Below are 72,089 nucleotides of genomic sequence, written 5' to 3' on the forward strand. Positions count from 1 at the left end.
CTATATATTACTGTAGTTATTGATCTATATATTACTGTAGTTATTGATCTATATATTACTGTAGTGATTGATCTATATATTACTGTAGTGATTGATCTATATATTACTGTAGTTATTGATCTATATATTACTGTAGTGATAGTTATTGATCTATATATTACTGCAGTGATTGATCTATATATTACTGTAGTGATTGATCTATATATTACTGTAGTGGTAGTGATTGATCTATATATTACTGTAGTGATAGTTATTGATCTATATATTACTGTAGTGATTGATCTATATATTACTGCAGTGATTGATCTATATATTACTGTAGTGATTGATCTATATATTACTGTAGTGGTAGTGATTGATCTATATATTACTGTAGTTATTGATCTATATATTACTGTAGTTATTGATCTATATATTACTGTAGTGATAGTTATTGATCTATATATTACTGTAGTTATTGATCTATATATTACTGTAGTGATTGATCTATATATTACTGTAGTGATTGATCTATATATTACTGTAGTTATTGATCTATATATTACTGTAGTGATTGATCTATATATTACTGTAGTTATTGATCTATATATTACTGTAGTTATTGATCTATATATTACTGTAGTGGTAGTGATTGATCTATATATTACTGTAGTTATTGATCTATATATTACTGTAGTGGTAGTGATTGATCTATATATTACTGTAGTGATTGATCTATATATTACTGTAGTGGTAGTGATTGATCTATATATTACTGTAGTTATTGATCTATATATTACTGTAGTTATTGATCTATATATTACTGTAGTTATTGATCTATATATTACTGTAGTGATAGTTATTGATCTATATATTACTGTAGTTATTGATCTATATATTACTGTAGTGATTGATGATTGATCTATATATTACTGTAGTGATTGATCTATATATTACTGTAGTTATTGATCTATATATTACTGTAGTGATTGATCTATATATTACTGTAGTTATTGATCTATATATTACTGTAGTTATTGATCTATATATTACTGTAGTTATTGATCTATATATTACTGTAGTTATTGATCTATATATTACTGTAGTTATTGATCTATATATTACTGTAGTGATTGATCTATATATTACTGTAGTTATTGATCTATATATTACTGTAGTTATTGATCTATATATTACTGTAGTGGTAGTGATTGATCTATATATTACTGTAGTTATTGATCTATATATTACTGTAGTAAATTATCTATATATTACTGTAGTTATTGATCTATATATTACTGTAGTGGTAGTGATTGATCTATATATTACTGTAGTTATTGATCTATATATTACTGTAGTGATTGATCTATATATTACTGTAGTGATTGATCTATATATTACTGTAGTTATTGATCTATATATTACTGTAGTAAATTATCTATATATTACTGTAGTTATTGATCTATATATTACTGTAGTGATTGATCTATATATTACTGTAGTTATTGATCTATATATTACTGTAGTTATTGATCTATATATTACTGTAGTTATTGATCTATATATTACTGTAGTGATTGATCTATATATTACTGTAGTGATTGATCTATATATTACTGTAGTGATTGATCTATATATTACTGTAGTGATTGATCTATATATTACTGTAGTTATTGATCTATATATTACTGTAGTTATTGATCTATATATTACTGTAGTGATTGATCTATATATTACTGTAGTTATTGATCTATATATTACTGTAGTTATTGATCTATATATTACTGTAGTGATTGATCTATATATTACTGTAGTGATTGATCTATATATTACTGTAGTTATTGATCTATATATTACTGTAGTGATTGATCTATATATTACTGTAGTGGTAGTTATTGATCTATATATTACTGTAGTGATTGATCTATATATTACTGTAGTGATTGATCTATATATTACTGTAGTTATTGATCTATATATTACTGTAGTGATTGATCTATATATTACTGTAGTTATTGATCTATGTCATAGTTATTGATCTATATATTACTGTAGTGATTGATCTATATATTACTGTAGTTATTGATCTATATATTACTGTAGTGATTGATCTATATATTACTGTAGTGATTGATCTATATATTACTGTAGTTATTGATCTATGTCATAGTTATTGATCTATATATTACTGTAGTGATTGATCTATATATTACTGTAGTTATTGATCTATATATTACTGTAGTTATTGATCTATATATTACTGTAGTGATTGATCTATATATTACTGTAGTGATTGATCTATATATTACTGTAGTTATTGATCTATATATTACTGTAGTGATTGATCTATATATTACTGTAGTGATTGATCTATATATTACTGTAGTGATTGATCTATATATTACTGTAGTTATTGATCTATATATTACTGTAGTGATTGATCTATATATTACTGTAGTGATTGATCTATATATTACTGTAGTGATTGATCTATATATTACTGTAGTTATTGATCTATATATTACTGTAGTAAATTATCTATATATTACTGTAGTGGTAGTTATTGATCTATATATTACTGTAGTTATTGATCTATATATTACTGTAGTTATTGATCTATATATTACTGTAGTGATTGATCTATATATTACTGTAGTGGTAGTTATTGATCTATATATTACTGTAGTGATTGATCTATATATTACTGTAGTGATTGATCTATATATTACTGTAGTTATTGATCTATATATTACTGTAGTTATTGATCTATATATTACTGTAGTGATTGATCTATATATTACTGTAGTGATTGATCTATATATTACTGTAGTTATTGATCTATATATTACTGTAGTTATTGATCTATGTCATAGTTATTGATCTATATATTACTGTAGTGATTGATCTATATAGTACTGTAGTTATTGATCTATATATTACTGTAGTGATTGATCTATATAGTACTGTAGTTATTGATCTATATATTACTGTAGTTATTGATCTATATATTACTGTAGTTATTGATCTATATATTACTGTAGTTATTGATCTATATAGTACTGTAGTTATTGATCTATGTCATAGTTATTGATCTATGTGTGAGTGTGTGTAGGCAATTTGTAGTATTGGTCAGAATTCCATTCAGCTATTTTTCTTTTCTCCTACATATGGAACTGACAGAGAACACAGCTGATCTTTAGCCTGCTCCTTGGACATAGTCTCAAAATGCTCACCTCACGTCACCATGTCTGTCGCATAATAGTCTAAGCATCCTTCCTGTCTCTCCATCCCACTAGTCTACATCATCATCCCAGGCTGGGTCAGGTAACGTTCTGCAGCATTCTCAGCCACATGGCTCTTTACATGGTCTGCTGGCCCTGTTGATGGACACTGCAGTTGATGGGAGCAACCTACCCTATTGCTCCTGCTGCTTCTGCGTCCCGCCTCTTCCGGTCCTCTCATTAAACTGGCCGATTCTGTTGCTCGTTCATTCATCAATTTATCCTACATATCCTCCTTCCCCTCCGCTCTCCCCTGCTCTGGTGCTGCCTATGCTGATGTTGTTACATCACACTGGCTCACAGACTGACTGCTGAAGCTACTGCATAGCAGACAAGGACCCCAGACCTGCAGAATATATCTCAATATCTCTGGATCCGAATTTTTGGCTATTCTGTTTTATTTCTGTGTGATTTTTATTCGTTTATTCGGAATATTAATTTCGGGAAGATGTAGGTAGATCGCAGTGCGAGAGATTCCACATACCGCTAGTCGGGGAAAAAAGAAGACTAAAAAAAACAGCAGAAAAAGGCGACAAGCGCATCATGACAGATGGACTATCTAAATCCTCACGCAGCACCAGTAACCTTTCTGAGGGACTTTTATCTCTAACGCGGCTAATAACCCAGTACTGTGTACCATAATCTGAAAATAGCATTAGGCAACGCTCAGAAAACACTGCATTGCTGCTGAAGGATGAAAAACAACGGCAGCACCTCCGCAGTCTTCCGCAAGCAGAGGAATTTCCAAAACAAGTTTGTCTGTCTTGTCTGACTGACTTGCTTGGAAGTTGACACAAATATTAGTATCTCTCTTGAGTGTTGATATTGAATATTTATTTTGAAAATATAAATATAATCCTCCGTCTCAGCAACTGTGTGTGACATATGGTCCAAATGTAACAGGCACTGCACCTGTGCCCAGTCAATAACAGGTAAAATACATGCGAGAGAAATACAGAAACTATAGGTCATGATTAAATGATTGATTGATTTTGATGTGAAGATAAGCTTATACCGCCTATCGATCTGTGTTTTACTTTAAGTTTAATACATGAGGACTTCATTGAGCAGTCAGACTCAACCGCATAGTCTCAGTGTTTACTATAGACATAAGATATAGGCTTTATATATAGGCTCACTATGATTGTCAATTAGGCCTATAGGCTATGCATTATTTTAGGCTATAGGCTTTATATAGGCTGAACATGACAGGTTGTCAATTAGGCCTATGCATTATTTTATATACAGGCCTACGTCTAAAATCATTGACCTTCTGAATTAACATAATCCTAACTATCAGCAGTTTAATAATGAATTGACGTTAACTGTTTTAATGGCTGTTAATTGATTTGTGACTGTTTTAATGACTGTTACTTAATGTTTAACTGTTTTGCGTTTGAGGTTTCCCAAGGCTGCTTTGATCCTCCATTCAATAGTGATGACGGCCTGTTAGTGTTTTTCCTTTGTATTGGGGCTATCTATTTAGGATAAGATTCTGCCCGGCTGTCAATAACTTCAGGGCCCACAGCGTAAAATAACAGTTTATTCGGACACTAGGCTATTTTTTTAAATATAACAAAAAACATAGTCAGTAAAATAACATCAAACAAACATTAGAAGATAGAATCGCCCTAAATATTTGTTTTATTCCAATATTTTGAATTTACCGCCCGATTTCCCATCATCTCCATTCTCCACGTCTCTTGAATGACGCTGACGCAAGCAGCCAGTCTGAATGGCGATTGTAACAGACTCGCAGGGCAGTGCGAACGGAGCGCAGCCCGACCTTATATCGCCTTGAAAAACATAGCTATATCAAATGAAACGGACGAGAACAGTAAGTGATTCAATACTATTTCGTATAAGTGCTACGTATAAGTGCATTGTTATGTGGGAAGGTCGTATTATGTTTTTAAACGGCAGATTACGTTCATTTTCGACGTCGGTTTGGCAACGGCTTTGTGTTAGGAGGGAGTAGGATCCGCTCTTTTATACCTCAGAGGTACGACCACGTAGCCGACGAAGCTAGCTAGCGACTGGTTTGTGAGGTTAGCCAGCTAAACTAAAGACCCTCAAGCCAACAACGGGCGCCTTTGTTCATGTCACGGGATCGTTGGCAAGCTCTCTATCAACCAAATATGAGGATAAACGTTGGTCATTTGATTCGATGTAATGTTTATATGGGTAACGTTATATAGAAGCCGTTGGCTGAATATCAACGATATTTCATTTCACCTGTAAGGTAGGATAAGCTAACAGTCAACTAGGGGTCTGTTCCCCGAAATATCACAGGAGTCGGAGGTTCATGACTTATGGGGGGACGATCACATGGTTAACTTGGCTAGCAGTGGCTATCTGGAAAAAAAACGTTATTACGATGAACTAGTTTAACACAAAATAACCTATAGTCAACAATACGGCGAATATGTTTTGTTGGCAAGCTGCTATCGCCATGTTATTTACATTTAAACAATTCGGTGTTTTCTGGCTAGCTCCGTTTTGGATAGAAAGTGTGTAGCTAGTTAGCGAACGATGCTACAGTAACGTTTAGCTAGCTTGCTAGCCGACTCAACTCCACGATTTACGATGGAGTTGAGCGGCGCAGTGTTAACATCCATTTTTTTTAAAGGAAAGTAGCATTTGTCCCTAGATGACGTAATAGGTATTTGTTTTTAGGTTTATGCTGTCCCTCAGTCCTCTCATGCAATGATACATTCCCCAAAGCAAAACTAAATAGAATGTTTGAAGGTGAAGGAGAACAAAAAAGACCCGATTAAATAATTAAAATGCACATAAAAAAACAGCAAGTACTTTTTTTGAAAATAGTATACACTTTATTTTTATTTTTTTTACTTGTTATTATTGTTTATGCCTTAGAGAGCTGTGGTGTCATTTAACAAGGAGCCGATTTAATAAATTAACTTCACTCGCTGCAGCAGAGGGGTGAGGACCAAGAGGCTAGAGTGGCGCTCAGTGGAGCAGGAGAAGAGCAGCTGAGTTTAGACCGGCAGGCACACAAACACGGAAGTCACTAAATCCCGAGTGGCGTAGGGGGCTAAGACACTGCAGTACCTGGTTCGAATCCAGGCTGCATCACATCCGGCCTTGATTGGGAGTCCCATAGATCGGCGCACAATTGGCCCAGCGTCGTCCGGGTTTGGCCGGTGTAGGCCGTCATTGTAAATAAGAGTTTGTTCTGAACTGACTTGCCTAGTTAAATAAATAAAATCAACCGAAAGTCACTGGGGCAGCCTTTAAAAAGTATTTAAATTTGTCTCTACTCTTTTGCCAATAAAAGTCGCTGGAAGGATCTGACTTGCTAAATCTAGCAACAGAGTTGCTAAATTGGCAACACTGGAGTGTAGAGTCAAATTTTTTTTTTTTTACTACTGATTTCAGCACCCAAAGAATAGCCAGCAATTACATACATTGTTCTGTGTAATTGCAGGCTAACTCTATTCTTTGGGTGCTGAAATAAGTATTTATATAAAAACTGTCATTTTATGTGAGGTCGGAGGTCCAGTCCTCCCACATTTAAGCCAGGTGTACAGTCGTGGCCAAAAGTTTTGAGAATGACACAAATATTAATTTCCACAAAGTTTGCTGCTTCAGTGTCTTTAGATATTTTTGTCAGATGTTACTATGGAATACTGAAGTATAATTACAAGCATTTCATTAGTGCCAAAGGCTTTTATTGACAATTACATGAAGTTGATGCAAAGAGTCAATATTTGCAGTGTTGACCCTTCTTTTTCAAGATCTCTGCAATCCGCCCTGGCATGCTGTCAATTAACTTCTGGGCCACATCCTGACTGATGGCAGCCCATTCTTGCATAATCAATGCTTGGAGTTTGTCAGAATTTGTGGGGTTTTGTTTGTCCACCCGCCTTTTGAGGATTGACCACAAGTTCTCAATGGGATTAAGGTCTGGGGAGTTTCCTGGCCATGGACCCAAAATATCGATGTTTTGTTCCCTGAGCCACTTAGTTATCACTTTTGCCTTATGGCAAGGTGCTCCATCACGCTGGAAAAGGCATTGTTCGTCACCAAACTTCCTGGATGGTTGGGAGAAGTTGCTCTCGGAGGATGTGTTGGTACCATTCTTTATTCATGGCTGTGTTCTTAGGCAAAATTGTGAGTGAGCCCACTCCCTTGGCTTAGAAGCAACCCTACACATGAATGGTCTCAGGATGTTTTACTGTTGGCATGACACAGGACTGATGGTAGCGCTCACCTTGTCTTCTCCGGACAAGCTTTTTTCCGGATGCCCCAAACAATCGGAAAGGGGATTCATCAGAGAAAATGACTTTACCCCAGTCCTCAGCAGTCCAATCCCTGTACCTTTTGCAGAATATCAGTCTGTCCCTGATGTTTTTCTTGGAGAGAAGTGGCTTCTTTGCTGCCCTTCTTGACACCAGGCCATCCTCCAAAAGTCTTCGCCTCACTGTGCGTACAGATGCACTCACACCTGCCTGCTGCCATTCCTGAGCAAGCTCTGTACTGGTGGTGCCCCGACCCCGCAGCTGAATCAACTTTAGGAGACGGTCCTGGCGCTTGCTGGACTTTCTTGGATGCCCTGAAGCCTTCTTCGCAACAATTTAACCGCTCTCCTTGAAGTTCTTGAAGATGCGATAAATGGTTGATTTAGGTGCAATCTTACTGGCAGCAATATCCTTGCCTGTGAAGTCCTTTTTGTGCAAAGCAATGATGACGGCACGTGTTTCCTTGCAGGCAACCATGGTTGACAGAGGAAGAACAATGATTCCAAGCACCACCCTCCTTTTGAAGCGTCAAGTCTGTTATTCGAACTCAATCAGCATGACAGAGTGATCTCCAGCCTTGTCCTCGTCAACACTCACACCTGTGTTAACGAAAGAATCACTGACATGTCAGCTGGTCCTTTTGTGGCAGGGCTGAAATGCAGTGGAAATGTTTTTTGGGGATTCAGTTCATTTGCATTTTAAAGAGGGACTTTGCAATTAATTGCAATTCATCTGATCACTCTTCATAACATTCTGGAGTATATGCAAATTGCCATCATACAAACTGAGACAGCAGACTTTGTGAAAATTAATATTTGTGTCATTCTCAAAACTTTTGGCCACGTCTGTACACTACATGATTTTGCCCCTGATTTAGCATTCCCCAGACTGGTGTCATAGACTAGACGTAACATAGTGAAAGTAAATCCGGGACACTCAAATTAGTATGATGTTACATAAGATAGGTTACTTAAGGCATAAATTAAAGGAGCGTGATTGGGTGGGCGTATAACGCGAACGTATAGCAACCCGAAGATTGCATTTGAGCTAATTAGAACTTTGCAACTACTTACTACTTTTTTTTAATAGCTATTTTGCAACTACTTAGCATGTTAGCTAACCTTTCCCCTAACCCCTAAAGCTAACGTTAGCCACTTAGCAAAAAATGATCACAACAAATTGGAATATCATATGTATAGCAAATTTGAAACATATAGTGTACTAATTGCAATTTGTAACATATCATATGAAATGTATAATGGACAACCACAAATTAATGCATACCATACTAAACGTAACATACCATACTAAATGGAGTGTCTCGGATTTGCTTACAGTTTTAATGTGAAATACTCTGAGACCACGTTGTTGTCCCAGACAAGTTTCTGAGCTCGGATACGGAATCCCCATGTCGTTGCCTGCTTGAGCCGCGCGGCTGTCACCAACGCTCGTTTAATGTGAGCGGGTCAGAGACGCAATCTGAGCTTTTCCCATCCAATCTTTGAGCAGTCCCAGACATCCCAATATTTTCAAACGTTTGATTTTAACGGCACAAACTCTGCAATGCTCTTGTAGTGTGAGATGTGCAACGACAAATTTTGACTGAGAACGGTGATTATCTATAGCCAATGAGAGCTCGCTAGAGAAGCCAGTGAGATGCTGATGTTGTTTCACATCACCCAGATTGTGTAGACTCGAGCAGGAGCGATGACTACTACTAGTATGCATTTGTATTTGCCTTTCAACCAAAGCTGAAGTGTCAAATCGGCCGACGTTAACAACCAATGTAATTCAATAAAAAAATGTTGGCTAGATATTTCAACTCTGAATGGAAAGTGTGAATGTCTGACTGAAAACTAAGCTAACATATGGAATTGTTTTAAGATGGTCCTACCAAGGATCATTTATCTATTTAATTTTTTAAATTTAGGACCTCTTTAGGTATAAAATATATATATATATATATGAAACATTGAATTTGACCTTACTGCTATTAGCTCATAGAAACCCATTGAATAGCAGATTGTATTGAGACGCAGCCTGTGGCAAATGTCTCCAGCTTAAACAGGTGGATTTTGATGGGAATTTGTTTATTAAGCTAATTAGTTTTCCGCATGGGCGTGGACCTTGACTCTATGCCGTTAACTGGCTAATGTTTGCCATATATAGTGTGGCCAGTTTATTAGGTACACCAATTTAGTACTGGGTCAGACCCCCACCCTGCCTCCAGAACAGCCTGAATTCTTCTGGGCATGGGAACATTGCTCAATTGGTATCAAGGGACCTAACGTATGCCAGGAAAACATTTGACAGTCTCTTTAGACGTCTCATCAACGAGCTGTTTTCGCCCACAGGACAGCCGCTGACCGGATGCTTTTTGTTTGTCGCACCATTCTCGGTATACCCTAGACACTCGTGCGTGAAAAGTCTAGGAGGCCGGCCGTTTCTGAGATACTGGAACCAGCATGCCTGGCACCGACGATCATACCACGCTCAGTCACTTAAGTTAGAGCGTTGGGCCAGTAATCGTAAAGGTTGCTGGATCGAATCCCCGAGCTGACAAGGTAAAAATCTGTAATTCTGCCCCTGAGCAAGGCAGTTAACACAGTGTGTTCCCCGGGCGCCAAAGATGTGGATTAAGGCAGCCCCCTGAACCTCTCATTTCAGTTGGAGGCATTCAGTTGTACAACTGACTAGGTATCCCCCTTTCCCAAACTACTTTAGCCCATTCTAACATCTGCCTAGCGACTTTCCGCAGACCATATGGTCTTTATTGCAACGTGGCTGGATTGCAAAGCCAGCTAGCTAGCAATTTTTTTGTAGTTTATTGACTAAAACTGGACATTTTCCTCAAATAGTTAAAATATAAGACTATTTTCCAATAAATATCAAGGGTCTTATTCTGTTGACGTGATCATCGACGCTCGGCTGCCGTTTTACAAATAAAGATAATCTCGCTCTTTTGTCAAATAATAATCCAGGTGTAGTCTTATACCCGCACTGTATCTGTGAGCGGTTGTCTAGAGCACACGCGCCAATACCAGAATGGACACACTTGCTATACAACATATTTTTTTGTGAAAACAATCAGTAGAGTTGAAAATGTGATGAACCCAATTAACTTGCTTCTTTTTTTTTTTTTACATGGGAATTTAACCGCAAAATGTATTTTGATGCGCACTATGTAAATCGTGCACAAGTCAATTTGATGGAAACTCATCTCTGGTGGGAAGATTTGCATATTGTTTTTAGGCGGATTTTAGAATATTTGTGTGAAAATCTGTCGCCAATTGGATGAAAAACCTAGTTTGAAACTTTTGAAACGTATTAGCTAGCATTTCTCTACATGTATTTCTCTTTTGGGTCATCTTAAATTGGACAGTGACAGTCGTTTAGTCCATTTGACGTCAGGCTGTTAAACGGTTGAATGGAACTATGTCAAGTCAGCCAGCCATGGCAGTGTTACTATTGTCTAATTGTTGTCTGATTGCTGACCTAAAGCATTGTGTTGTTTCTGTTTCAGGTTACGCCCATGTAAAATGGAGGATAGCTTTGATTGCGACTGTGGTGAGCTTGAGCCACCCGATTGTTGAGGGCCAGACTACTCTGTGAAGACTAAAAGGCAAGACACCATTTTGGATGAGCGGTAGTTTCAACAGGAAGAAGATTGAGTAAATACAAAAAAACACAAAAAAAATAGAATTTAAAATTGTAGTGCTTTTTGGCGCAATTAGAATCAATGCAGCTACACAGAATGAGTCTATCACTGAATGTATCTGTACTGTGAGGATGCAACGATATGCTGTTGTAGTTTTTGAATTGGCCTCTTGCGTTCATTCCATTATCGCTGGCTGTTAAACACTAAACGCCTAAAAACGGTTTAATAACCGGAGAAGCGCCAAAAAAAAAAAAACGATTTTGAAAAAGTAATTCATATTAGGCCTGGAAAAACTTGCACCATTTGTCAAACAAACATGACTTTCTACTCTGGTTGTGAGTCAGAGAGCCGTGTGATTCTGTGAGGGTTAGACAGGGGGAAACAGTAGTCTTCTGTAAGGGTTGTATCACCCACATTTATATTTTCACAATATTACACACCATTTAAGACCTCCTTTTGCTTATTACCAGTCAGTTTGTCCATTTTGTATTGAACAACTCCAAAGTCAATAGAAACTTAGTCAAAACATCAAATCCAAGATGGCGGAGAAGTTTGAGTCTCTGATGAACATCCATGGGTTTGACCTGGGCCCACGTTACATGGACCTGAAGCCTCTGGGCTACGGCGGGAACGGCCTGGTGTTCTCAGCCGTTGACACGGACTGCGACAAACGCGTGGCGGTGAAGAAGATCATCCTGACGGATCCTCAGAGCGTCAAACACGCCCTGAGAGAGATCAAGATCATCAGGAGGCTGGACCACGACAACACCGTCAAGGTAACACAGGAAATGCAGTAACCAACTGTACAGTACTTTTTATTGGCCATTCATATGGAAATGTCTTTAGTCAGGACAGCAGTGGAATGGGTCAGCTCCTAACACTGCAGACAGTGGGGGAACTCCCCTGCTCAAGTCACACTGCAACATCAAACTGCCGTCATATGCCTTGGCCTGAGTTGAACAATACAAGTCACTTCCAATTGTTGGACTACCTCACACTAGTTAGTGCTGAACAGAGGCACGATGTGAGTTACACTGCACACATGCAGGTGTATCTGCTCATATGAGTTGATGTTAACATATGAACACCTTCCCTCCCAGGTATCTGAGACGCTAGGATCCAGCAGTCACCACCTAACAGATAATATTCTCTACTTCCCTCTGCCAGGTATCTGAGACGCTAGGATCCAGCAGTCACCACCTAACAGATAATATTCTCTACTTCCCTCTGCCAGGTATCTGAGACGCTAGGGCCCAGCAGTCACCACCTAACAGATAATATTCTCTACTTCCCTCTGCCAGGTATCTGAGACGCTAGGGCCCAGCAGTCACCACCTAACAGATAATATTCTCTACTTCCCTCTGCCAGGTATCTGAGACGCTAGGATCCAGCAGTCACCACCTAACAGATAATATTCTCTACTTCCCTCTGCCAGGTATCTGAGACGCTAGAGCCCAGCAGTCACCACCTAACAGATAATATTCTCTACTTCCCTCTGCCAGGTATCTGAGACGCTAGAGCCCAGCAGTCACCACCTAACAGATAATATTCTCTACTTCCCTCTGCCAGGTATCTGAGACGCTAGAGCCCAGCAGTCACCACCTAACAGATAATATTCTCTACTTCCCTCTGCCAGGTATCTGAGACGCTAGAGCCCAGCAGTCACCACCTAACAGATAATATTCTCTACTTCCCTCTGCCAGGTATCTGAGACGTTAGGATCCAGCAGTCACCACCTAACAGATAATATTCTCTACTTCCCTCTGCCAGGTATCTGAGACGCTAGAGCCCAGCAGTCACCACCTAACAGATAATATTCTCTACTTCCCTCTGCCAGGTATCTGAGACGCTAGAGCCCAGCAGTCACCACCTAACAGATAATATTCTCTACTTCCCTCTGCCAGGTATCTGAGACGCTAGGGCCCAGCAGTCACCACCTAACAGATAATATTCTCTACTTCCCTCTGCCAGGTATCTGAGACGCTAGGGCCCAGCAGTCACCACCTAACAGATAATATTCTCTACTTCCCTCTGCCAGGTATCTGAGACGCTAGGGCCCAGCAGTCACCACCTAACAGATAATATTCTCTACTTCCCTCTGCCAGGTATCTGAGACGCTAGGGCCCAGCAGTCACCACCTAACAGATAATATTCTCTACTTCCCTCTGCCAGGTATCTGAGACGCTAGAGCCCAGCAGTCACCACCTAACAGATAATATTCTCTACTTCCCTCTGCCAGGTATCTGAGACGTTAGGATCCAGCACTCACCACCTAACAGATAATATTCTCTACTTCCCTCTCCCAGGTATTTGAGACGTTAGGGCCCAGCGGTCGTCACCTAACAGAGGACATGGTCTCTCTGACAGAGGTGAACTCTGTGTACATCGTCCAGGAGTACATGGAGACAGACCTGTGTCAGCTCCTGGAGAGGGGTCTTCTCTCTGAGGACCACGCCAGACTCTTCATGTACCAGCTGCTGAGAGGCCTCAAGTACATCCACTCTGCCAACGTACTGCACAGAGACCTGAAGCCTGCCAACTTGTTCGTCAACACAGAGGACCTGGTGCTGAAGATAGGAGACTTTGGGCTGGCCCGGATCATGGATCCTCACTACTCACACAAGGTAAGAGGCTAAAACAGAGACTAGTTAAACTAACATTCATTACCGTCTGTAATAACCGTGTGATACCTGCATAGCGTTCTGGCTTTATTGCCCAGAAACCAACTGGGCTAATCCCTAGGCTGATAGCGTCACCCGATCACACCACACTGCACCACAGGAAGTAAACGAGGATGTATGGTAGTTCCTGAAGTCGCGCCTCCGTTTCCCTTCCCAGGGGAAATGCTTCCGCTGAGATAAGGGCCCTGGGAACCAATATTTCCGTTGAGGGGAGGGAGACCACATCCACATCCTGCCCCGGTGCTGAGGACCAGAGTTTAGACTATGTAGACCAGGCTGTGTGTTGTAGACCAGGCTGTGTGTTGTAGACCAGGCTGTGTGTTGTAGACCAGGCTGTGTGTTGTAGACCAGGCTGTGTGTTGTAGACCAGGCTGTGTGTTGTAGACCAGGCTGTGTGTTGTAGACCAGGCTGTGGGTTGTAGACCAGGCTGTGGGTTGTAGACCAGGCTGTGGGTTGTAGACCAGGCTGTGTGTTGTAGACCAGGCTGTGTGTTGTAGACCAGGCTGTGTGTTGTAGACCAGGCTGTGTGTTGTAGACCAGGCTGTGTGTTGTAGACCAGGCTGTGTGTTGTAGACCAGGCTGTGTGTTGTAGACCAGGCTGTGTGTTGTAGACCAGGCTGTGTGTTGTAGACCAGGCTGTGGGTTGTAGACCAGGCTGTGGGTTGTAGACCAGGCTGTGGGTTGTAGACCAGGCTGTGGGTTGTAGACCAGGCTGTGGGTTGTAGACCAGGCTGTGTGTTGTCGACCAGGCTGTGTGGTGTCGACCAGGCTGTGTGGTGTCGACCAGGCTGTGTGGTGTCGACCAGGCTGTGTGGTGTAGATTGTGCACCAGTCGGGCGTTCAAACTTCAGAGATATGGAGATTAGGCTGAGATGTTTGGCTCTGGGAGAATGTAGGTTGAGGTGGGTCTTTCTCCAGCCGTACACTGCTCTTTGGACAGGACTCTGAGGGGAGAGCAGGGGTCACTGAAGAAAGGAGTGAGGAGAGAGCTGAGAGAGGAAGAAGGAAGAAAGCAGGGAGGAGAGCTGAGGAGTGGAAGAAAGCAGGGAGGAGAGCTGAGGAGTGGAGTAGTCACCGTGCAGCTACAGGTGTCTTAGATTAGTCATCACCAGGGCATGTCTGGTGTGGGACTCGGCCCTCTCTCTGGCACCACACAGGATACACTCAGGACTTTTACAGTTAGCTAGGCCTCACACTTTCTCACACACACTGCTCAGCCCCAAGCCAGAGTCTTTTACAGCTAGGCCACAGCTTCACACACACACACACAGCCCCAAGCCAGAGTCTTTTACAGCTAGGCCACAGCTTCACACACGCACACAGCCCCAAGCCAGAGTCTTACAGCTAGGCCACAGCTTCACACACACACAGCCCCAAGCCAGAGTCTTTTACAGCTAGGCCACAGCTTCACACACACACACAGCCCCAAGCCAGAGTCTTACAGCTAGGCCACAGCTTCACACACACACAGCCCCAAGCCAGAGTCTTACAGCTAGGCCACAGCTTCACACACACAGCCCCAACAGCAGCTGGTTTTAGTGGCTCATATCGCAGATCAAGTGTTGACTCGCTACGCTCCAGTGACTCATCGCTGAGAACGCTCTCAGTTGAATAGCAATCGTGCTGGGGACACGGCAGGAAACTGGCATTTCCATTTCAGTGTGTGTGTGCGTGCTACAGGTGCATGTTTGAAGTTCAAGAGAGATTTTCTCACGATCTTCAGTCTCTGTAGCCAGACACCCCTCCATATTCCCTCCTCTTCCTCCCTCTCCTAGCCCCTATAGCAGCTCTGCTCTGTTCTGCTGTGGCTTTTCCCCATATAAGCAGGTTTTGTATTGATGACATGGAGGCAAGGGAACGGCCTATTGAAAAGACCCTCTGCTGATGTCAACTATTTCTGTTGGACTGCAGAAGCTCGTGTGTGTGTGTGTGTGTGTGTGTGTGTGTGTGTGTGTGTGGACACGCTTCTCTCTGCAGAGAATCACGACCATTTGGTGCCGCATTCCATGTACCATCCAGAGAGCCTGGACACACACACAGCCTGAGTGGACGGGGGGGGGGGGCAACCACTTGACTCCCGTGCCCCTGTCTGCCCAAGCTGCCCTGCTGTTGGGGTAGCTGGCTGGCTCTGCCTCTCTGCATGCTATTTGTACAGCTCACTCTGTCTAAATAAAGAACCAGTCCATTTGCAGCAACTAACCTTGATCTCTGTCTCTCTTGGAACACTGGCAAGAACTTGCACACGTCTAAATGTATAGATATTCTATAATGTCTATATAGATGCTATATTTGAGCAATATGGCCCGAGAGGGTGTGGTATATGGCATGACGTAATGCCTGCATACAGCCTTAGCCGTGGTATATTAGTCATATACCACAAACCCCTGAGGTGCCTTATTGCTGTTAGAACCTGGTTACTAACGCAATTAGAGCAGTAAAAATGTATGTTTTGTCATACCTGTGGTATACGGTCTGATATACCACGGCTGTTAGCCAATCAGCATCCAGTTTATATTTTTATATATCTTCAGCTAGACCTACTCCATGTCCTGCGTTGTACATGACCAGAGATGGGCCCTGATTGGCTTAATATGACCAGAGATGGGCCCTGATTGGCTTAATAGGACCAGAGATGGGCCCTGATTGGCTTAATAGGACCAGAGATGGGCCCTGATTGGCTTAATAGGACCAGAGATGGGCCCTGATTGGCTTAATAGGACCAGAGATGGGCCCTGATTGGCCTAATATGGCCACCATTTGTCTCTGATTGGGTTTAGGTGATTGGGTTCTTATGGAGATTACATTGTCTGTTTCTCAGACTTCTTTTAGGCTCTTATTGAAGTTCTCAGAATTTGTCCCATCCCCCCACCCTTATAAATATTCTAAACTTTGTTAGAGGATTGATTGGTTCTGTATGTTGAGTGGTGTGTGTGTGAGAGCCTGTTGTGTGTTGAGTTTCTCAGAGCCTCCTCAGCCTGCTTCTGTGGGACCCGCAGCAGTCAAACACCCAGTGGCCCGCCACCAAGAATGTCTGGAATTCACGTGCAGGCAGGAATCAAGCGTCCTGTGCATTTCCCTCCCAGCCAGTCAGTCTATCATTCCTTTGTCCTGCCTATCGTGGGAGCCTTTCTCCAAGGCTAGAGCTGCTCTCAAGCTGCTAGCGTAGCATAATCTTGCCCTGAGGTTAAGCAGGGAACATGGGCTCTGCTGTTACAACCAGTGTTAGTTTAGCATTTAGCTTATCGTGCCCTTTGGCTGACTAGACGCATGGGTTGGCAAAAGCATTGCATTTGCGTCCGTTAGCTTAGCATTAGCAATAGCATCCCTTTCGGCTTAGCACAGTGAGCATGGCAGGGACTCTGCCGGCTGAAGACCAGAGTTAGCTAGCTTAGCAGTTAGCTTAGCGTAAGTGCGCCCTTCAGTGAAGCAGGGCAAGGGGCATGGCTGTGTAGACTAGCATTAGCTGAGTTATATGACATCTGCTCAGTGAGGCAACTTGACCTCCTATTTACAAGATGAAATCCAACCCTGAAGATTTCTTAATGCAAAATGGCCTTGACATACATACTGAAGGGTTTGTTTATAGGAATATAAATGTTTTATTGAACCCAGTTTTGTTCTAGGAAGTTAGACAAAATGGAGACAATAACATGACGGTCTTTTACATGTGAGCAACAAGTGGTTTAAGTGGTGTTTTTTTTTAACCAAGCTAAGTTAGTCATTTTCCAAACAAGTCCTTTTCATGTAAAACCCTGAAAAGACGTCGGTGTGAATGAGACGTATATTCCCTAAAACCCTCCAGGCCTGTGTGTCATGAAGAAGCAGCAGAGAGACTGTTAAGCTTGCAGATGGTAGCTGCTCTTGATGTGCAGGTGTACATTTACTGGAATGTTATTGAGAGAGAGAGAGAGAGAGAGAGAGAGTGGGGGGACTAAGACAGGGGGAGACTAAGACAGGGGGAGGAAGGGAAGATGAACGGGAGAGATCGTCATTCCACCACCACACATGTTTCCTGCTGTAGCTCGGATCACTCCACCACAGTCCTCCTCCCATGACACACATACTCACGTTGACCCAATTACCCAGCTATAGCAACACACACAGCTCCGCTTGGCTCGCCGCTTCCACTCGAAGGTTCACAAGGCTTTTAAAACGGCAGGGGAGAAATGACTTGAGTCGTGTGTATTCACGTTTTTTAAGCAGAGCAACAGCTCTAAAAGAAACCATTCTCTCTAATCAACACGTTTTATTTTGACCCACAAAGCCATGCATAACACACATCTCCTGGGGATTAAAGCTGTGTGTATATAAAGACATGCCTAACACACATCTCCTGGGGATTAAAGCTGTGTGTATATAAAGACATGCATAACACACATCTCCTGGGGATTAAAGCTGTGTGTATATAAAGACATGCCTAACACACATCTCCTGGGGATTAAAGCTGTGTGTTTATAAAGACATGCCTAACACACATCTGTGGATTAAAGCTGTGTGTATATAAAGACATGCCTAACACACATCTCCTGGGGATTAAAGCTGTGTGTATATAAAGACATGGCTAACACACATCTCCTGGGGATTAAAGTTGTGTGTATATAAAGACATGGCTAACACACATCTCCTGGGGATTAAAGCTGTGTGTATATAAAGACATGCCTAACACATATCCCCTGGGGATTAAAGCTGTGTGTATATAAAGACATGCCTAACACATATCCCCTGGGGATTAAAGCTGTGTGTATATAAAGACATGGCTAACACACATCTCCTGGGGATTAAAGCTGTGTGTATATAAAGACATGCCTAACACATATCCCCTGGGGATTAAAGCTGTGTGTGTGTATATAAAACCTGTGTGTGTGTGTGTGTGTGTGTGTGTGTGTGTACAGCTAGCTTCGTGTGGTTCTCTGAGGAAATCTAGCTACTAATCCTCTGTCACCAGGTTCTCTGAGGAAATCTAGCTACTAATCCTCTGTCACCAGGTTCTCTGAGGAAATCTAGCTACTAATCCTCTGTCACCAGGTTCTCTGAGACAACCCTATAGTACTCTACAACTGCTGCCTTCCTCTCCTTCCTCTTATTTTCCTCCTCCCTTCCTCTACACTCCCTTTTCGTCCTCCCTCTTCCCTTCCTCTCCTCACTCCCCCCTTCCTTCCACTGAGATGTTAGCCACCCATCTGAGACAGAAACATATATGATGTATTTCTTTCCTAAACCACTTTGCACAATTGAAGCTAAAGTAAAAATGTAAACTATTGTACACAGATAAAGGCTTTACATAGAGAACCACAGCATGGCTGTTCTTCCTGTCTTGAATGGACGACCCACTAGTCTGGTAGTGAGAACAGCACAGCGCTCAGTGAGTGGAAACAGGTTTTTCTCTCTGTCAAACACTGGGCTAGATAACACTGCCTCTCTGACTGTTGCAAACCTGTGGCTTTGGTCTGGAGAAATGACTTACTGCGTCACTCCGGGTGTGTGTGTGTGTGTGTGTGTGTGTGTGTGTGTGTGTGTGTGTGTGTGTGAATTCTCCTGAAATTAGTTAGACAAAGCACTAGCTAGAATGTTCACTTGTTGTAATCTGCTGTGGATTCTCAGAACCTCTTTCATTCTAGACTTCTTATGCAACATTACAGGCAGGCTACCATGCTTGTTGCTAAATCTGACTGCAGTTGTCACTGCTGGGAACTGCTTGGAGTTTCCTCATTTGTGATAGTGTATTGACTGATTTCATGACATTCTGCTGGCAGACTGTTCTGGCTGGCTGGTTTTCTGACTGCTCCTTCAGTTGCTTAAAAGCTGCTGAAGCAAAGAGAGACATCTACCCATTTCTAAATATACCCACCCAGCCAACCTGGCCCTGGTGCTGCTTAAAATACCCACCAGCTTTTATTGACTAGATCATTTCTCCTGTCTCTACATCTAGATCATTCTGTCATTCAACCTAGATAATTTCCAGTTGCTCCACATGTCTCTTGGCCCGCTAGCTGAGCCTTGTTGTCTCTTGGCCCGCTAGCTGAGCCTCGTTGTCTCTTGGCCCGCTAGCTGAGCCTTGTTGTCTCTTGGCCCGCTAGCTGAGCCTTGTTGTCTCTTGGCCCGCTAGCTGAGCCTCGTTGTCCCTTGGCCCGCTAGCTGAGCCTCGTTGTCCCTTGGCCCTGCTAGCTGAGCCTTGTTGTCTCTTGGCCCTCTAGCTGAGCCTCGTTGTCCCTTGACCCGCTAGCTGAGCCTTGTTGTCTCTTGGCCCGCTAGCTGAGCCTTGTTGTCTCTTGGCCCGCTAGCTGAGCCTTGTTGTCTCTTGGCCCGCTAGCTGAGCCTTGTTGTCTCTTGGCCCGCTAGCTGAGCCTTGTTGTCTCTTGGCCCGCTAGCTGAGCCTTGTTGGCCCTTGGCCCGCTAGCTGAGCCTTGTTGGCCCTTGGCCCGCTAGCTGAGCCTTGTTGGCCCTTGGCCCGCTAGCTGAGCCTCGTTGGCCCCTGGCCCGCTAGCTGAGCCTCGTTGTCTCTTGGCCCGCTAGCTGAGCCTCGTTGTCCCTTGGCCCGCTAGCTGAGCCTTGTTGTCCCTTGGCCCGCTAGCTGAGCCTTGTTGTCCCTTGGCCCGCTAGCTGAGCCTTGTTATGAGCTGAAGACATTAGGCTGTTTAGTGTGGGACTATCCTACCTGAGCTAATTCATTGATTTATTGGTATATCCATAATAAAGGAGGCCATGGTTACAGACTGGTGTTCATTACATTTAGAAGGTCAGCACAACCTGTGCTTGTCAGAATTGTATAATGATATTCTGACTGACACACATGAGTGAGTCTTTCTAGCGACAGAGACCGAAACAGCCAGCACACCACTCTGACGTAGTAGGGAACCAAACAGAAGCAAATGGAACCCAACGGGGAGGGACCTACCTGAATTTGTCCAATAGAAACTTGTTTTCGTTGCAAAATGATTTCCATTTAGATTAAATGGTTTCAGTTGTGAAATGTTTTCGACCTAATGATTTCTCCCCAGATCAGAGAGTGTTGTTTTACCGCTGTAATACACACACACACACACACACACACACACACACACACACACACACACACACAGCATGGGACCTTGTGGGGATCTATAATTGATTTCCATTCAAAATCATATTTTCCCTAACTGCTAACCCTTAAGCTGAAAATAGCCTTTGTCCTTGTGGGTGTGATCTTGTTTTACTGTCCTTGTGGGGACTTGAGGATGGAAGAACAAGACAGGGCACTGGTTTGGTGGGTGCCTTTTGTGTTGCAGGGCCTGAGGGCAGACTGGCAGGCAGCGTATTGTTGCTGACTCTACTGTCCCGGAAGTACAGATTGGTGTGTGTGTGAGAGACAGGGGGATTATCCTGCTTTCTGTGGCTGCTGACTGGGCCTGTGTATGTCTCCTCCCTTTTTCTCTCCCTTTTTTCCCCTTTCTGTATTTTCTCTCCCTTTTTCGTCTGTCCATTTTTGTGCGGCCAGGGGCGAGGCTGTAGTGGCCAGGGGCGAGGCTGTAGTGGCCAGGGGCGAGGCTGTAGTGGCCAGGGGCGAGGCTGTAGTGGCCAGGGGCGAGGCTGTAGTGGGTGGGATTGAGCTCTGGGACAAACGTACTTGTATAACCTATCGTCACTGAGGAGACTGCAGGCAGGTCTAATGTGACAGGGCCCGAGCAGAGCTCTAGTAGCTTTGATCTACCAAGGTGGGTGACTGGCCGCTGGGTAACAGAAACAAACAGCGACGGCGGCTGTCTCCCAAATGGCAGCCTATTCCCTTTACAGTGCACTACTGTTGACCAGGGTCCATGTAGGGGATAGGGAGCCATTGGGCTTTACAGTACACTACTGTTGACCAGGGTCCATGTAGGGAATAGGGAGCCATAGGGCTTTACGGTGCACTACTGTTGACCAGGGTCCATGTAGGGGATAGGGAGCCATTGGGCTTTACAGTGCACTACTGTTGACCAGGGTCCATGTAGGGAATAGGGAGCCATAGGGCTTTACAGTGCACTACTGTTGACCAGGGTCCATGTAGGGAATAGGGAGCCATAGGGCTTTACAGTACACTACTGTTGACCAGGGTCCATGTAGGGGATAGGGAGCCATTGGGCTTTACGGTGCACTACTGTTGACCAGGGTCCATGTAGGGGATAGGGAGCCATTGGGCTTTACGGTGCACTACTGTTGACCAGGGTCCATGTAGGGAATAGGGAGCCATAGGGCTTTACAGTGCACTACTGTTGACCAGGGTCCATGTAGGGAATAGGAAGCCATAGGGCTTTACGGTGCACTACTGTTGACCAGGGTCCATGTAGGGAATAGGGAGCCATAGGGCTTTACGGTGCACTACTGTTGACCAGGGTCCATGTAGGGAATAGGGGGCCATAGGGCTTTACAGTGCACTACTGTTGACCAGGGTCCATGTAGGGAATAGGGGGCCATAGGGCTTTACAGTGCACTACTGTTGACCAGGGTCCATGTAGGGAATAGGGGGCCATAGGGCTTTACGGTGCACTACTGTTGACCAGGGTCCATGTAGGGAATAGGGGGCCATAGGGCTTTACAGTGCACTACTGTTGACCAGGGTCCATGTAGGGAATAGGGAGCCATAGGGCTTTACGGTGCACTACTGTTGACCAGGGTCCATGTAGGGAATAGGGAGCCATAGGGCTTTACAGTGCACTACTGTTGACCAGGGTCCATGTAGGGAATAGGGGGCCATAGGGCTTTACGGTGCACTACTGTTGACCAGGGTCCATGTAGGGAATAGGGAGCCATAGGGGTTTACGGTGCACTACTGTTGACCAGGGTCCATGTAGGGAATAGGGAGCCATAGGGCTTTACGGTGCACTACTGTTGACCAGGGTCCATGTAGGGAATAGGGGGCCATAGGGCTTTACAGTGCACTACTGTTGACCAGGGTCCATGTAGGGAATAGGGGGCCATAGGGCTTTACAGTGCACTACTGTTGACCAGGGTCCATGTAGGGAATAGGGAGCCATAGGGCTTTACGGTGCACTACTGTTGACCAGGGTCCATGTAGGGAATAGGGGGCCATAGGGCTTTACAGTGCACTACTGTTGACCAGGGTCCATGTAGGGAATAGGGGGCCATAGGGCTTTACAGTGCACTACTGTTGACCAGGGTCCATGTAGGGAATAGGGGGCCATAGGGCTTTACAGTGCACTACTGTTGACCAGGGTCCATGTAGGGAATAGGGGGCCATAGGGCTTTACAGTACACTACTGTTGACCAGGGTCCATGTAGGGAATAGGGAGCCATAGGGCTTTACAGTGCACTACTGTTGACCAGGGTCCATGTAGGGAATAGGGAGCCATAGGGCTTTACAGTGCACTACTGTTGACCAGGGTCCATGTAGGGAATAGGGGGCCATAGGGCTTTACGGTACACTACTGTTGACCAGGGTCCATGTAGGGAATAGGGAGCCATAGGGCTTTACGGTGCACTACTGTTGACCAGGGTCCATGTAGGGAATAGGGAGCCATAGGGCTTTACGGTGCACTACTGTTGACCAGGGTCCATGTAGGGGATAGGGAGCCATAGGGCTTTACAGTGCACTACTGTTGACCAGGGTCCATGTAGGGAATAGGGGGCCATAGGGCTTTACAGTGCACTACTGTTGACCAGGGTCCATGTAGGGAATAGGGGGCCATAGGGCTTTACAGTGCACTACTGTTGACCAGGGTCCATGTAGGGAATAGGGGGCCATAGGGCTTTACAGTGCACTACTGTTGACCAGGGTCCATGTAGGGAATAGGGGGCCATAGGGCTTTACAGTACACTACTGTTGACCAGGGTCCATGTAGGGAATAGGGAGCCATAGGGCTTTACAGTGCACTACTGTTGACCAGGGTCCATGTAGGGAATAGGGAGCCATAGGGCTTTACAGTGCACTACTGTTGACCAGGGTCCATGTAGGGAATAGGGGGCCATAGGGCTTTACAGTACACTACTGTTGACCAGGGTCCATGTAGGGAATAGGGAGCCATAGGGCTTTACAGTACACTACTGTTGACCAGGGTCCATGTAGGGAATAGGGAGCCATAGGGCTTTACAGTGCACTACTGTTGACCAGGGTCCATGTAGGGAATAGGGAGCCATAGGGCTTTACAGTACACTACTGTTGACCAGGGTCCATGTAGGGGATAGGGAGCCATTGGGCTTTACGGTGCACTACTGTTGACCAGGGTCCATGTAGGGAATAGGGAGCCATAGGGCTTTACAGTGCACTACTGTTGACCAGGGTCCATGTAGGGAATAGGAAGCCATAGGGCTTTACGGTGCACTACTGTTGACCAGGGTCCATGTAGGGAATAGGGAGCCATAGGGCTTTACGGTGCACTACTGTTGACCAGGGTCCATGTAGGGAATAGGGGGCCATAGGGCTTTACAGTGCACTACTGTTGACCAGGGTCCATGTAGGGAATAGGGGGCCATAGGGCTTTACAGTGCACTACTGTTGACCAGGGTCCATGTAGGGAATAGGGGGCCATAGGGCTTTACGGTGCACTACTGTTGACCAGGGTCCATGTAGGGAATAGGGGGCCATAGGGCTTTACAGTGCACTACTGTTGACCAGGGTCCATGTAGGGAATAGGGAGCCATAGGGCTTTACGGTGCACTACTGTTGACCAGGGTCCATGTAGGGAATAGGGAGCCATAGGGCTTTACGGTGCACTACTGTTGACCAGGGTCCATGTAGGGAATAGGGGGCCATAGGGCTTTACGGTGCACTACTGTTGACCAGGGTCCATGTAGGGAATAGGGAGCCATAGGGGTTTACGGTGCACTACTGTTGACCAGGGTCCATGTAGGGAATAGGGAGCCATAGGGCTTTACGGTGCACTACTGTTGACCAGGGTCCATGTAGGGAATAGGGGGCCATAGGGCTTTACAGTGCACTACTGTTGACCAGGGTCCATGTAGGGAATAGGGGGCCATAGGGCTTTACAGTGCACTACTGTTGACCAGGGTCCATGTAGGGAATAGGGAGCCATAGGGCTTTACGGTGCACTACTGTTGACCAGGGTCCATGTAGGGAATAGGGGGCCATAGGGCTTTACAGTGCACTACTGTTGACCAGGGTCCATGTAGGGAATAGGGGGCCATAGGGCTTTACAGTGCACTACTGTTGACCAGGGTCCATGTAGGGAATAGGGGGCCATAGGGCTTTACAGTGCACTACTGTTGACCAGGGTCCATGTAGGGAATAGGGGGCCATAGGGCTTTACAGTACACTACTGTTGACCAGGGTCCATGTAGGGAATAGGGAGCCATAGGGCTTTACAGTGCACTACTGTTGACCAGGGTCCATGTAGGGAATAGGGAGCCATAGGGCTTTACGGTGCACTACTGTTGACCAGGGTCCATGTAGGGAATAGGGGGCCATAGGGCTTTACGGTACACTACTGTTGACCAGGGTCCATGTAGGGAATAGGGAGCCATAGGGCTTTACGGTGCACTACTGTTGACCAGGGTCCATGTAGGGAATAGGGAGCCATAGGGCTTTACGGTGCACTACTGTTGACCAGGGTCCATGTAGGGGATAGGGAGCCATAGGGCTTTACAGTGCACTACTGTTGACCAGGGTCCATGTAGGGAATAGGGGGCCATAGGGCTTTACAGTGCACTACTGTTGACCAGGGTCCATGTAGGGAATAGGGGGCCATAGGGCTTTACAGTGCACTACTGTTGACCAGGGTCCATGTAGGGAATAGGGGGCCATAGGGCTTTACAGTGCACTACTGTTGACCAGGGTCCATGTAGGGAATAGGGGGCCATAGGGCTTTACAGTACACTACTGTTGACCAGGGTCCATGTAGGGAATAGGGAGCCATAGGGCTTTACAGTGCACTACTGTTGACCAGGGTCCATGTAGGGAATAGGGAGCCATAGGGCTTTACAGTGCACTACTGTTGACCAGGGTCCATGTAGGGAATAGGGGGCCATAGGGCTTTACAGTACACTACTGTTGACCAGGGTCCATGTAGGGAATAGGGAGCCATAGGGCTTTACAGTACACTACTGTTGACCAGGGTCCATGTAGGGAATAGGGAGCCATAGGGCTTTACAGTACACTACTGTTGACCAGGGTCCATGTAGGGAATAGGGGGCCATAGGGCTTTACAGTGCACTACTGTTGACCAGGGTCCATGTAGGGAATAGGGGGCCATAGGGCTTTACAGTGCACTACTGTTGACCAGGGTCCATGTAGGGAATAGGGAGCCATAGGGCTTTACAGTACACTACTGTTGACCAGGGTCCATGTAGGGAATAGGGGGCCATAGGGCTTTACAGTACACTACTGTTGACCAGGGTCCATGTAGGGAATAGGGGGCCATAGGGCTTTACGGTGCACTACTGTTGACCAGGGTCCATGTAGGGAATAGGGAGCCATAGGGCTTTACGGTGCACTACTGTTGACCAGGGTCCATGTAGGGAATAGGGAGCCATAGGGCTTTACAGTACACTACTGTTGACCAGGGTCCATGTAGGGAATAGGGAGCCATAGGGCTTTACAGTACACTACTGTTGACCAGGGTCCATGTAGGGAATAGGGGGCCATAGGGCTTTACAGTACACTACTGTTGACCAGGGTCCATGTAGGGAATAGGGGGCCATAGGGCTTTACAGTGCACTACTGTTGACCAGGGTCCATGTAGGGAATAGGGAGCCATAGGGCTTTACAGTACACTACTGTTGACCAGGGTCCATGTAGGGAATAGGGGGCCATAGGGCTTTACAGTACACTACTGTTGACCAGGGTCCATGTAGGGAATAGGGAGCCATAGGGCTTTACAGTACACTACTGTTGACCAGGGTCCATGTAGGGAATAGGGAGCCATAGGGGTTTACAGTACACTACTGTTGACCAGGGTCCATGTAGGGAATAGGGGGCCATAGGGCTTTACAGTACACTACTGTTGACCAGGGTCCATGTAGGGAATAGGGGGCCATAGGGCTTTACAGTGCACTACTGTTGACCAGGGTCCATGTAGGGAATAGGGAGCCATAGGGCTTTACAGTACACTACTGTTGACCAGGGTCCATGTAGGGAATAGGGAGCCATAGGGCTTTACAGTACACTACTGTTGACCAGGGTCCATGTAGGGAATAGGGAGCCATAGGGCTTTACAGTGCACTACTGTTGACCAGGGTCCATGTAGGGAATAGGGAGCCATAGGGCTTTACGGTGCACTACTGTTGACCAGGGTCCATGTAGGGAATAGGGAGCCATAGGGCTTTACGGTGCACTACTGTTGACCAGGGTCCATGTAGGGAATAGGGAGCCATAGGGCTTTACGGTGCACTACTGTTGACCAGGGTCCATGTAGGGAATAGGGAGCCATAGGGCTTTACAGTACACTACTGTTGACCAGGGTCCATGTAGGGGATAGGGAGCCATTGGGCTTTACGGTGCACTACTGTTGACCAGGGTCCATGTAGGGAATAGGGAGCCATAGGGCTTTACAGTGCACTACTGTTGACCAGGGTCCATGTAGGGAATAGGAAGCCATAGGGCTTTACAGTGCACTACTGTTGACCAGGGTCCATGTAGGGAATAGGGAGCCATAGGGCTTTACAGTACACTACTGTTGACCAGGGTCCATGTAGGGAATAGGGAGCCATAGGGCTTTACAGTGCACTACTGTTGACCAGGGTCCATGTAGGGAATAGGGGGCCATAGGGCTTTACAGTGCACTACTGTTGACCAGGGTCCATGTAGGGAATAGGGGGCCATAGGGGTTTACAGTACACTACTGTTGACCAGGGTCCATGTAGGGAATAGGGGGCCATAGGGCTTTACAGTGCACTACTGTTGACCAGGGTCCATGTAGGGAATAGGGAGCCATAGGGGAAGCATCCAGAAGCAGCTTGTTCTGTTGATACAGCTTTGAGTCTCTGCTTCTCAACCATTAAGAGGTCATTAGCTGAATGTAGTTAACAGGATCAATGGTGCTTTTGAAGTCAATACAAGCCTGGAGAGAGAGAGAGAGACACACACACACACACACACACACACACACACACACACACACACACACACACACACACACACACACACACACACTGCAGTACAGTAGGATGACAACTGTTTCATTAATATAAATAAACTAGTAAGCTATGGGTCTGTGTTTTAGGTGTATCTCACATTCTGAACACACGCAGAGAGAAAGAGGTTGAGTCATTCTGAACAGAGAGAAAGAGGGGTTGAGTCATTCTGAACAGAGAGGGGGGTTGAGTCATTCTGAACAGAGAGGGGGGTTGAGTCATTCTGAACAGAGAGAGGGGGGTTGAGTCATTCTGAACAGAGAGAGGGGGGTTGAGTCATTCTGAACAGAGAGAGGGGGGTTGAGTCATTCTGAACAGAGAGAGGGGGGTTGAGTCATTCTGAACAGAGAGAGGGGGGTTGAGTCATTCTGAACAGAGAGAGGGGGGTTGAGTCATTCTGAACAGAGAGAGGGGGGGTTGAGTCATTCTGAACAGAGAGAGGGGGGGTTGAGTCATTCTGAACAGAGAGAGGGGGGGTTGAGTCATTTTGAACAGAGAGAGGGGGGGTTGAGTCATTTTGAACAGAGAGAGGGGGGGTTGAGTCATTTTGAACAGAGAGAGGGGGGGTTGAGTCATTTTGAACAGAGAGAGGGGGGGTTGAGTCATTTTGAACAGAGAGAGGGGGGGTTGAGTCATTTTGAACAGAGAGAGGGGGGGTTGAGTCATTCTGAACAGAGAGAGAGAGGGGGATTGAGTCATTCTGAACAGAGAGAGAGAGGGGGATTGAGTCATTCTGAACAGAGAGAGAGAGGGGGATTGAGTCATTCTGAACAGAGAGAGGGGGGTTGAGTCATTCTGAACAGAGAGAGGGGGATATTGAGTCATTCTGAACAGAGAGAGGGGGATATTGAGTCATTCTGAACAGAGAGAGGGGGATATTGAGTCATTCTGAACAGAGAGAGGGGGGATATTGAGTCATTCTGAACAGAGAGAGGGGGGATATTGAGTCATTCTGAACAGAGAGAGGGGGGATATTGAGTCATTCTGAACAGAGAGAGGGGGGATATTGAGTCATTCTGAACAGAGAGAGGGGGGATATTGAGTCATTCTGAACAGAGAGAGGGGGGATATTGAGTCATTCTGAACAGAGAGAGGGGGGATATTGAGTCATTCTGAACAGAGAGAGGGGGGATATTGAGTCATTCTGAACAGAGAGAGGGGGATATTGAGTCATTCTGAACAGAGAGAGGGGGGATATTGAGTCATTCTGAACAGAGAGAGAGGGGATATTGAGTCATTCTGAACAGAGAGAGAGGGGATATTGAGTCATTCTGGACAGAGAGAGGGGGGGTTGAGTCATTCTGGACAGAGAGAGGGGGGGTTGAGTCATTCTGGACAGAGAGAGGGGGGGTTGAGTCATTCTGAACAGAGGGGGGTTGAGTCATTCTGAACAGAGGGGGGTTGAGTCATTCTGAACAGAGGGGGGTTGAGTCATTCTGAACAGAGGGGGGTTGAGTCATTCTGAACAGAGGGGGGTTGAGTCATTCTGAACAGAGAGAGCGGGGATATTGAGTCATTCTGAACAGAGAGAGCGGGGATATTGAGTCATTCTGAACAGAGAGAGCGGGGATATTGAGTCATTCTGAACAGAGAGAGGGGGGATATTGAGTCATTCTGAACAGAGAGAGAGGGGATATTGAGTCATTCTGAACAGAGAGAGAGGGGATATTGAGTCATTCTGAACAGAGAGAGAGGGGATATTGAGTCATTCTGAACAGAGAGAGAGGGGATATTGAGTCATTCTGAACAGAGAGAGAGGGGATATTGAGTCATTCTGAACAGAGAGAGGGGGGTTGAGTCATTCTGAACAGAGAGAGAGGGGGGTTGAGTCATTCTGAACAGAGAGAGAGGGGGATTGAGTCATTCTGAACAGAGAGAGAGGGGGGTTGAGGAATTATAGGACTATTTCCCTCTATACCATTTGTATTTCATTAACCTTTGACTATTGGATGTTCCTATAGGCACTTTAGTATTGCAAGTGTAACAGTATAGCTTCCGTCCCTCTCCTCGCTCCTCCCTGGGCTCGAACCAGCAACACAACGACAACAGCCACCATCGAAGCAGCGTTACCCATGCAGAGCAAGGGGAACAACTACTAGAAGGCTCAGAGCGAGTGACGTTTGAAACGCTATTACCGCGCACCCCGCTAACTAGCTAGCCATTTCACATCGGTTACACCAGCCTCATCTCGGGAGTTGATAGGCTTGAAGTCATAAACAGCGCAATGCTTGAGGTACAACGAAGAGCTGCTGGCAAAACGCACGAAAGTGCTGTTTGAATGAATGTTTACGCGCCAGCTTCTGCCTACCACCGCTCAGTCAGATACTTAGATACTTGTATGCTTGTATGCTCAGTCAGATTATATGCAACGCAAGACACGCTAGATAATACCTAGTAATACCATCAACCATGTGTAGTTAACGAGTGGTTATGATTGATTGTTTTTTATAAGATAAGTTTAATGCTAGCTAGCAACTTACCTTGGCTTACTGCATTCGCGTAACAGGCAGTCTCCTTGTGGAGTGCAACGAGAGAGAGGCAGGTCGTTATTGCGTTGGACTAGTTAACTGTAAGGTTGCAAGATTGGATCCCCCGAGCTGACAAGGTGAAAATCTGTCGTTCTTTCCCTGAACAAGGCAGTTAGCCCACCGTTCCTAGGCCGTCATTGAAAATAAGAGTGTTCTTAAGTGACTTGCCTAGTTAAATAAACCTCTAGTTGGGTCATTCTGAACAGAGAGAGGAGGATTGAGTCATTCTGGACAGAGAGAGAGGGGTTGAGTCATTCTGGACAGAGAGAGGAGGATTGAGTCATTCTGGACAGAGAGAGAGGGGTTGAGTCATTCTGAACAGAGAGAGGGGGATTGAGTCATTCTGGACAGAGAGAGAGGGGTTGAGTCATTCTGAACAGAGAGAGGGGGATTGAGTCATTCTGAACAGAGAGAGGGGTTGAGTCATTCTGAACAGAGAGAGAGGGGGATTGAGTCATTCTGAACAGAGAGGGGGGGTTGAGTCATTCTGAACAGAGAGAGAGAGGGGGATTGAGTCATTCTGAACAGAGAGAGGGGGGTTGAGTCATTCTGAACAGAGAGAGAGAGGTTGAGTCATTCTGAACAGAGAGAGAGAGGGGGATTGAGTCATTCTGAACAGAGAGAGAGGGGGATTGAGTCATTCTGAACAGAGAGAGAGGGGGATTGAGTCATTCTGAACAGAGAGGGAGGGGTCCTATGAATTCAGGTTTATCAGGCTCTTACTCCCATTCAACTCTTAGTGTGTACTTCTCACTAAAGACTCAACTCACCCTCCCCTTTTCCTCTCTCCCTCCTTCTCCAGGGTCATCTTTCTGAGGGTTTGGTGACTAAATGGTACCGGTCTCCTCGCCTGCTGCTCTCCCCTAATAACTACACCAAGGCCATTGACATGTGGGCTGCCGGATGCATCTTCGCCGAGATGCTCACCGGGAAAACGCTCTTCGCAGGTCAGTCAAGCACAGACTCACACTGGTGACCCGTGAGGCAGGTGACTGTGCCACTGAACTATGGGGCAAAAATGTAGGCCACAGGCTTCATGGCACGTGGGTTCTGGCAGAGCTCACACACCTCACACTCTGACTGACATGGCGTAACTGATATGGGGCAGACAGTGAAGTGGTGCCACGGGGGTATGGATATGGAGCTGCTTATCTATATCGGTGTTAACTCTCGGGGGGGGGGGGTGTAACCTTGAACTGAGGTAACCTGGAGAGTTGGCTGGCTAACCTGAGGTAACCTGGAGAGTTGGCTGGCTAACCTGAGGTAACCTGGAGAGTTGGCTGGCTAACCTGAGGTAACCTGGAGAGTTGGCTGGCTAACCTGAGGTAACTTTGGGAGTTGGCTGGCTAACCTGAGGTAACTTTGGGAGTTGGCTGGCTAACCTGAGGTAACTTTGGGAGTTGGCTGGCTAACCTGAGGTAACTTTGGGAGTTGGCTGGCTAACCTGAGGTAACTTTGGGAGTTGGCTGGCTAACCTGAGGTAACTTTGGGAGTTGGCTGGCTAACCTGAGGTAACTTTGGGAGTTGGCTGGCTAACCTGAGGTAACTTTGGGAGTTGGCTGGCTAACCTGAGGTAACTTTGGGAGTTGGCTGGCTAACCTGAGGTAACTTTGGGAGTTGGCTGGCTAACCTGAGGTAACTTTGGGAGTTGGCTGGCTAACCTGAGGTAACTTTGGGAGTTGGCTGGCTAACCTGAGGTAACTTTGGGAGTTGGCTAACTGACTGAATCTTGTGCTTAGTGAACAGACAGAGAAGCATCAGGTCCTATTTTTAGAGTCTTTGGTATCACTCACTCGACCAGGGATCAAACCATCCTGTAGTAACCTGGTATATTTATGTTTACCAATAGGTTTGCTTCCCGCTATCCGTAGCTATTTCCTATGTCTGCCTATATAACTATGATTAAGAAAGCTTCAGGTAGCTTAAGCCAGGTGCATTAGAGAATGTAATTCTAAGTTACAATTAAATACTAAACCGTACTTAAGTCTCATGAGTCATAACTCTAAGAAGACTTTAAGGATACTACACATCCCAACCTTTCAATCTCACGGTGGACACTAACCACAAGGCCACTGAGTTGGTGATCCGACAGTCGGGTGTAAACAAACCCTGTGTTATCCTGTAATAACCCGTGTCCTGTGTTTTTAACCCTGTTTTGAACCGGTGTTCTGCAGGAGCACATGAGCTGGAGCAGATGCAGCTGATCCTGGAGTCCATCCCTGTGCTGAGAGAAGAGGACAGGCAGGAGTTACACAGTGTTATCCCCGTCTTCATACACAGTGACATGTCCCAGCCACACAACCCACTGGCCAAGCTACTGCCCGACGTCAGCCCACAGGGTGAGTGTAGACACACATTCACACTCGTGACGTAAACACACACACTGGACAAACTGATGCCTGACATCATACCACCAGGTGAACACACACAAACTAACACACTCCTATTCTATACCATATTGTAAAGCCCCATACATGCCACACTGCACCATGGTAAATGTTCCTCTTCCCTTCCAGCCCTGGATTTTCTGCAAAAGATCCTGACCTTTAACCCCATGGACCGTCTGACAGCAGAAGAAGCCCTAGCCCACCCCTACATGTCTGACTACTCCTTCCCCCTGGACGAACCCGTCTCCCTGCACCCCTTCCACATAGAGGATGAGGTGGATGATATCTTACTGATGGACCAGGGTCACAGCCACACCTGGGACAGGTACATGGAGACATACTGTATTCTACATACATACTTACAACTGGGTTCCATAGCTAGCTAGTTATAGAAGAGGGTTTCTTTACTGTGGATGTCAAACACAGGGGTTTGTGCTTGGGTTGTCTTAACCCTTTATCTCCCTCCTGCCATCAGGTACCGTGACAGCCAGCTTTCTGAAGGGGACTGGCACCTCCACACCCACAGCACTCTGGACACTGACGAGGTACAGGTGGACCCTCGGGCTCTGTCTGACCAAACTGACGAGGAGGAGGTCCAGGTACGGAGAGAAACACACACACACACACACACACACACACACACACCTTCCTCAAGTCACCACCCTAACCCCTGTCCCTCCAGGTGGACCCTCGTAAGTATGCAGACGGAGACCGGGAGTTCCTGGACGATCCTTCCTACGGCTACTCCTCCCTCTTCACTCCCGAACGCTCGTGGCCTGACCCCGATGACGAACACTTGGACCTTCACCACGAGAACAAGTACTGTGACCTGGAGTGTTCCCACACCTGTAACTACAAGGTGGCGTCTCCATCCTACCTGGATAATCTGATCTGGAGGGACAGCGAGGTCAACCACTACTACGAGCCCAAACTCATTATAGATCTGTCCAACTGGAAGGAGCAGCAGAGTAGAGAGAAACAGGCCCAGGCTGCAGGCAGAGACAAGGAGCACAAGGCCCAGAAGAGCAAGTGTGAGAAGAACGGCCTGGTGAAGGCTCAGATGGTTCTACAGGTAGAGAAGGGCCCCGTGGAGAAGGACTCCCAGCAAGAGAAGAACCAGACCCAGACTACTCAACAGAATCAAGGCTTTGACTTTGACTCCTTCATCGCCGGCACCATCAAACTGAGCCTGCGAACTGAGCCCAGCGACGTGGGACTCCTGGGGGACGTGGGCCTCCTGAGCGAGGTGGGCCTCCTGAACGAGGTGGGCCTCCTGAACGAGCTCAACTCGTCTGTGTCCCAGCTGGAGGCTCCGCGGTCAGGCTCCATGTCCAAAACCATCAGCCAGGAGAAGGAGGAGAAGTGTCTGGTCAACTTTGCTCAGGTCAGCATCACCGTGGGGACCGCTGGGTCTGGGGCGCGTCCCGCACACCCCTGGGAGAGCTTCGGAGGGGGGGAGAGGGTGGAGGAGCGGAGAGGTGGGTGTCTGATGGACGGGGCGGGGCGCTGGGACGTTGGGAAAGAGGAGCAGCTCCAGAAGGACAGCTCCTACACCAGCTACCTGGACAGACTGTTCAGCAGGAAGGACGAGGACAGCGGGGAGAGTGTTGCTAGCGCCGACACCCCAGAACCCGAGCCCTCGGATGTGGGAGGGGAGAGGGAACGGGACGAGGGGGGCTTCCTGGCGCGGAGCGGAGAAATCATGTTTAACATGCAGCTGGACTCTCTGGCGCTGCCGGGGTTCGATGCTACGACCGAAGTGCCGCTCAAATCCATCCAGGCCTCCCTCGCTCCCTCCACGGTCAAATCCATCCAGGCCTCCCTCGCTCCCTCCACGGTCAAGTGCTCTCCTCAGATCGCCCACACAACCTACAGCAGCTTCTTCAAGCATCTGAATTAGAAACATAAACGATACCATGCTCCTCACAGTGCAAGATCTCTAGGCTGGTTCTGTTCTGTTGTCCTTGTATTTTATTTCATTATGATAGTAATGTTATTTTACTTGAATCATTTCATACCTTATCGTATGGCTCCTTTTTAAAATATACACTTTTATTTTGTATTATTTTTTTTAGTTGTAGGAGTTAAAGGTAAAATAGACTGGGTTGAAAGTTGCTAACAGATCAAACGTCAGAGTTATTACCTCTGGGTTCACTGGGCCTACCTGAGTTGATCTCCCCAATTATCCCTCAGCATCCACAAACTGGCAGCATTTACACTGCACACTGAGTACTGTAGACTAAAGGAGAGGAGGAATGGGGAAGAGAGGTGGAGAATTGGATAGGAGATAATCGAGGGATATGAGAAGTGGTGCTATGCTAGCAGAACTGTTCATCCTGCAGCCTTCCCCTGAGCTCATCACTGATCTGAGACCTGGCTGAATAAGTGAAAGGAAAGTTTGCACCCTATTACTTAAACCAATCTGACCGTCTCAGATCAGTGATGTGGTCAACGCAGGAAGAGATGTATAGAAATCACAGCTTTGTATCTGTGCCATTCTGGTGTCTGTGACAGCATGGCCAGGGCCATTCTGGTGTCTGTGACAGCATGGCCAGGGCCATTCTGGTGTCTGTGACAACATGGCCAGGGCCATTCTGGTGTCTGACAGCATGGCCAGGGCCATTCTGGTGTCTGTGACAGCATGGCCAGGGCCATTCTGGTGTCTGTGACAGCATGGCCAGGGCCATTCTGGTGTCTGTGACAGCATGGCCAGGGCCATTGTGGTGTCTGTGACAGCATGGCCAGGGCCATTCTGGTGTCTGTGACAGCATGGCCAGGGCCATTCTGGTGTCTGTGACAGCATGGCCAGGGCCATTCTGGTGTCTGTGACAGCATGGCCAGGGCCATTCTGGTGTCTGTGACAGCATGGCCAGGGCCATTGAGGCTATCTCCATTTTAAAGTAGTATATTTTCTTCTTCTTTTGATGTTTGAAGAGTGTAACGCTAATATTGGTGACTTACCACCACCTGCAGTCTTCGAGTCTTGAACCAAATCGTGTTATTAATTTATTGTGGCCACTAGATGGCGGTCATATTGCTTAAAGCCATTTACAAACTAGGCAAACCAATTTGAAGAAGACAATGCTCAGCTCATCAGCTGATCGCTCCCAACCCATAGGAATCCCCACCCAGTTCAATACTTTAAAATGGTGGAAGCCCTCAATGGAAATGTCCATGCAAAGACAGGTTATTTCCAAGTAATGATCTCTATATCTCCATGGGAAGGATAAATATCTTAACAGGTCCAATGTGAGAAGATGGAGGGCATTGTGTACTAAAGGAGAGAGGTGTATTGTGGGAGACGTAGTCATACTGACATCACCATCGCTGTAGGTCTTTTCACTAGGGAGGGGGGAGACAGTCTTTTCTTAAAAATAAAAGTTTTATTTGAAAATGTACTTTAATTATTTTTACCAAGTGTTTAATTTATTTCTGTATAATTTCCCAAAAGAGGCTTCCTGAAACCCCCTCATGTCATACTGTAATTGTTTTGACACATGATGCCAGCAGCGAACCATTACACCTGGACCTTTTGTAAATGTGTTATCTACCTCAAGGTAACAGCAGCGAGAGACATTCGAAGCCACACTAGTGCTTTACACACACACCACACACACACTACCATCCTCATACACACACACAACACACACACACACACCACACACACACTACCATCCTCATACACACACACACACACACCACACACACACTACCATCCTCATACACACCACACACACACACGCTACCATCCTCATACACACACCACACACACGCTACCATCCTCATACACACACCACACACACGCTACCATCCTCATACACACACACCACACACACACTACCATCCTCATACACACCACACACACGCACTACCATCCTCATACACACACACCACACACACGCTACCATCCTCATACACACACACCACACACACTACCATCCTCATACACACACACCACACACACACTACCATCCTCATACACACCACACACACACACGCTACCATCCTCATACACACACCACACACACACACTACCATACACACCACACACACACACTACCATACACACCACACACACACACTACCATACACACCACACACACACACTACCATCCTCATACACACACACACACACACACTACCATCCTCATACACACCACACACACACACTACCATACACACCACACACACACTACCATACACACCACACACACACACACACTACCATACACACCACACACACACACACACTACCATCCTCATACACACACACACACACACACTATCATTCTCATACACACCACACACACACACTACCATACACCACACACATTGCATTGACATAGTGACCTTCTCTTCTGTTTTGACATTTGACAGTCGTGTTTCCATTATTTATTTCTAGCAGATATTTATTTGAACGGGACAACGTGTTATTTCAATGTAACTGTTCTGGACACCGAGGCGTTGGACGAGAGGAACGGGGGAGTTAGATGGAAGGACATCCCATTTTTCACTGTCACTATGGTGACTCATTAGTTATGGTAGGATGCAAGTTAATAATGAATTAATCTGTTTAAGTTATAGAAGCTTTCCATTTTCAATCATTTGTCATTATTTTTATTTATAGGTGCATTCTATTTTTTTAGGGGGGGGGGACTGCTTCATGAGAAGCACCTAAGTCTTAATTTTTTTTTAATGTAAATTGTTAAAATCGTGTGCATGGAAGAAACAGGAGGTACATTAAAACGAAGTTAATGGTGTACATCATTACATTTAATTGTGTTTTTATTACATATTTAAGTTTCCAAGCATGATGCGATTAAGTTCTGAAGGTGTAGCATGTACAACATGAGGACATTAGTTTTTGCCTTAAAGCTGCCTCTCCATTTTGTAATAATCGGTTCCCCTGTTCTATGAAATATCTCATTTAATAAACATGACCAGCAAACAATACTGTCTTTTTCTTTCGTCTCTGTTTTAGAAAGGATTTGAAACCATTTGTTTCAAGGACAACTGTTGAAAAAGCGCTATGGACAAACACATCTTCATGCATCCTCTCCTGTCTCCCTTCTCTCCTCCCTTCTCTCTCCTGTCTCCCTTCTCTTTCTCTCCTCCCTATCCTGTTTCCCTTCTCTCTCTCCTCCCTCTCCTGTCTCCCTTCTCTCTCTCCTCCCTCTCCTGTCTCCCTTCTCTCTCGCCTCCCTCTTCTGTCTCCCTTCTCTCTCTCGCCTCCCTTCTCTCTCTCTCTCCTCCCTCTTCTGTCTCCCATCTCTCTCTCTCGCCTCCCTCTCCTGTCTCCTGTGTGTAAAGTGCTGACTGCAGTCCCCTATTGTAGGGTCCAGTTTTACAATGTCCCAGTAGACTGGTTTTATTGCACAGCAACATGGACGCACCTTTTACACCCAGCCACTGAACCAACAGCTACATGTAGCTCTGCACCCTGTTCCCTGTATGGTGCACTACTTTTAGACCAGAGCCTTATGGGCCAAGGGAACATGATGCCATTTGGGATGCACGTTGACTCCGTCTACCCCCTCGGGCCCTGATCTATACCAGCAGATACCAGCACTCTACCCAACACCTCACTAGGACTGGGTTAATGTATCACTGTTGGTATACCAGCACTCTACCCAACACCTCACTAGGACTGGGTTAATGTATCACTGTTGTTTTACCAGCACTCTACCCAACACCTCACTAGGACTGGGTTAATGTATCACTGTTGGTATGCCTGGGCTTATGACTGCAGTTCCAACACCTATTCCCACTTGGCCTAACAGTTCCGGAACACTGGCATAGTACTGGCTGTTCCTCCTTTGTTGTTATAGTAACAACTCATCAGTCTACACTTGAATGGTTTACGGGTGCTAGCCTGCTAGGCAGAGCCATATATTTACCACTGCCTCCTGTTTCAGTCTGGCCCACGTTCAGCCTGAGAGTTTCGGTCTGACCCGTTTCATATCCAGGGTTGTAAATGAAATGTGTCCTGAATTGGCTGTCATTTACAGTGGGGTTCTGAACTTGACACCCTTGAAAAAGATGACCAATAATGACTTAAGTGTGACCTTTTGACCCTATGTAACTTTCTCACTCTTTATTCACAATTCATTCAGGATTCTATCTAATTTACATAAGTATTCACATCCCTGAGTCAACGCTTTGTAGAAGCAGCTTTGGCTGCGATTACAGCTGTGAGTCTTTCTGAGTGAGTCTCTTAGACCTTTTAATTTCACACCTGGATTAAGCAACATTGGCACATATTATTTTCAAATTTCTTCAAGCTCTGTCAAATTGGTTGTTGATCATTGCTAGACAACCATTTTATGGTCTTGCTATAGATTTTCAAGTAGATTTATGTCTAAACTGCCACTCAGGAATATTCAATGTCTTTTTGTTAAGCAAGTCCAGTTTAGATTCAGCCTTGTTTTTTAGGTTATTGTCCTGCTGAAAGGTGAATTCATCTCACATTGTGGAAAGCAGACTGAACCAGGTTTTCCTCTAGCATTTTTGCCTGTGCTTAGCTCCATTCAGTTTCTTTTTCATCCTGAAAAACTTCCCAGTCCTTGCAAGCATACCCATAACATGATGCAGCCACCACTATGCTTGAAAATATGGAGAGTATTACTCCGTAATGTGTTGTATTGGATTTGCCCTAAACATAAGGCTTTATATTCAGGACAAAAAGTGAATTGCTTTAGTTAACTTCACCATGCTCAAAGGGATATTCAATGTCTGTTTCTCACCAGGTGGAAATGGCAGCTAAGACTTCCTTCTAGTAAGGGGCTAAAATAACTCCAATGGGCTGAGTGCAGGTAGGATGTGGCCAAAGTAGGAGGACATTTGGTTACTAAAATCTTACATGGATAACCTAAGAGCAGAATTCTGACTTATCTCCAAGTCTCACTTTGACATCAATCTCTGACTTGAGCCCTTAGTACACATTTATCTGTCTTCATAATGTGAAATGTTTATGATGCTTCCTTAAATGTTATCTATCTGCCCATGGACTACAGAAGAAAACTAGTCAGCTGGCAAAATCTAGCACTTTTACAGAAATGTTCATTAAAAAATATATATCTGTTGATAAATGGATAGCTTGCCTGTACTGTAGTGTTCTGGAACTAAATGGATAGCTTGCCTGTATTGTAGTGTTCTGGAACTAAATGGATAGCTTGCCTTTACTGTAGTGTTCTGGAACTAAATGGATAGCTTGCCTGTACTGTAGTGTTCTGGAACTAAATGGATAGCTTGCCTGTATTGTAGTGTTCTGGAACTAAATGGATAGCTTGCCTTTACTGTAGTGTTCTGGAACTAAATGGATAGCTTGCCTGTACTGTAGTGTTCTGGAACTAAATGGATAGCTTGCCTGTATTGTAGTGTTCTGGAACTAAGTGGATAGCTTGCCTGTACTGTAGTGTTCTGGAACTAAATGGATAGCTTGGCTGTATTGTAGTGTTCTGGAACTAAATGGATAGCTTGGCTGTATTGTAGTGTTCTGGAACTAAATGGATAGCTTGCCTGTATTGTAGTGTTCTGGAACTAAATGGATAGCTTGCCTGTATTGTAGTGTTCTGGAACTAAGTGGATAGCTTGCCTGTACTGTAGTGTTCTGGAACTAAATGGATAGCTTGGCTGTACTGTAGTGTTCTGGAACTAAATGGATAGCTTGGCTGTATTGTAGTGTTCTGGAACTAAATGGATAGCTTGCCTGTATTGTAGTGTTCTGGAACTAAGTGGATAGCTTGCCTGTATTGTAGTGTTCTGGAACTAAGTGGATAGCTTGCCTGTACTGTAGTGTTCTGGAACTAAATGGATAGCTTGCCTGTACTGTAGTGTTCTGGAACTAAATGGATAGCTTGGCTGTATTGTAGTGTTCTGGAACTAAATGGATAGCTTGCCTGTATTGTAGTGTTCTGGAACTAAATGGATAGCTTGGCTGTACTATAGTGTTCTGGAACTAAATGGATAGCTTGCCTGTATTGTAGTGTTCTGGAACTAAATTGATAGCTTGCCTGTATTGTAGTGTTCTGGAACTAAATGGATAGCTTGCCTGTACAGTAGTGTTCTGGAACTAAATGGATAGCTTGCCTGTATTGTAGTGTTCTGGAACTAAATGGATAGCTTGGCTGTACTGTAGTGTTCTGGAACTAAATGGATAGCTTGCCTGTATTGTAGCGTTCTGGAACTAAATGGATAGCTTGGCTGTACTGTAGTGTTCTGGAACTAAATGGATAGCTTGGCTGTACTGTAGTGTTCTTGTGGAGGTCTACAATTTTTTTTCTGAGGTCTTGGCTGATTTCTTTAGATTTTCCCATGATGTCAAGCAAAGAGGCACTGAGTTTGAAGGTAGGCCTTGAAATACATCCAGAGGTACATCTCCAATTGACTCAAATGATGTCAATTAGCCTATCAGAAGCTTCTAAAGCCATGACATCATTTTCTGGAATTTTCCAAGCTGTTTAAAGGCACAGTCAATTTAGTGTTTGTTAACCTCTGACCAACTGGAATTGCGATAGAGTGAAATAATCTGTCTGTAAACAATTGTTGGAAAAATTACTTGTGTCATGCATAAAGTAGATGTCCTAACCGACTTGCCAAAACTATAGTTTGTTAACAAGAAATTTGTGGAGTGGTGTAAAAATAAGTTTTAATGACTCCGACTTCAACTGTATCTATCCAAAATAGAGATGTATGGATGAACCATTTCTCCAACGTTTTTAGCCATATAGCAAAGAAACAAGAGCAAAAACATATGCATGATAATGTACAAAACTTATAATCAGCTATTAAAGACTACCAGAACCCACTGGATTCTCCAATTACATTGTCTGAAATAGAGGACAAAATACAAACCCTCCAAACCCTGTGTTATACTAAACAAAATTATAAAATATCCAGACCACAAATTCAAATGGGCTATTCTTAATCTTTTCAACATTATCCTCAGCTCTGACATATTCCCTAATATTTGGATCCAAGGCCTGATCCCACCCCAATCCACAAAAGTGGAATATGCATTAGCAGCAATCTCTGATAAATCCTCTGCAGTATCATCAACAGCAGACTCCAACATTCCTCAGTGAAAACAATGTCCTCAGCAAATGTCAAATTGTCTTCTCACTAAAATATTGTGCGACAGACCACGTATACACCCTTACTGACAAACAAACAAAGCAAAAGCAAAGTCTTTTCATGCTTTGTTGATTTCAAAAAAGCTTTTGACTCAATTTGGCAAGGTCTGCTATACAAATTGACGGAAAGCGGTGTTGGGGGGAAAGCATAATTGTAATATTAATGTACACAAACAAGTATGCAGTTAAAATTGGCAATAAACACACAGATTTCTTTCCTCGGGGCCGTGGGGTGAGACAGGGATGCAGCTTGAGCCCCACCCTCTTCAACATACAGTGCATTCGGAAACTTTTGAGACCTCTTGACTTTTTCCACATTTTGTTATGTTACAGCCTTATTCTTTAAAGGATAAAAAATATTTTATACCCAATAATGACAAAGCAAAAACAGGTTTTTAGAAAAAAAACTGAAATACCTTATTCACATAAGTATTCAGACCCTTTGCTATGAGACTTGAAATTGAGCTCAGATGCATCCTGTTTCCAATGATCATCCTTGAGATATTTCTAAAACTTGATTGGAGTCCACCTGTGGTAAATTCAATTGATTGGACATAATTTGGAAAGGCACACACTTGGCTATGTAAGGACCCACAGTTGTCAGTAAGAGCAAAAACCAAGCCATGAGGTGGAAGGAATTGTCTGTGGTGTGCCGAGACAGGATTGTGTCGAGTCACAAATCTGGGGAAGGGTAGCAAAACATTTCTGCAGCATTGAAGGTCCCCAAGAACACAATGGCCTCCATCATTCTTAAATGGAAGGAGGTTGGAACCATCAAGACTCTTCTGAGTCCTGGCCGCCCGGCCAAACTGAGCAATCGGGGGAGAAGGGCCTTAGTCAGGGAAGTGACCAAGAACCCGATGTGACAAAAACCAAATTGATACTAAATGCAAAAATATCCTCCTCGTATAAGGTCAATCACCAAATAATGCATGCAGAATTAGGCCGATACCCGCTAATTATCAAAATCCAAAAAAGAGATGTTAAAGTCTACAACCACATAAAAGGAAGCGATTCCCAAACCTTCCATAACAAAGCCATCACCTACAGAGAGATGAACCTGGAGGAGAGCCCCCTAAACAAGCTGGTCCTGGGGCTCTGTTTACAAGACAAACACACCCCACAGAGCCCCAGGACAGCAACACAATTAGACCCAACCAAATCATCAGAAAACAAAAACATAATTACTTGACACATTGGAAAGAATTTACAAAAAAACTGAGCAAACTAGAATGCTATTTGGCCCTAAACAGAGAGTACACAGTGGCAGAATACCTGACTACTCTGACTGACCCTAAATTAACCCATTTAATCCCGAATTTTTCCCAGACATGAAAATATCCAAATCAAGTGTCATTAGTAACCCTTTGAAGTAATCAATCATTATTTGTCGAAATTTTTATGGAAAAGTAGGTGAAAAAGTGTGTTTTATGGTCGGTCACAATTGTGACCGGTGGGATAATGTTACCTATACTAAATTAACATATTTCTACTATGCAGTTATCAAAGTTCTTATAAATCCCAGCCCAGTTATTAACACATTTAAAACTCTGTCACTGGCAGTCCCCAGCATTGCCTCTAGAATGCCCCGTCACATTCTAGTGTGACTATTTTACACATCAAAAACCCTTTTACAACACCGATATGAACACTGAGAGCAAAGACAAAAAAACAACCATCAACGTATTTCAACATTGTTAATTTATTGTAACATACATTGTAACACTGTTACTTTAGTGCAACATGTATTGAAACACTAAAATTGTAACTTTATTGTAACTTTTGAACTTGTACTTTAGTGCAATATTCATTGTAACATTGTCATTGTGACATTTTAGTGCAACATTCACTAACAACTGTATAGCAGTCGTGTGATTCATTCCCACTGAACATAAAGGTAACATTTAGGATAGAGGTAGCCTGTAGAATATGCATTAAAGTAGAGGCCTACACTGAACAAAATACAATTATTTATATAAAAAGCGCCACTGCACAATGAGTGCTTATATATATATATATATATATATATATATATATATATATATATATATATATCATAGAGGTAGGCTTCAGAACCAAGTGCAAGATTAGTTTGTGCATAACTATTTTAAACTGTGATCAGTCAGACCTACTGTCATACAGTATGTCTTGAATCAATTGACCTTCTTTTCCAAAAACATTTCAGTCATTTTGATTGTCTTTTTCGTCGACTTTTCTTTTCTTCCTAGAGTCCGTTGTACTGCTTCTCCTCACCCTTTAACGACTTTTCTATTTTTATTTTATTGTCTTTTTCAGCCCTTTTTCATTCACTCTCCTTTTCTACTGTCCATGGTATATCTTGAAGCACTCAATGTGCAGTGGCACTTTGCATTTCTCACATGCATAGTACGTTTGTCACAATGACGACTTCTCTGGAACCGGTACATCGTGTTGATTGGCCAGTGAGAAGCTTTATCATATCTTGCCTGATCTTCAACAGTAGCAGCCAGTAAAGATCTCCTTCCGTGGCTCAGTGGTTTCGTGCCAAACTTTTGCATATTTGGGCTGTATACTATGTGTTTTGGAATCACAGTGGTGGCAGGCCTCTTCGATCGTTTGAACACTCAATTTATATTTTTGGCCACCTGCAGCTTTCCATTGGCTCTTCTGGCTGACATCTATGGCTTGTAGAGGCCCTTGGCTCTTCTGACTGGACCCTCTGGCGGGTAGAGGCCCTTGGCTCTTCTGACTGGACCCTCTGGCGGGTAGAGGCTCAATTTATATTTTTGGCCACCTGCAGCTTTCCATTGGCTCTTCTGGCTGACATCTATGGCTTGTAGAGGCCCTTGGCTCTTCTGACTGGACCCTCTGGCGGGTAGAGGCCCTTGGCTCTTCTGACTGGACCCTCTGGCAGGTAGAGGCCCTTGGCTCTTCATTATCAACAATGGAGGGGGGTGAGGGGGAGGTTGTGGATGGGGGGGTGAGGGGTAGGTCATCATCACTGATAACGTTGTTCCTGTCATGATCTGTTTGCATAGGTTCAGCATATGCATTCAACAGCCTGACTGACAAATGGCCTGTCCATAGTCCATATCTGACCCATCGCTATCACAGTCACTGAGAACAGCATCTTTCTCATTTTGAGGGATAACTGCAATGTTGCAGGCCTTGTCTGGGCAGTCACCTAGATCCAACATATCCAGAACTTGACTCAAAGTCAAACTAAAAGAACAGAGTAGAAAGTTAGGTAGAACAAGAACTATGTATGTGTCTAAGTATGTGTATACCTAGATGCACTGTGTTATCCCAGAACTATGTATGTGTATCAGTATGTGTATACCTAGATGCACTGTGTTATCCCAGAACTATGTATGTGTATCAGTATGTGTATACCTAGATGCACTGTGTTATCCCAGAACTATGTATGTGTATCAGTATGTGTATACCTAGATGCACTGTGTTATCCCAGAACTATGTATGTGTATCAGTATGTGTATACCTAGATGCACTGTGTTATCCCGCCGGTCACTATTGTTGCCGTCAACATGTTTACACATTCTATGACCACACTGAACAAAGTTGAGTAATTGCAAATTAATGTATCAATACTAGACACCTTAAAGATGATGTGTACCAAAAATCTTTGTCCTATCTTTATGTTAACATACTTTACTAACCTTTTGTTTGGGAGCTTTGATGCAGCCATCCTCTTCTCATGGTGCAACCAGGAAGTAAACAGCTCTGGTCATGTGACAATTTACACTAAACATGTGACACTGCACATCTTTCATTGAGACCCTCTATTATTTCAATATTTGCTGGAAATGCATTGATAGATCATTCAGTAAAAGTTTTAGAGCCTTATAACTGGAAACGTTTTTCACGGTCACTATTGTGACCGATGGGATTAAATAGGTTAAGGAAAGCTTTGACTATGTATAGATTCAGTGAGCATAGCCTTGCTATTGAGAAAGGTCGCCGTAGGCAGACCTGGCTCTCAAGAGAAGACAGGCTATGTGCACACTGCCCACAAAATGAGGTGGAAACTGAGCTGCACTTCCTAACCTTCTGCCACATATATTAGAGACACATATTTCCCTCAGAATACACAGATCCACAAAGAATTTGAAAACAAACGCAATTTTGATAAACTCCCATATCTACTGGGTGAAATACCACAGTGTGCCATCACAGCTTCAAGATTTGTGACCTGTTGCCACAAGAAAATGTCAACCAGTTAAGAACAAACACAACTCATATTTATGCTTATTTATTTTCCATTTTGTACTTTAACTATTTGCACATTGTTACAACAATGTATATAGACATAATATGACATTTGAAATGTCTTCATTCTTTTGGAACTTGTGTGAGTGTAATATTTACTGTTCACTTTTTATTGTTTATTTCATTTTTGTTTATCCATTTCACTTGCTTTGGAAATGTTAACATATGTTTCCCATGACAATAAAGCCCCTTGAATTGAAAAATTGAGAGAGAGAGAGACAGAGAGAACAACATAATGTATATAACTCAGGGGTCACACACACACAAATCATAGCATGTTCCCACACTCTGAACAAGCTCGGCATGCTCCTCTCTACATGTTCTGTTGTTGCTACAGCACGTACTTTACGTATCTGTTAGAAGATGAATTGTCACCAGGGTATAAACTACACTAGAGCCATAATGTAATCACATAAAGAAAAACAGTTTCGTCAAAAATGTTCCACTCTCTCATGGAACTTCCTGTCTCGATGGAATGCTATGCAGTCCCCTGTGTGTCTGCGTGGAAACACATTACTGAGCCAGAAAATATACTTTGATTAGTTCTGTATTCTGACTAGCTGTCATTCATGTTGAATGATGTTCTTCTAAACTGGAGCTGTGTTCCCCAAGCCGTTCCTTAGGGCAGCGTTTCCCAAAATCCATCCAGGCAAGCTGATCCTAGATCTATGGTAGAGCAGGCAAGCTGATCCTAGATCTATGGTAGAGCAGGCAAGCTGATCCTAGATCTATGGTAGAGCAGGCAAGCTGATCCTCGATCTGTGGTAGAGCAGGCAAGCTGATCCTAGATCTGTGGTAGAGCAGACAAGCTGATCCTAGATCTGTGGTAGAGCAGGAAAGCTGATCCTAGATCTGTGGTAGAGCAGACAAGCTGATCCTAGATCTATGGTAGAGCAGGCACACTGATCCTAGATCTGTGGTAGATTAATGATTCATTGCTGTGGACATGTCTGCAGGCTCTGGCATGATACAGTCATGGAAAACTAACCACTATTGAAAAGAAAGGAGAGATCAGAACAGATAGGTGGCCAATCACTTCCATCTGTTCCTTTCCTCATGTTCCATGCTCGCACCAAACCAGAGCAGCAGGCCTATATACCAATCATATGGCTTATACACAACTGTAGTCCCTGCAACTGTGGTACCTTGGCAGAACGAGCGGCATTTCCGAGGACAAACTGTGTAGGTGTGTTCCATGGCTGCATTAAGGCCTCCTCCTACGTGAGATAGGCTAGATGACGGAAATTATTGTCCGTTTATTTTGTCCCAGTCTGTCACTGTGTGGGTACCATGCAGAACAGAACAGACTGAATCACTTCAGAATCATTAGACCATAGCCTATCACCGCCTGGTACGGCAACTGCACCGCCTGCAACCGCCAGGCTCTCCAGAGGGTGGTGCGGTCTGCCCAACGTATTACCGGGGGCAAACTACCCATCCTCCAGGACACCTACAGCACCTGATGTCACAGGAAGGCCAAAAAGATAATCAAGAACATCAACCACCTGAGCCACTGCCTGTTCACCCCGCTATCATCCAGAAGGCGAGGTCAGTACAGGTGCATCAAACCTGGGACAGAGAGACTGAAAAACAGTTTTTATCTCAAGGTCATCAAGATGTTAAACAGCCATCACTAGCACATTAGATGCTGTTGCCTATAGGCATAGACTAGAATGGCCACTTTAAGGAATGGAACACTAGTCACTTTAATAATGTTTACATATCTGGCATTACTCATCTTATATGTATATACTGGATTCTATACTATTCTACTGTATCTTAGTCACTTTAATAATGTTTACATATCTGGCATTACTCATCTCATATGTATATACTGTTTTCTATACTATTCTACTGTATCTTTGTCCGTTCCGGTCTGACATCGCTCGTCCATATGTATCTACTCTTAATTGATTCCTACTTAGATTTGTGTGTATTGGGTATATGTTGTGTAATTTGTTAGATATTACTGCACTGTCGGAGATAGAAGCACAAGCATTTCGCTACACCCGCAATAAAACCTGCTAATTACGTGTACGTGACCAATAACATTTGATTATTGTTTGATTTGATTTGATATCAAAAGCCTAGCATGGGCCTTTTCCTGGGTTCTAGTCTGGGTTCTAGCCTGGCTTCTAGCGTGAGTTCTAGTCTTGGTTCTAGCCTGGGTTCTAGCGTGGGTTCTAGCCTGTGTGCCAGACTGATCCTCCGTCTAAAAAACATTACGTTGCCATATTGGCTTGTTTGGCGAAACAGGGAAAAAGTGAATGTCTCTGTAGCAGAAACAGACCAGCACCACGGCTAGTCAATAGCCTGAGGGTTAGAGAGAGAGGAAGCACACATTGTGTCTGTAGCCTCTACTTAGGAGCTGAGTGAGGCTAACAGCTTTGTACTCTATGCATTAACATATTCTACTCTGCCTGGTGTGGATAACTGGCCATGGTCTGCTTCCCAAATGGCGCCCTGTGCTCTAAGTAGTGCCCTTTGGGCCCTGGTAGTGCAGTACAAAGACAATTTGGGACCATGAAAACTGCATTGGGTTTATGTAACAGAGCAGAGCTGGCTGTGCTGGAGGCTTGTGGGTAATTGTGACGTCCCTGGCTGCCGTGCCAGAGAGAACACTGTGTGGGTGATCGTTGTCACGACGACTTGCCTGCTGTTGCTGGATATAAAATAGCCATGGTGCTCCTCCCTCCTCAGCACCAGATATTGTTAGCCTGTTTCTCTCTGCCTCTCCTTTTGAATGATGTCCTGCTTTGCTGTACTTTCATCAGTTATGTCAGCAATGTTGCCAAAGCAGATAGCAGACAGACAATTAGATTCAACAGCAATCAATTAATAGTTGATTTATCTAATTGATCAGAAAACCCATCAAATACAAGAAAATAACAACGTTGGTTTTGTATTAGAGATTAGATTTCTATGATGTCATATAGAGTATAGAACCTGGACAACCCAACAGTGGCCTTGGAGGCCTTAGATTACTATGATGTCATATATAGAACCTGGACAAACCAACAGAGGCCTTAGATTACTATGATGTCATAAAGGTCAGTCGTGTATCAGAGGGAAGTCTTCTCTACAAGCCATGAAGCTACATGGATGATTCCAATGGGAGGTGAGTTCACGTCAGGTCAGAACTGACTGCTTTAATAAACTGTTTTAAACTAAATAGCTTTGACTATCCAGACAGACAAGGTGTTAGCCTATTCACCTTCTCAGCAAAATGCCTGGGAATGACAAGTGTGTTATTGTTAGTGTTTCCAGTACACAGCAGTTTGAAGATGTACAGCATGATCATGATAAAACATGACAGACACAAGAGACCGTGCTTGATGTCAGTGTTGATGGGTTGCTAAGACATTGTCTTCTAGCTGAGTTCTCTCTCAAACACACACACAAGTATCTGTCTGAATTGAGAGTAGTTCAGAACACTGTCTCAGACTCCCAGCAGTGGGAGAAAGAGGCACAGAGCAGAGAGGCACAGTTAAGACAGTTGAGATGAGTCCCAGGTCCCAGTCAGTCAGTCAGTCAGTCAGGTCCCTGTCAGTCAGTCAGTCAGTCAGGTCCCTATCAGTCAGTCAGTCAGGTCCCAGTCAGTCAGTCAGTCAGTCAGTCAGTCAGTCAGGTCCCAGTCAGTCAGTCAGTCAGTCAGGTCCCAGTCAGTCAGTCAGTCAGGTCCCAGTCAGTCAGTCAGTCAGGTCCCAGTCAGTCAGTCAGTCAGTCAGGTCCCAGTCAGTCAGTCAGTCAGTCAGGTCCCAGTCAGTCAGTCAGCCAGTCAGTCAGTCAGCCAGTCAGTCAGGTCCCAGCCAGCCAGTCAGTCAGTCAGTCAGTCAGTCAGTCAGTCAGTCAGTCAGTCAGTCAGTCAGTCAGTCAGTCAGTCAGTCAGTCTGTCTGTCTGTCTGTCTGTCTGTCTGTCTGTCTCTGAGGGTTAGTCTGTCTGAGGGTCAGTCTGTCTGTCTGTCTGTCTGTCTGTCTGACTGAGGGTTAGTCTGTCTGTCTGTCTGTCTGTCTGTCTGTCTGTCTGTCTGTCTGTCTGTCTGTCTGTCTGTCTGTCTGTCTGTCTGTCTGTCTGTCTGAGGGTTAGTCTGTCTGTCTGTCTGTCTGAGGGTTAGTCTGCCTGTCTGTCTGTCTGAGGGTTAGTCTGTCTGAGGGTCAGTCAGTCAGTCTGTCTGTCTGTCTGTCTGTCTGTCTGTCTGTCTGTCTGTCTGTCTGTCTGTCTGTCTGTCTGTCTGTCTGTCTGTCTGTCGGAGGGTTAGTCTGTCTGTCTGAAGGTGAGTCTGAGTCATGCATGTGTTAGTGTGAGTCTGTGTGAGTGGACAGTGTTGACTGCACCTAGTCGACATGGTTAGATAATTCCGCAAGCCTAAGATTGAGACCCAAATGACACCCTATTCCTTATTTAGTGCACTAATTACGATCAGAGGCCCTGGTCAAAAGTAGTGCACTAAATAGGAAATAGGGTGCTATTTGGGACTCAGCCTAAGAGAATGAAGAAACCATTGTCCAAGAGACCATCCATTTTGTCCTCAGGTGGTCTGGTTCTGCTGTCTCTGGCATGATGACACCTTAAGGAGCACAACCAGACAGGCATGTATCTACTCAATCTCCCAAAACGGGAAGTGAAAAGAGGCAAAATACATTTAAAGGCGCACCACAAGCCCTGAACTTCACCACCCAGGTTTTTCAGCACACAGCCTTGACACCTGCCTGCTACAGCACTGACCTTTTTTCACCTCTTTCTCTCTGTCTCTTCTCATTGGTCACCAGTGCAGCCAATCCCAGCGGTGTTCAGGGTCAGGTGATGCCCATGGAGGAGTGGGACTGTAGCTCAGGATGTGGGGTGAAGGGGGAGCAGGGGAAGAGAGAGGACAGGCGGCTGGCGGGGGTGTGTGGTCTGGTTAACAGTGGTAACTCCTGCTACATGAACGCTGTGCTGCAGTGTCTCTTCTCCACTGTGCCGTTGGTGGAACACCTCCTCAGCTCACACAAACGCTCCCAGCTGGCCAAGTAAGACCCTGTCTGTCTGTCTGTCTGTCTTAGATTTTGTATAGTACTTTTTAACCAGGTACTCCAAGCACTTTACATTAGATGGGGGGAAACTTACATCCTCCAATGCCTCTCCTCCTCCTCCTCCCTCCCATGCCACTATTCTCCCTCCTCCTCTCCCTCTTCCCCCTCCTCCTCCCTCCCATGCCACTATTCTCTTTCCTCCTCCGTTCTCCTCCTCTTCCCCCTCCTCCTCCAGGCGTAACAGTCCTGTAGCGGGGGTGTTTGTGCACCTCCTCCAGGAGGTGTGGCAGGGTCAGGGGGGTACCAGCTTCACCTCCCCAGAGAAGGTGAGGGCCTTGGTCTCCTCCCTGCACCCCCAGTTCAACAACCAATCACAGCAGGACGCCCAGGAGCTACTCCTCCTCCTGCTCAACGCCCTGCATGACGACCTCAAGAATGTACACACACACACACACACACACACACACACACACACACACACACACACACACACACACACACACACACACACACACACACACACACACACACACACACACACAATCCTGCCACCACACGACTCCTTCCACACGGTCAAAGGCTCTGCCTCATTGTCTTTCTTGATTCCCTGCTCCTCAAAACCTATTGGATAGGGGATAAGTGTCTAGGGGATAAGTGTTAGGGGATAAGTGTCTAGGGGATAAGTGTCCAGGGGATAAGTGTCAGGGGATAAGTGTCTAGGGGATAAGTGTCTAGGGGATAAGTGTCCAGGGGATAGGGGATAAGTGTCAGGGGATAAGTGTCTAGGGGATAGGTGTCAGGGGATACGTGTCCAGGGGATAGGGGATAAGTGTCAGGGGATACGTGTCCAGGGGATAAGTGTCAGGGGATACGTGTCCAGGGGATAGGGGATAAGTGTCAGGGGATACGTGTCCAGGGGATAGGGGATAAGTGTCCAGGGGATACGTGTCCAGGGGATAAGTGTCAGGGGATAGGGGATAAGTGTCAGGGGATAAGTGTCTAGGGGATAAGTGTCAGGGGATACGTGTCCAGGGGATAAGTGTCAGGGGATAAGTGTCTAGGGGATGAGGGTCTAGGGGATAGGGGAAAGGTGTCTAGGGGATAAGTGTCTAGTGGATAGGGGATACGTATCTAGGGGATAAGTGTCTAGGCGATGGTGGATAAGTGTCTAGGGGATACGTGTCCAGGGGATAAGTGTCTAGGGGATGAGGGTCTAGTGGATAGGGGATACGTATCTAGGGGATAAGTGTCTAGGCGATGAGGGCTAGGGGCTGATTTGCTATTCAGACAGTGTGTTTCTCCTTTGTGTGTGTGTCTCTGTTTGTGTGTACATGTGTGTGTGTGTGTGTGTGTGTGTGTGTGTGTGTGTGTGTGTGTGTGTGTGTATACAGTACCAGTCAAAAGTTTGAACATACCTACTAATTCAAGGGTTTTTCTTTATTTTTACTATTTTCTACATTGTAGAATAATAGTGAAGACATCAAAACTATGAAATAACACATGGAATCACGTAGTAACCAAAAAAGTATTTTATATTTTATATTCTTCAAAGTAGCCATCCTTTGCCTTTATGACAGCTTTGTACACTCTTGGCATTCTCTCAACCAGTTTCATAAGGAATGCTTTTCCAACAGTCTTGAAGGAGTTCCCACATATGCAGAGCACTTGTTGGCTGCTATTCTTTCACTCTGCAGTCCAACTCATCCCAAACCATCTCAATTGGATTGAGGTCGGGGGATTGTAGAGGCCAGGTCATCTGATGCAGCACTCCATCACTCTCTTTCTTGGTCAAATAGCCCTTACACAGCCTGGAGGTGTGTTGGGTTATTGTCCTGTTGAAAAACAAATGATCCCACTAAGCGCAAACCAGATGGGATGGCGTATCGCTGCAGAATCCTGTGGTAGCCATGCTGGTTAAGTGTGCCTTGAATAAATCACAGACAGCATCACCAGCAAAGCACCCCCACACCACCTCCTCCATGCTTCACAGTGGGAACTACACATGCAGAGATTTCATCTGTTCACCTACTCTGCGTTTTGTTGGTCAATTTCTTCAACAAATGATCAGGTCTATATAATTATCAAACATACATTAGTAATGGAAAGGAAACACATACTTTTTGTTTGAGTATTAAAATACTCGCAGTACAGTATAACAGTATAGGATAGTTCTCCCCAAGTTCTGCAAAATGTCTAAGACATCCTGTAACTCATATAGCCTCTCCCAGTCCTCCTTGCGTGAGTTTCCCTGGCAACAACATTTTAATAAATCTAACCTCCCCTGACAGCAGGAACCATCTTATCAGCAAGTAAAAACCCAGAAGTGGGTTTGACCGAAACTTGACCTTTCATTACAAGTATAGGGTCATAACAAGGTGAACGAGTGAAAGCATCTTCTGTCAGGTGGCTGGTTTCATCAGGTCTGTGGCAGCCTTGTGTTCTCAGAGAACCAGATAACCACGCTGGGATCCAGACAGGAGGAGTCTGAACATAGACACCTTCTGATAGTGTCTGAAGGTCACAACACTCAAAAACAGGTTTTAACACAGAGGTCTCCCGAAGAGAATAGCTTATCATAACATCATTTATTAACCCTTTAAAAAGGTATAAGGCCTTGATTTAACCCTCTTCAGTTTCACAAAGACACGGCGGTTGGAATCAAAAATCTGAAATTTGGACTCATCAAACCAAAAGGACAGATTTCCACCGGTCTAATGTCTATTGCTTGTTTCTTGGTTCAAGCAAGTCTCTTCTTCTTATCGGTGTCCTTTAGTAGGGGTTTCTTTGCAGCAATTCAAATCAAATCAATTCGACCATGAAGGCCTGATTCTCGAATAAACTTATCCTCTGCAGCGGAGGTAACTCTGGGTCTTCCTTTCCTGTGGCAGTCCTCATGAGAGCCAGTTAAATCATAGCACTTGATGGTTTTTGCGATTGCACTTGAAGAAACTTTCAAAGTTCTTGAAATGTTGACTGACCTTCATGTCTTAAATTAATGATGGACTCGTTTCTCTTTGCTTATTTGAGCTGTTCCTGCCATAATATGGACTTTGTCTTTTACCAAATAGGGCTATCTTCTGTATACCACCCCTACATTGTCACAACACAACTGATTGGCTCAAATGCATTGAGGAAAGAAATTCCACAACTGAACTTTTAACAAGACACACCTGTTAATTGAAATGCATTCCAGGTGACTACCTCATGAAGCTGGTTGAGAGAATGCCAAGAGTGTACAAAGCTGTCATCAAGGCAAAGGGTGGCTACTTTGAAAAATCTCAAATATATTTTTATTTGTTTAACACTTTTTTTGGTTACTACATGATTCCATATGTGTTATTTCATAGTTTTGATGTCTTCACTGTTATTCTACAATGTGTGTGTGCATGTATGATTCCCTTGCTACAGAAGGGGGAGAGGCGTCAGACACGTTCTTCCCAGCGGTTGTGTCTGGGCAGGAAGTCGCTCAGCTCGGCGCCAGCGGCGGGGGATTCTACGGTGGTGACACGTCTCTTCGAGGGACAACTCAGCTACCAGATGCTGTGTCTGCGCTGCGACGGACACTCTCACAGCAACCAGGTCTTCACCATCCTGTCTCTGCCAATACCACTTGACTCATACAAGTGCTCCCTACAGGTACAACTAACCACAATCAGACTAACCACATACAGACTAAACACATACAAACATACAGACTAAACACATACAGACTAAACACATACAGACTAAACACATACAGACTAAACACATACAAACACACAGACTAACCACATACAGACTAAACACATACAGACTAAACACATACAGACTAAACACATACAGACTTAACACATACAAACATACAGACTAACCACATACAGACTAAACACATACAACTAACCACAATCAGACTAACCACATACAGACTTAACACATACAAACATACAGACTAACCACATACAGACTAAACACATACAACTAACCACAATCAGACTAACCACATACAGACTTAACACATACAAACATACAGACTAAACACATACAGACTAATCACATACAGACTAATCACATACAAACATACAGACAGACTAATCACATACAGACTAATCACATACAGACTAGCCAGCAACCACACGTCTCTCTTCTCCCTCTCCTGTAGGACTGCCTGTCGCTGTTCTTCCAGCAGAGTACGTTGACGTGTGGAGATCAGAAGTTGTGTCCAGAGTGTGGAGTGAAGAGAGACACAGCTGTCCTCACCAGCATGACCAAACCACCTGAGATACTGGTGCTGCACCTCAAACGGTGGGTAGCTCATCTCTCCCCTCCCCCGGCCAACTCATCTCTCCCCACGCTAGATGGCCGTGCTAGAGTACAGAGCTATTGGTGCTAATGTGAAAGAACGTCACGCTGCTTGCTTAGTGGGAAAGAGGGATACCTAGTCAGTTGTACAACTGAATGCATTCAACTGAAATGTGTCTTCCGCATTTAACCCAACCCCTCTGAATCAGAGAGGTGTGGAGGGCTGCCATAATCAACATCCACGTCTTCGACGCCCGGTGACCTGCCTGGCTCAGGAGCAGAACGACAGATTTTTACCTTGTAACCTCGGGGATTCGATCCAGCAACCTTTCGGTTACTGGCCCAATGCTCTAACCACTAGGCTACCTTTCGGTTACTGGCCCAACGCTCTAACCTCTAGGCTACCTTTCGGTTACTGGCCCAACGCTCTAACCACTAGGCTACCTTTCGGTTACTGGCCCAACGCTCTAACCTCTAGGCTACCTTTCGGTTACTGGCCCAACGCTCTAACCACTAGGCTACCTGCTGGCTACTGGCCCAACGCTCTAACCACTAGGCTACCTTTCGGTTACTGTCCCAACGCTCTAACCACTAGGCTACCTTTCGGTTACTGGCCCAACGCTCTAACCACTAGGCTACCTGCCGCCCCCATAGTACAGCTTCCTCCTTATTCGGCTCATAGCGAGGCTCCAACCCAAGCTTTTTGCCTTGCTATCAGCACACGTGACCGCCCTTCTGGAGCGTCTTACCAACTAGAGGTCCCTGTAACCCCTAACTAGATGTCCCTGTAACCCTAACTAGATGTCCCTGTAACCCTAACTAGAGGTCCCTGTAACCCCTAACTAGATGTCCCTGTAACCCTAACTAGATGTCCCTGTAACCCCTAACTAGATGTCCCTGTAACCCCTAACTAGATGTCCCTGTAACCCTAACTAGATGTCCCTGTAACCCTAACTAGAGGTCCCTGTAACCCTAACTAGAGGTCCCTGTAACCCTAACTAGAGGTCCCTGTAACCCTAACTAGGTCAGTGTAACCCTAACTAGAGATCACTGTAACCCTAACTAGAGGTCCCTGTAACCCTAACTAGAGGTCCCTGTAACCCTAACTAGAGGTCCCTGTAACCCTAACTAGAGGTCCATGTAACCCCTAACTAGAGGTCCATGTAACCCCTAACTAGATGTCCCTGTAACCCTAACTAGATGTCCCTGTAACCCTAACTAGATGTCCCTGTAACCCTAACTAGAGGTCCATGTAACCCTAACTAGATGTCCCTGTACCCCTAACTAGATGTCCCTGTACCCCTAACTAGAGTTCCCTGTAACCCTAACTAGAGGTCCCTGTAACCCTAACTAGAGGTCCCTGTAACCCTAACTAGAGGTCCCTGTAACCCTAACTAGATGTTCCTGTAACCCTAACTAGATGTCCCTGTACCCCTAACTAGAGGTCCATGTAACACTAACTAGAGGTCCCTGTAACCCCTAACTAGAGATCCATGTAACCCCTAACTAGAGGTCCCTGTAACCCTAACTAGAGGTCAATGTAACCCTAACTAGAGGTCAATGTAACCCTAACTAGAGGTCCATGTAACCCCTAACTAGAGGTCCATGTAACCCCTAACTAGAGGTCCATGTAACCCCTAACTAGAGGTCTATGCAACCCCTAACTAGAGGTCCATGTAACCCCTAACTAGAGGTCCATGTAACACTAACTAGAGGTCCATGTAACCCCTAACTAGAGGTCAATGTAACACTAACTAGAGGTCCATGTAACCCCTAACTAGAGGTCAATGTAACACTAACTAGAGGTCCATGTAACCCCTGACTAGAGGTCCATGTAACCCCTAACTAGAGGTCAATGTAACACTAACTAGAGGTCCATGTAACCCCTAACTAGAGGTCCATGTAACCCCTAACTAGAGGTCAATGTAACACTAACTAGAGGTCCATGTAACCCCTAACTAGAGGTCCATGTAACCCCTAACTAGAGGTCCATGTAACCCCTAACTAGAGGTCCATGTAACCCCTAACTAGAGGTCCATGTAACCCCTAACTAGAGGTCCATGTAACCCCTAACTAGAGGTCCATGTAACCCCTAACTAGAGGTCCATGTAACCCCTAACTAGAGGTCCATGTAACCCCTAACTAGAGGTCCATGTAACACTAACTAGAGGTCCATGTAACCCCTAACTAGAGGTCAATGTAACACTAACTAGAGGTCCATGTAACCCCTAACTAGAGGTCAATGTAACACTAACTAGAGGTCCATGTAACCCCTGACTAGAGGTCCATGTAACCCCTAACTAGAGGTCAATGTAACACTAACTAGAGGTCCATGTAACCCCTAACTAGAGGTCCATGTAACCCCTAACTAGAGGTCAATGTAACACTAACTAGAGGTCCATGTAACCCCTAACTAGAGGTCCATGTAACCCCTAACTAGAGGTCCATGTAACCCCTAACTAGAGGTCCATGTAACCCCTAACTAGAGGTCCATGTAACCCCTAACTAGAGGTCCATGTAACCCCTAACTAGAGGTCCATGTAACCCCTAACTAGAGGTCAATGTAACACTAACTAGAGGTCCATGTAACCCCTAACTAGAGGTCCATGTAACCCCTAACTAGAGGTCAATGTAACACTAACTAGAGGTCCATGTAACCCCTAACTAGAGGTCCATGTAACCCCTAACTAGAGGTCAATGGCAGTAATAAGGTACCACCTCATTAGAAATCAGCTTCATCTCTGCTGCTGCTGTCATGCATCTCAATGAGACAAACCTGTAGAAATAACAGAACCTGTGTGACATTACAGTTTTGGTTGCCATGGAAGTGAGAAGAGGAAGTTGAGGACCAACGTGTTGTTCTCATTGGACAGTTTAGACCTAACCCCCTTCCTGTCCAGCCCCTCAGCCAATCACACCAGCTACTCTCTCTACGCAGTGGTGGTGAGTTTCTGCACACACACACACACACACACACACACACACACACACACACACACACACACACACACACACACACACACACACACACACACACACACACACACACACACACACACACACACACACACACACACACACACACACACACACACACTGAGGGGAGGACAGCTCATTATAATGACTGGAACGGAGCAAATAGAATGGCATCAAACTCATGGAAATGTGTATTTGATACCATTCCACCAATTTCACTCCAGCCATTACCACAATCTTGTCCTCCCCAGTTAATGAGCCACCAGCCTCCTGTGATACACCCACCCACACAGAAAGACACGCATGCACCTACACATGTGAACACATATACACACACCTGATGCTCCTGTCTGGAAAAACAGACAGCCAACCATGAACACATGAATCCATCGGTGTGTGTCTTCACCCCCCCGTCCAGAACCACACAGGAGACCTGGACATGGGTCACTACACGGCCCTGTGCCACAGTCCCCTGTCCAGCAGCTGGCACCACTTTGACGACACGGCCGTGAGCGAGGTCGAGGACTTCTTGGTGCAGTCTCCTAACACCTACATCCTGCTGTACAGCCGTCAGCCCTTCCACAGGCCCAACATACCCAGGATCTGACCCAGATCTGACCCACCATACCCTGGATCTGACCCACCACAGGCCCAACATACCCAGGATCTGACCCACCACAGACCCACCATACCCAGGATCTGACCCACCACAGGCCCAACATACCCCGGATCTGACCCACCACAGGCCCAACATACCCTGGATCTGACCCACCACAGGCCCAACATACCCAGGATCTGACCCACCACAGACCCACCATACCCAGGATCTGACCCACCACAGGCCCAACATACCCCGGATCTGACCCACCACAGGCCCAACATACCCCGGATCTGACCCACCACAGACCCACCATACCCAGGATCTGACCCACCACAGGCCCAACATACCCCGGATCTGACCCACCACAGGCCCAACATACCCCGGATCTGACCCACCACAGACCCACCATACCCAGGATCTGACCCAGATCTGACCCACCATACCCTGGATCTGACCCACCACAGGCCCAACATACCCAGGATCTGACCCACCACAGACCCACCATACCCAGGATCTGACCCACCACAGGCCCACCATACCCAGGATCTGACCCACCACAGGCCCAACATACCCCGGATCTGACCCACCACAGGCCCACCATACCCCGGATCTAACCCACCACAGGCCCACCATACCCAGGATCTGACCCACCACAGGCCCAACATACCCAGGATCTGACCCACCACAGACGCAACATACCCAGGATCTGACCCACCACAGACCCAACATACCCAGGATCTGACCCACCACAGGCCCACCATACCCCGGATCTGACCCACCACAGACCCAACATACCCCGGATCTGACCCACCACAGACCCAACATACCCAGGATCTGACCCACCACAGACCCAACATACCCCGGATCTGACCCACCACAGACCCAACATACCCAGGATCTGACCCACCACAGGCCCACCATACCCCGGATCTGACCCACCACAGGCCCAACATACCCCGGATCTGACCCAGATCTGACCCACCATACCCAGGATCTGACCCACCACAGACCCACCATACCCTGGATCTGACCCACCACAGGCCCAACATACCCAGGATCTGACCCAGTTCTGACCCAACATACCCAGGATCTGACCCACCACAGGCACAACATACCCCGGATCTGACCCACCACAGGCCCAACATACCCCGGATCTGACCCAACACAGACCCACCATACCCAGGATCTGACCCAGATCTGACCCAACATACCCAGGATCTGACCCACCACAGACCCACCATACCCAGGATCTGACCCAGATCTGACCCAACATACCCAGGATCTGACCCACCACAGACCCACCATACCCCGGATCTGACCCAGATCTGACCCAACATACCCCGGATCTGACCCACCACAGGCCCAACATACCCAGGATCTGACCCACCACAGACCCAACATACCCCGGATCTGACCCACCACAGGCCCAACATACCCCGGATCTGACCCACCACAGACCCAACATACCCCGGATCTGACCCACCACAGACCCACCATACCCCGGATCTGACCCACCACAGACCCACCATACCCCGGATCTGACCCACCACAGACCCAACATACCCAGGATCTGACCCACCACAGGCCCACCATACCCCGGATCTGACCCACCACAGGCCCAACATACCCCGGATCTGACCCAGATCTGACCCACCATACCCAGGATCTGACCCACCACAGACCCACCATACCCTGGATCTGACCCACCACAGGCCCAACATACCCAGGATCTGACCCAGATCTGACCCAACATACCCAGGATCTGACCCACCACAGGCCCAACATACCCCGGATCTGACCCACCACAGGCCCAACATACCCCGGATCTGACCCACCACAGACCCACCATACCCAGGATCTGACCCAGATCTGACCCAACATACCCAGGATCTGACCCACCACAGACCCACCATACCCAGGATCTGACCCAGATCTGACCCAACATACCCAGGATCTGACCCACCACAGACCCACCATACCCAGGATCTGACCCAGATCTGACCCAACATACCCAGGATCTGACCCACCACAGACCCACCATACCCCGGATCTGACCCAGATCTGACCCAACATACCCAGGATCTGACCCACCACAGGCCCAACATACCCCGGATCTGACCCAGATCTGACCCAACATACCCCGGATCTGACCCACCACAGGCCCAACATACCCAGGATCTGACCCACCACAGACCCAACATACCCCGGATCTGACCCATCACAGGCCCAACATACCCCGGATCTGACCCACCACAGACCCAACATACCCCGGATCTGACCCACCACAGACCCACCATACCCCGGATCTGACCCACCACAGACCCACCATACCCCGGATCTGACCCACCACAGGCCCACCATACCCCGGATCTGACCCACCACAGACCCACCATACCCTGGATCTGACCCACCACAGGCCCACCATACCCCGGATCTGACCCACCACAGGCCCAACATACCCAGGATCTGACCCACCACAGGCCCAACATACCCCGGATCTGACCCACCACAGGCCCACCATACCCCGGATCTGACCCACCACAGGCCCAACATACCCCGGATCTGACCCACCACAGACCCACCATACCCAGGATCTGACCCACCACAGGCCCAACATACCCCGGATCTGACCCACCACAGGCCCAACATACCCAGGATCTGACCCACCACAGACCCACCATACCCAGGATCTGACCCACCACAGGCCCAACATACCCAGGATCTGACCCAGATCTAACCCACCATACCCTGGATCTGACCCACCACAGACCCACCATACCCCGGATCTGACCCACCACAGACCCACCATACCCAGGATCTGACCCACCACAGACCCACCATACCCCGGATCTGACCCACCACAGACCCAGATCTGACCCACCATACCCTGGATCTGACCCACCACAGACCCACCATACCCTGGATCTGCCCACCATACCCTGGATCTGACCCACCACAGACCCACCCATACCCTGGATCTGACCCACCACAGACCCACCATACCCCGGATCTGACCCACCATACCCCGGATCTGACCCACCACAGACCCACCATACCCTGGATCTGACCCACCACAGACCCACCATACCCCGGATCTGACCCACCATACCCCGGATCTGACCCACCACAGGCCAAAAACATACCCAGTCCCAGGATCCAACTAGGTCCCCGTGCTCTGTTTGCCACTACTAATTCCACGACTTTAGGCCCAGCATATCCTCTAACTGGGACCCACCACCGGTCCAACTTACCACGGCTTTAGGCCCATCATATCCTCTAACTGGGACCCACCACAGGCACAACTTACCCATCATGCCCCATATCTGACACACCACAGGCCAAAAACATACCGTGGCTCTGATCAAGACGCAGACTGGTAGAGCCCAGAGTCCACGAAGTGCCAACCCAGCCCCTAGTCTAGCCCAGACCCTGTTCATGCAGATCTGAGGGAATTGGATAGGTGATGGCTCCATTTCTCTGTCCAACGGGCTTAGTGACGCTTCCTCCCACCTAATTAGGCTGGCTTGGGGTGAAGGGCTTGGGGTGAAGGGCTCGGGGCGAAGGGCTTGGGGCGAAGGGCTTGGGGTGAAGGGCTTGGGGTGAAGGGCTCGGGGCGAAGGGCTTGGGGCGAAGGGCTTGGGGCGAAGGGCTCGGGGCGAAGGGCTCGGGGTGAAGGGCTCGGGGCAAAGGGCTTGGGGCGAAGGGCTGGGTCCAGGACTTGACTACAGACCAACCTACAGAAGGAGCTACTATCAGAAACCCCTCTGGAGTGTGCGGGCCACAGAGAGAAAACGGGTTCTGGGTGTTTTTTGTAATTCTTCAATAAAACATGAATGAACGCAACGGCAACATGAATGAAATGTGAATGAAAGCAGGTTCCCATGGATACCCAGAGACACCAAATGGAACTGTTCAGACGATGTAACGTTACAGAACATCCTGGTAGAAATGTATCACGTAGAACAGAAGTAATTGTCTTTCAGACAGGATAGGGAATCGTGGCAGATCTATTCATTCTATTTCTACATGCAACAGTCACAGACCGTTTCCAGTCCCTGAATACACCCCAGGTAAACTACACCTAGGAAGATACTACTGTGATCCACTGTAGCTCAGTTGATAAGAGCATGGTGCTTGCAACGGCCAGGACAGTGGGTTCAAATCCCGGGATGACCCATACTTAACAATGTGTATGCACGCATGACTGTTAGTCACTTAGGATAAAAGTGTCTGCTTAATGGCAAACGTATATTTACTAGGACCCAGACGGCACCAATATAATAGATCTAGTGCCATCTAGTGGCAGAAAGGTATAATGACATGCAGCACCAGGTTTTCTGCTTTATTTGGAGGATTTTAATAAATAGCTACATTTTTATATGTTTGAGGTTAATACAAGTGTTATTGGAAACGTCATAGAAATGAACTAAAATGAGAAAATCAATCAACATACAACACAAGAAAATAAGAAATACATTAGAATGATTTCATGGCAGGAAATGCTTTTCAGAGAGACATTTTAAGTGATTTCTATTTTTGTCACTTTTAAGATGTCTATTAATCTCCCCCTAGAGGGCTACTGGGCCAGTATTCATTAAGTGTCTCAGAGTGCTGATCTAAGATCAGTTTTGCCTTTTGGATAATAATGAATAAGATTATATGGAGAGGGGTGACCTGATCCAGGATCAGCACTCCTACTACAAGACAGGCCCTGAAGTGTGATTTGTGCTTCCTCCAGACAATCTGTGAGGACGTTGATGCTGGTCTAGGTGCAGATCTATCTACGTTCCCTTTATGGTAACAGTTAGGATTTGGGATAAAGTTACCTGATCCTAGATCTGTGGTAAGAAGCAACTTCTACCTACCTTGAGTGATCTATCTTTAGAATGCATCCCAACTGGCCCCCTAGGGTTCCAATAGACACCCAAAGGGCTCCGTTCAAAAGTAGTGCACTATGTAGGGAATAAGGTGCCAAGGCACTGGTCAAAAGTAGTGCACTAAGTAGGAAATAGGGTGCCATTTGAGTTTTAACCTTGAAATCATTTGGCTCCAATGTTCACGGTGATGCTGTAACATAGTCTTGGGACTGCTGTAACAATATTGGGACTGTTGTGATGTAACAATCTTGGGACTGTTGTGATGTAACAATCTTGGGACTGTTGTGATGTAACAATCTTGGGACTGTTGTGATGTAACAATCTTGGGACTGTTGTGATGTAACAATCTTGGGACTGTTGTGATGTAACAATCTTGGGACTGTTGTGATGTAACAATCTTGGGACTGATGTTTATTTAACCTTTATTGAACTAGGCAAGTCAGTTAAGAACACATTCTTATTTTCAATGACGGCCTACCGGGGAACAGTGGGTTAACTGCCTTGTTCAGGGGGCAGAACGACAGATTTTTACCTTGTCAGCTCGGGGATTCGATCTTGCAACCTTTCGGTTACTAGTCCAATGCTCTAACCACTAGACGACCTGCTGGTTACTAGTCCAACGCTCTAACCACTAGACTACCTGCTGGTTACTAGTCCAACGCTCTAACCACTAGGCTACCTGCTGGTTACTAGTCCAACGTTCTAACCACTAGACTACCTGCTGGTTACTAGTCCAACGTTCTAACCACTAGGCTACCTGCTGGTTACTAGTCCAACGCTCTAACCACTAGATTACCTGCTGGTTACTAGTCCAACGCTCTAACCACTAGACTACCTGCTGGTTACTAGTCCAACGCTCTAACCACTAGGCTACCTGCTGGTTACTAGTCCAACGCTCTAACCACTAGGCTACCTGCTGGTTACAGGTCCAACGCTCTAACCACTAGGCTACCTGCTGGTTACTAGTCCAACGTTCTAACCACTAGACTACCTGCTGGTTACTAGTCCAACGTTCTAACCACTAGGCTACCTGCTGGTTACTAGTCCAACGTTCTAACCACTAGGCTACCTGCTGGTTACTAGTCCAACGCTCTAACCACTAGACTACCTACTGGTTACTAGTCCAACGTTCTAACCACTAGGCTACCTGCTGGTTACTAGTCCAACGCTCTAACCACTAGGCTACCTGCTGGTTACTAGTCCAACGCTCTAACCACTAGACTACCTGCTGGTTACTAGTCCAACGCTCTAACCACTAGACTACCTGCTGGTTACTAGTCCAACGCTCTAACCACTAGGCTACCTGCTGGTTACTAGTCCAACGCTCTAACCACTAGGCTACCTGCTGGTTACTAGTCCAACGCTCTAACCACTGGCCTACTTGCCGCCCCGTTATGATGTTGCAACATAATCTTGGGACTGTTGTCACCCCCTCCCTTCTCAACCTCCCCCAGCCAGCCCCCTTCCCTCCCTCCACATACTGAATGTTGTGTTTCAACCTAGACCCCCAGCCAGCCCCCTTCCCTCCCTCCACATACTGAATGTTGTGCTTAAACCTAGACCCCCAGCCGGCCCCCTTCCCTCCCTCCACATACTGAATGTTGTGCTTAAACCTAGACCCCCAGCCAGCCCCCTTCCCTCCCTCCACATACTGAATGTTGTGCTTAAACCTAGACCCCCAGCCGGCCCCCTTCCCTCCCTCCACATACTGAATGTTGTGTTTAAACCTAGACCCCCAGCCAGCCCCCTTCCCTCCCTCCACATACTGAATGTTGTGTTTAAACCTAGACCCCCAGCCAGCCCCCTTCCCTCCCTCCACATACTGAATATTGTGCTTAAACCTAGACCCCCAGCCAGCCCCCCTCCCTCCACATACTGAATGTTGTGCTTAAACCTAGACCCCCAGCCAGCCCCCTTCCCTCCCTCCACATACTGAATGTTGTGTTTAAACCTAGACCCCCAGCCAGCCCCCCTCCCTCCACATACTGAATGTTGTGTTTAAACCTAGACCCCCAGCCAGCCCCCTTCCCTCCCTCCACATACTGAATGTTGTGTTTAAACCTAGACCCCCAGACAGCCCCCTTCCCTCCCTCCACATACTGAATGTTGTGTTTAAACCTAGACCCCCAGCCAGCCCCCTTCCCTCCCTCCACATACTGAATGTTGTGTTTAAACCTAGACCCCCAGCCAGTCCCCTTCCCTCCACATACTGAATGTTGTGTTTAAACCTAGACCCCCAGCCAGTCCCCTTCCTTCCCTCCACATACTGAATGTTGTGTTTAAACCTAGACCCCCAGCCAGCCCCCCTCCCTCCACATACTGAATGTTGTGTTTAAACCTAGACCCCCAGCCAGTCCCCTTCCTTCCCTCCACATACTGAATGTTGTGTTTAAACCTAGACCCCCAGCCAGTCCCCTTCCTTCCCTCCACATACTGAATGTTGTGTTTAAACCTAGACCCCCAGCCAGTCCCCTTCCCTCCCTCCACATACTGAATGTTGTGTTTAAACCTAGACCCCCAGCCAGTCCCCTTCCCTCCCTCCACATACTGAATGTTGTGTTTAAACCTAGACCCCCAGCCAGTCCCCTTCCTTCCCTCCACATACTGAATGTTGTGTTTAAACCTAGACCCCCAGCCAGTCCCCTTCCCTCCCTCCACATACTGAATGTTGTGTTTAAACCTAGACCCCCAGACAGCCCAACACATTGAGAAAAACAGTCTAACTCAGCTCGAGACATGTTTTAAAAATGTCAAAATCACAGGCGTACATACATCCCCACTTGAAAATAAGTGCTTATTCCAGGACCAAGTTGGAATAAAGGACAACAGAAGATCAACATTTCACAAATAATCAGCTGACGTCGTCAAAACAACCAGATGAGGTCGTTTTTTCATTTGTACCTTTATTTAACTGATACGGCTTAACCTATACATGTATAGATTATAGAGCTCCTTAACATTGGTACTCATGTATAGATTATAGAGCTCCTTAACATTGGTACTCATGTATAGATTATAGAGCTCCTTAACATTGGTACTCATGTATTGATTATAAATCTTAACATTGGTATTGAAGGTAAAGTCACGTATAGATTATAGATCTCCTTAACATTGGTATTGAAGGTAAAAGTCATGTATTGATTATAGATCTTAACATTGGTATTGAAGGTAAAAGTCATGTATTGATTATAGATCTTAACATTGGTATTGAAGGTAAAAGTCATGTATTGATTATAGATCTTAACATTGGTATTGAAGGTAAAAGTCATGTATTGATTATAGATCTTAACATTGGTATTGAAGGTAAAAGTCATGTATTGATTATAGATCTTAACATTGGTATTGAAGGTAAAGTCACGTATTGATTATAGATCTTAACATTGGTATTATCAGTAAAGTCATGTATAGATTATAGATCTTAACATTGGAATTGACGGTAAAGTCATGTATAGATTATAGATCTTAACATTGGTATTGAATGTATTTTAGATGAAAACATGTTTTTGTATTAGCAAGGGAGTGCAGTAGACTAGTGTACACTTTAGAGGTTATTTTCCAGGGTAGTAAAATTACACTGATAGATGACATTATTGATTAGGCCTAATGATTTATGTCTCAGTATCAGGCTCAACCATTTTCAAATCGGTCACAAAAGGCTACGTGTGCACCCCATTCCCTTAATAGTGCACTACCCTATGGGCCCTGGTCAAAAGTAGGGCACTATTTAGGGAATAGGGCCCTGGTCAAAAGTAGGGCACTATATAGGGGATAGGGTGCTATTTGGGATACAGCCTAAGTATGTAGTTTAGAATACTCCTTTATCAAATAGTTAGTCATCAATCATGCCAGCTGCTTCTCTCAAAAGGAGAAAATAAAAGGAGATGAGTTTAAATAGAAGAGGAGAATCCCCCTCATCACCATGTTCATGTACAATGTGTTTAGTGTTTCATGTGCAACATCAGTAGAAAGCTGTTCATATTACTGTATGTACAGATAAGTCCCTCTACCTAACTAAACGTCCATATACAGTGCATTTGGAAAGTACTCAGACCCCTTTCCTTTTCCCCACATTGTCACAGTACAGCCTTATTCTAAAATGTATTAAATTAAAACAGCAATCTACTCACAATACACTATTAGAACAAAGCAAAAACAGGTTTAGACATTTTGGCAAATTTATTACAAATAAAAAAACAGAAATACTTTATTTAGGTGACCAAGAACCCGATGGTCACTCTGACAGAGCTCCAGAGTTCCTCTGTGGAGATGGGAGAACCTTCCAGAAGGACAACCATCTCTGTAGCACACCACCAATCAGGCCTTTATGGTAGAGTGGCCAGACGGAAGACACTCCTCAGTAAAAGACAACATGACAGCCTGCTTGTTTCTCATCAGACCATGAGAAACAAGATTCTCTGGCCTGAATGCCAAGTGTCACGTCTGGAGGAAACCTGGCACCATCCCTATGGTGAAGCATGGTGGTGGCAGCATCATGCTGTGGGGATGTTTTTCAGTGGCAGGGGCTGGGAGACTAGTCAGGATCGAGGCAAAGATAAACGGAGCAAAGTACAGAGAGATCCTTAATGAAAACCTGTTCCAGAGCATTCAGGACCTCAGAATGGGGCAAAGGTTCACCTTCCAACAGGACAACGACCCTAAGTACACAGCGAAGACAACGCAGTAGTGGCTTTTGGACAAGTCTCTAAATGTCCTTGAGTGGCACAGCCAGAGCCCGGACTTGTACCTGATTGAACATCTCTGGAGAGATCTGAAAATAGCTGTGCAGCAACACTCCCCATCCAACCTGACAGAGTTTGAGAGGTTCTGCAGAGAAGAATGGGAGAAACTCCCCAAATACAGGTGTGCCAAGCTTGTAGCATCATACCCAAGAAGACTTGAGGCTGTAATCGCTGCCAAAGGTGCTTCAACAAAGTACTGAGTAAAGGGTCTGAATACTTATGTAAATGTGATATCAGTTTTTTTTTTTTTAAGAAATTAGCAAACATTTCTAAAAACCTGTTTTTGCTTTGTCATTATGGAGTATTGTGATGTCATTATGGGGTATTGTGATGTCATTATGGGGTATTGTGTGTAGATTAATGAGGAAAAAAACAAACAATTGAATACATTTGCTGTAACGTAATAAAATGTGGAAAAAGTCAAGGGGTCTGAAAACTTTCCAAAGGCACTGTACGTCCTAACTAAACGTCCCTGTACGTCACTCGTCCTAACTAAACGTCCCTGTACGTCACTCGTCCTAACTAAACGTCCCTGTACGTCACTCGTCCTAACTAAACGTCCCTGTACGTCACTCGTCCTAACTAAACGTCCCTGTACGTCCCTCGTCCTAACTAAACGTCCCTGTACGTCACTCGTCCTAACTAAACGTCCCTGTACGTCACTCGTCCTAACTAAACGTCCCTGTACGTCACTCGTCCTAACTAAACGTCCCTGTACGTCACTCGTCCTAACTAAACGTCACTATACGTCACACTAAACGTCCCTGTACGTCACTCTTCACTAGAAGATTCACAGTACATGGAAGCTTAAATAAGGTCTGTGTATACCAACAGAAGTCCGTCCACTCCACACAGACTCAACTGAAACCCAGAACTAGCAGAATTACAACGTTGCTGTGTTAAGAACAGGGTTTTAAGCTGCGGTGATTAGAACAGGGAACCCTCTCCCTGCTCTCTGGTTTAATATGAATAGATGTTGTGTTAAGAACAGGGTTTAAGCTGCGGTGATTAGAACAGGGAACCCTCTCCCTGCTCTCTGGTTTAATATGAATAGATGTTGTGTTAAGAACAGGGTTTAAGCTGCGGTGATTAGAACAGGGAACCCTCTCCCTGCTCTCTGGTTTAATATGAATAGATGTTGTGTTAAGAACAGGGTTTAAGCTGCGGTGATTAGAACAGGGAACCCTCTCCCTGCTCTCTGGTTTAATATGAATAGATGTTGTGTTAAGAACAGGGTTTAAGCTGCGGTGATTAGAACAGGGAACCCTCTCCCTGCTCTCTGGTTTAATATGAATAGATGTTGTGTTAAGAACAGGGTTTAAGCTGCGGTGATTAGAACAGGGAACCCTCTCCCTGCTCTCTGGTTTAATAAGAATAGATGTTGTGTTTTAACAGCTGTTGAGTCCTCTATGAGTTGAAGTATTGGAGTGCCTGAGTCGCTCCCTTTCCTGCACACACCCAGTCACTAACCCACCCAGTCACTAACCCACCCAGTCACTAACCCACCCAGTCACTAACCCACCCAGTCACTAACCCACCCAGTCACTAACCCACCCTTCCACCACACACTACAGTATGTCCCTCTCTCTCCACACATCCACATTTCAACCTCTGTCAGTTCAGACTACCAAAACCACCAAACCTTGTCAGTTCAGTCTACCAAAATCACCAAACCTTACCAGTTCAGTCTACCAAAACCACCAAACCTTGCCAGTTCAGTCTACCAAAATCACCAAACCTTACCAGTTCAGTCTACCAAAACCACCAAACCTTGCCAGTTCAGTTATCCAAAACCTACAAACCTTGCGTGGACATACTAGTGAATTTTTGCTTAGACCATGATTTTCCTCCTTAAAAATAAATCTGGCTCCCAATGGTATTGAAAACATCACCGTGGAGATCACGCCACCACCCCGGACAAGCAGTGGATGGTAAATGACTGCTATTTGACAACACCACGAGAGTCATCGCCTTTTACAATGTATGAATAACAAAGTTACAATATAATCCTCCTACTTTGTTCATTGAAAAGTACACGGATGTGTGTTAAATGGATAAGAAAAAACACGGAACTTGATCATATATGCGAAAACCGTCATTAGTTATGATGCCACTTGCCTAGTCAAGGAAGCATCATGCAACAAATATATTGAGGAAACTCCACTTAGACCATGGGTATCAAATTAAACCAATCAGTTGGAAGCAAATTTACCTAATGAACAAATGTGATTGGATGGTGGCTCTAAGTTATCTGATAGGTTGATTTGTTATCGGATATAAATCATCTGCTTAGCTGGCCTTCCTCAGCGTGGTGGCTAATTAGCATCGTGGCTAATTTGGCCAGGTTGGCCTGAGAGAAAAAGCTAGCAGCTATTTTAGACTAATGGTTTAAACCACAAGTATGACCCCTGGCAGTTCAGTTCAGTTCACAAAAACATCGCCAGTTCAGTTCCTTTCTCCCACCAGCAGAGGAAGCGGAGTCAAAGCAGCCTGCATGTTAGCTAGCCTTTATGTAGCCTTTATGTAGCCTCATAGCTCCTAGCAGTGTTGCAGCTCTGCCCTCACAGGGAGGAGAAGAAGAAGATGTACGCTGCGGAGGACTTGACGGTGGAGGTGGAGATTTCGGAGACCTCGTGGTCGTCAAACTTGTACCAGCGCTGTTTCATGGCGTTCTTACAGTAGGCTGTGTAGTGACCCCCGTCCAGACCGCCATAATGGTTCTGTTACAGGAGGGGAGGAGGGTTAACGGCCTGTTCATTTACACACACACACACACACACACACACACACACACACACACACACACACACACACACACACACACACACACACACACACACACACACACACACACACACACACACACACACACACACACAGTACCAGTCAAAAGTCCAGACCGCCATATTGGTTCTGTTACAGAAGGACACAGAGGGTTAACGGCCTGTTTATTTACACACACAGTATGTGTGTGATTCCATATGGGTTATTTCATAGTTTTGATGTCTTCACTATTATTCTACAATGTAGAAAATAGTAAAAATAAAGAAAAATCCTTGAATGAGTAGGTGTGTGAAAACGTTTGACTGGTACTGTATATACACACATACATACACACATACATACAAAACAGATATCACACAACATTGAGATAATAAATCTGATAACTCCTTCAGACCTGGTGAAGTACATGTCCAATCCTTTCAAAGCTTGGAGTTTGGGGACTTTTTTCTCCATTGGATCCATTGTAATAAGTCAAGCACTGATTAATTATGTGTCATTAATATACACTACATGACCAAAAGTATGTGGACACCTGCTCATCAAACATCTCATTCCAAAATCTTGGGCATTAATATGGAGTTGGTCC

General features: G+C 45.7%; 3 protein-coding genes across 3 annotated transcripts in view; 2 read left to right on the top strand and 1 right to left on the bottom strand.

The window, feature by feature from the left end:
• Nucleotides 1-4,985: 4,985 nt before the first annotated feature.
• On the top strand, nt 4,986-35,567 carry LOC120036171 (mitogen-activated protein kinase 6-like). The gene is made up of 8 exons (XM_038982643.1): nt 4,986-5,097; nt 11,046-11,956; nt 13,487-13,804; nt 31,254-31,398; nt 32,626-32,790; nt 32,968-33,163; nt 33,314-33,437; nt 33,521-35,567. Exons 2-8 carry the CDS (start codon nt 11,720-11,722, stop codon nt 34,736-34,738), a joined length of 2,403 nt encoding a protein of 800 aa, XP_038838571.1. The 5' UTR covers nt 4,986-5,097; nt 11,046-11,719; the 3' UTR covers nt 34,739-35,567.
• A 13,766-nt stretch (nt 35,568-49,333) lies between these two features.
• Nucleotides 49,334-59,109, top strand: LOC120036176 (putative ubiquitin carboxyl-terminal hydrolase 50). Its single transcript, XM_038982651.1, has 7 exons — nt 49,334-49,353; nt 51,006-51,245; nt 51,484-51,685; nt 54,657-54,884; nt 55,387-55,529; nt 58,337-58,469; nt 58,921-59,109. Exons 1-7 carry the CDS (start codon nt 49,334-49,336, stop codon nt 59,107-59,109), a joined length of 1,155 nt encoding a protein of 384 aa, XP_038838579.1.
• Nucleotides 59,110-70,263: 11,154 nt separating this feature from the next.
• Nucleotides 70,264-72,089, bottom strand: part of LOC120036174 (ubiquitin carboxyl-terminal hydrolase 8-like) — a 6,489-nt gene continuing 4,663 nt past the window's right edge. Inside the window, exon 4 of the mRNA XM_038982649.1 lies at nt 70,264-71,439. Within this exon, the coding sequence (XP_038838577.1) occupies nt 71,281-71,439 (159 nt within the window). The 3' untranslated portion in view covers nt 70,264-71,280. The remainder of the gene's footprint in view (nt 71,440-72,089) is intronic.

This window comes from Salvelinus namaycush, unplaced genomic scaffold (assembly GCF_016432855.1).
Source record: "Salvelinus namaycush isolate Seneca unplaced genomic scaffold, SaNama_1.0 Scaffold123, whole genome shotgun sequence".
Classification (NCBI taxonomy): Eukaryota; Metazoa; Chordata; class Actinopteri; order Salmoniformes; family Salmonidae; genus Salvelinus; species Salvelinus namaycush.

Bases quoted from the DNA above. Each gene is read 5' to 3' on its own strand.
- LOC120036171 (XM_038982643.1), top strand. From the start codon at position 11,720: ATGGCGGAGAAGTTTGAGTCTCTGATGAACATCCATGGGTTTGACCTG. The intron at 11,957-13,486 runs GTAACACAGGAA...TCCCTCTCCCAG, and splicing joins ACCACGACAACACCGTCAAG to GTATTTGAGACGTTAGGGCC. The intron at 31,399-32,625 runs GTCAGTCAAGCA...GGTGTTCTGCAG, and splicing joins CGGGAAAACGCTCTTCGCAG to GAGCACATGAGCTGGAGCAG.
- LOC120036176 (XM_038982651.1), top strand. From the start codon at position 49,334: ATGGATGATTCCAATGGGAG. The intron at 51,246-51,483 runs GTAAGACCCTGT...CTCCTCCTCCAG, and splicing joins AAACGCTCCCAGCTGGCCAA to GCGTAACAGTCCTGTAGCGG. The intron at 51,686-54,656 runs GTACACACACAC...CCCTTGCTACAG, and splicing joins TGCATGACGACCTCAAGAAT to AAGGGGGAGAGGCGTCAGAC.